Source organism: Pantherophis guttatus, chromosome 2 (assembly GCF_059756535.1).
Source record: "Pantherophis guttatus breed Tessera chromosome 2, ASM5975653v1, whole genome shotgun sequence".
In the NCBI taxonomy this organism is placed as follows: Eukaryota; Metazoa; Chordata; class Lepidosauria; order Squamata; family Colubridae; genus Pantherophis; species Pantherophis guttatus.
The window spans coordinates 278,753,308-278,825,160 of record NC_142064.1 but is presented as its reverse complement, the minus strand read 5'-3'; the positions used below and the strand labels follow the sequence as shown (position 1 = coordinate 278,825,160).

The window sequence follows — 71,853 nt, the reverse complement described above, 5'->3', positions numbered from 1 at the left end:
ACTCCATCATTGTTTCTCCACGCTAAAATTTACTGCTGGGATGAAAGCCTCCCAGTTAAGAACATAGGAATTGATATCTCAATGGTGCTTTTTTTTCAACCATGACCTGGTTGACTGAGAATCTCCATAGATATATAGGAATTGATAGACAGGGAAAATATATCTCATTCTTGTTCACAAATTCATGCCAGGAACCAAGCAAAATCTTTAAATGAAATAATAATCTATTGGTTGGCTGATTGCTTTAGTTAGTCATTTGTTTATAGAATTCATAGAATTCACTATGAATTCTAGAAACAAATGAGACCCATTTTGTCTCTGGGTGGCTTACAATTAAAAGAAACAATAGAAAACAGGAAAAGAATCAAAGAAAGCCCCCAAACAACAAAAAGTAAGCAACAACATTGTTTCAACTTTGACTCGGCCCAAGACTTGATGTTTAACAGACTCTGAATATCATCAAAAGGTAACCAACTAAAATCCATCTAAAAGAGACTCAACCTTCTCTCTGTCCAAGATATGGAGAAAATAACCTGGTCTTGAACAGTTTCTGAATATTATCCATGCAGGAGTTATTTTGAATCAGTTTAAACTCTTGGGGCCAATGCCAAATATATTGATAATATCTAGACCATAAAAGAGATAATACCAATTAGGAGCCTGACTTTTAACTAATATTGTATGATCCAAAAATATTTTATTGATACCGTGTTTCCCCAAAAATAAGCCCTTCCCCGAAAATAAGTCCTCCCCGAAAATAAGCCCTGCCCTGAAAATAAGCCCTCCCCCAAAAATAATCTCTCCCTGAAAATATTTAAATGCATGCACAGCCGGTCCCACCATTTCCTCTACTTTCCTCTAGTTAGGGTTAGGGAGACAGAGCTGGAAATCAGGTAAGATTGCTCCACCTGCCCCAGTGTAATAAGACCTCCCCGAAAATAAGGCCAAGCATTTATTTTGGGGTTCAAAAACATATAAGACAGGGTCTTATTTTCAGGGAAACACAATATTATTCTTTTTCTATTAATGTTTTTCTTAATATTTTGGAATATTCCAAACTGTTTGGGGGTAAAATTGTGATTGAGTGTACTAAAACTATTCTCATGGAATGAAAGTTAAATGTTATTTTCATTCATATGTTCATATCTGCAGAGTATCAACCAAGTATTATTGGAAATTTGTACCTTTCCTTTTCACCATTGAGGGCATCAACCGGAATGACCAGCTCTTACCCAACATCACCCTGGGTTATAATATCTATGAAAATTTCTTCAAGGTAGAGATGACTACAGATCCTTTGCTGGACCTGCTTTCAGACGGGGAGGCCAATATGCCCAACTACAGGTGTGGAAGGCAGAGAAACACAGTGGCTGTTCTGGAAGAGGCCGAGGCTGGCATCTCCATTCAGATTTCCACCATGTTGGGCACCTACAAAGTCCCTCAGGTGTGTCTTTCTTGGGAAACAATGTTCAATTGTGTGATTTTCAATCAGAATTCCTCTGCTGTAAATTTAAGCAGTGTTTGATTATGGTAATGAGAAGAATTGCATTTTCTTGTTATATTTAAATAACATCTTCCATTTCTTCCAGATCAGTTATAGTTTTGCTTCCAAGATTCTGGGGGATAAAACTCAGCATCCTTTCTTCTACACGATGCTCCCTGCTGAAGGAGTCCAGTACCCAGGGATGGTCCAGCTACTTCTTTATTTCAGGTGGACCTTGGTTGGTCTTGTTGCTCCAGAAACTGACCAGGGGGAGAGATTCATGAGGACAATGTCTGCTTTGATGTTGAAGAATGGCATTTGTGTGTTTATATATCAAAGCTTTACATTGAATGTCGCTAATATGGTTTTCAAATTAACAGAATTTTACAAATGGAGAAAAGTCAATGTCTTTGTTTATGGTTCAGAGACTAATTCATTCTCAGTAGGAATGGTAGTTATCAACACACTACTTGCACATCTTCCAGAACGTGTCATAGATAAAGTCTGGATCACCACAGCTCAGTGGGATCTCAGTCTTAATTTTATGTTTAGTGTGAATTCCTTGAAATACATTGGTGGCATTTTTTCTTTCTTGATAAAGAAAAGAAAATGGGCAAACTATGAAGATTTTAAAACCTTGGTTAAACTCCTAATTAACTTTTTGGAGAAAACCTTTATATGTTCATCCACCAAGGATGCCCCTTCAGTGAAAGTCTGGAGACGGTGTAGAAGAAGACAAACAGAAGAATTGGAGGCTTTGAGGAAAGAGGAGATTGATCGGATCCTAACCCTGGACGGCTACCTCATTTACAACACCATTTGGTCTGTGGGAAAGGCCTTAAATTCAGTTTACATATCCGCATTCAAGAGATCAATGAGAAACAGGGGCATGAAGGTAGAAGATCCAAGGCTAAAGGCTTGGCAGGTACTTCTTTTCCATTAGACATGTTTCCTCAAAATATGGGAAATAGTTTTATCACTGGATGACTTGGTTATTTATTCTGAAAAATGAAATTACTCAGAAACTCAATTCCAATCTAATCACAACCTTCTGTTTCCTTCTGCTCTTATCCTCCTCCCCACCAGGGGTGGGATTCACACAATTTACCTACCAGTTCACCCAGCACCAAAAATGTGAGCACATGCGGGCTTGCTTCACTCATGACATGCCTCCACACATGTGCACGGCCTTCTGTGCATGCGCTTAGCTTGCACGTGTAGCATCCATGCATGCACATGGTTTGAAAATGTGGCTAAATAGGATGGCATAGCGCCGGGGCTATTTTTGGGCTTTTCCAGCCCCATTCTGCAGCATTCGCCCCCCCCATATGGAATAAAGAGATACAGGTATGTCTCTTAAAAGAGGGGACCCTAGAAATGGTTCTAGACCCCCCACCTTTCACTTGGGGACCTCAAGAAGAGTGGTACCACAGGAGAGCCTATACCACTCTACTAAGCTCACTGGATGCTAAATTGTACCCTAGCATTCCAGATGGGCTCACAGCTGGTGAGATTTGGGGGTTATTATATAGCTTATTTAATAGTGATAGCTTGGGCTCCACCACACGACTCACAACGGAGTTCTATAACACCAAGCTAAAATTTGGGGCTAGCATGGCTGAGCATCTGGGAAAGTTGAAGACACTCAGGGCAGAGCTGGTGCTCAGGGATTACCCCATGACTGAGGCCAACATGATCGCTGTCATTCTGGCATCGCTGAACAACAGTTGGGGCAATTTTATTGTCTCACTAGAGGGAACCAGAAAGGAAGCCATGACTCTGTCCTACCTCACAGGGAGGCTCAGTGAGGAAGACAGGAGGCATAGAGATGCGGGAGAGTACACCAGGGCCACAACTCATCACATCAACAGAAGGCACCAGAGTTCAGAGCAGGTAAACGCTCTACCCAAGTGTTTCATCTGTGGCTCTGAGGAACATCTGAAGAAGGACTGCCCCCATTATCAGCAAGGACCTAAGCGTGGCTCCAATCAAGGAAGGGGCAGGGGGCAGAGAAGGGGGCCTGGTGGGGGCAAAGGTAGTGCTAAGGGCAATTTTGTGTATACTAGTATACCTCACCCCCGCCACAAAGATTAATGGTCCTACTGGCCTCTGGTTACTGGACTCTGGGGCTTCATCTCACATTGCTAACTTGAGGCAAGGCTTTAAGAGGTTAAGGAGAATTAACTCCTCCGTTAAGGTTGCAAATGGTAACAATGCTTTGGTTGTTGGGGAGGGCACTGTCTCTGTACCAGGGCTGGGCAATGTTGAAGGTGTATTGCATGCTCCCTCTATTGCCAATAACCTGTTAAGCATAACCAAGTTATGTGATGATGGCAGGGTGGAGGTATTGTTTCGCAAAGGGGAGGTCAAGTCACTCGAGACAAAAGGGTCTTTGGGAGTGTTATCATTATAAATAGTTTGCCATATTTCCCCCCGAGTACCCAGCCACAGGAGACAGCTCACAGGGTGCCACCTCAGAAGGGGCCTGCATGCAGAGAGAGAGAAAGGCTCCACAGCCAGCTCCCAGGCTGTCAAAGATGCACAAGACTGAAGCAGTTATGCCCACGCCGCCTCAACCAGCACCATGGCCTTCCAAGGCCAATGCGGGCAAGAAACCCGAGCCTCAGCAGGCACCTAAGGCAGATAAGCCCAAAAAAGGGCCTAAGGTGCCAGCACCGCCCAAGGCAACCAGAGCCAAGGGGGTATCAATGGGAAAGCCGCTCCATACTAAATGTGCCCACCTCTTACATCGGAGGTTAGGCCATGTGAGCTTCCCAGTGGTTAAAAAGATGGGGGAATTCACTGAGGGGATTCACCTCCAGGATTGTGAGGTGTTTCTGGACTGTGCCATCTGTAAGAGGGCAAAGAGGAAGGCCGCCCCAATACCTAAGGTGTCACTACGTAAAACCCAATACCCATATCAATTAATACATGTTGATTTGGTTGGGCCATTTACACCATCCCTAGGGAAAAGGCAGTATTTCCTCACTGCCGTCGATGACTTCTCGAGGTACGGCTATGTGTATACCCTCACGGAAAAGTCTGAGGCTTTTGATGCCATAAAATCACTGTATAACTACATCGAAACCCAGCACAAGCCCAGGATTGCGCAGCTGCAGAGCGACAGTGGGGCTGAGTTCATGACCCAAAAATTCCAGGACTGGATAAGGCACAAGGGCATATACCATTTTCGTACAGCACCTTTTACTCCTGCGCAGAATGGCATTGTAGAAAAACGAAACGGCATTCTGCAGACTATGGTGCGCAGTCTGATTGCGGATGCTGGGGTTGCGGAATCGTACTGGGCGGAGGCGGTACACTACGCCAACTACATCAACTACACCCTGAATTATTATTATTATTATTATTATTATTATTATTATTATTATTATTATTATTAATAATAATAACCACACCTGGAGCAGTGTTGTGAACCACACCCCATATTTTCTGGTCCACGGTAGGAAGCTAAGTTTGGGACACTTGCGTGTGTTTGGCTCCTACACTTGGGTGCACAGCCCCAAGCAGCTGCGGAAGAAGGGGAGATCCATCTCCCAGAAATTGAAGTTCTTGGGCTATGCCCCTGGCTTCAAGGCCTACCGATTCCTGGGAGAAGGGGGCAGGACTGTGACCTCCCAATCTGCCTCCTTCGAAGAGGACTCCAATTGGACCCAGATCCACTCAAATGATCTGGGTCCATACATTAACCAGCCCAGCAAAGCTGCACCAACCATGACACCGTCTGAGACAACCACAGACCCTGCCACCGATGAGAGCAAGGAACAGGATGAAAAGGTCAGCCTACCTGGTCCAGATGAGGAGAATGAGCCATCCAGTCCTTAGGGGGAAGACACGCCATCTTCACCTGACTCTTCACCTCCAGTGATGCTTCAGAGGCCCATGATGCCCAACGCCTGGGACCGAGGGCCTCCACATCCCGGTCGTGAACAGCCAGTCAGCGAGGAACCCACAGAGAAAAAGGGTGGTGAGTGGCAGAAGGTCAGAAGGTCAAAGCAGTCCAACAAGGGGGTCCCACCAAAGAGAATCAACATTGGACATGTCGCATCTGTCAACAGCGTCGTGGTCACCCCAAAGACTTTCTCTGACATATTCACCAGCCCCTGTCATTGGCTGGCAAGAAGGGGAATTGTTAGGTGTTTTGTGCCAGCCATGGCAGTCTCTTCAAAGGCCACCAGATGGGAGCAAAGAGGCATCTTTGATCCCACTGGTGAGTCAAGGGGCTCCAGACCCTGCAGTCCCATTGGGGAAAGGTAATGACCCTGTGGCCCCCTCACACACCTTGTAAGGGAGGGGCCAGGGACCTCTATAAGAACCCCTGCACAGGGGCTGCTCCCTGCCTTTCTCTGCTCTTGTTCTACCTTCCTATGGGACTGATCCATGGGCTCAATCCAGGCATGGATGCCTCGATGCCTGGGAACTTATTTTACTCTACTTTTACTTCTAAATAAAGACTTAATTTGATTGCATCCTTGCATGCTGACCTTTTCTTGGAAGCGCCCTCAATGAACCATCGTTCTTCATGAGATCCCTCATAGTTCAGCCATTCTTTTTTTCCCCCCAAACTGATGAAGTTGGCATGAACAACAAGCCATCAAATGGTAGCAAGAAGAATAATATCAACCAATATCTTTCAGTGATGATGCTTGCAGTGTGACGTCACTGATCTTCACCACTGAAGGCCCTTCTTTACTTGGGCAATTAAGGATACAACACAAGAGAAAAATCTAACAACAACCTTCAATTTAAAGGAAAATCTGACTGGATGAAACTTCAGGCATCTGTTTTTAGATTAATTAAACATGATTTTGTTTTAAAAAATACTTGTTTGTCTTTAGAGGAGTTGTATATTTCTATTGCTCTAATAAAGCAGTGGGACCATGAATGACCACATTCCTAACTTTTGTCCTTTACCATCATTATTTTATTTTTATTTATTTTATTTTATTTATTTTATTTTGTCAAGCATGTATTTTATGACGGATACAAGTGTAACCATAATTATAAATACATGAAAAGGATGCGAATGAAAGAAAACATAAGGACAGGGACGGTAGGCACGCTGGTGCTCTTATGCACGCCCCTTACAGACCTCTTAGGAATGGGGTGAGATCAACAGTAGACAGTTTAAGGTTGAAGCTGTGGGGTTTTGAGGAAGTAACAAAGGAGCCAGGTAGAGCATTCCAGGCATTGACCACTCTGTTGCTGAAGTCATATTTCCTGCAATCGAGTTTGGAGCGGTTTACCTTAAGTTTGTGTCTATTGTGTGCTCAAAGTTAGCTACGTAGCCAGTTTTTTTTTTTTTTGCCAAAAATTATCCTGATCTAGATATTTAAATATTAAGTTAGCAGCTGTTATTATTCCCCTGCTTATTAATATTCTTCTACCCAAGTTTGACTCTGACAATAAAACCTGTCTTTTTGAGCAGAGAGACAGAAATGTTCAGAACTCTCCCTGCATAGACAAAGGGGTCTTTTAAAAAAAACAACAACACAAACCTCTGATGTCCCTACTAAACTTTTATTTACCTTATGTTCTTTCCAGCTTCACCCCTTCCTTCAAAGCTCTCAGTTTTATAATAATTCCATAGAAGGGGTATATTTGGATGAGAAAGGAGATCTTACACCTGACCTGGATATTGTGAGCTGGATTGTTTTCCCAAATAAATCTGTCAAGAGAGTGAAATCTGGGAGCGTAGAAAAACGGGAATCCCAGGATTTTAAATTTTCCATTGACCAGAAGAATATCGCACAGGTGGAACTGCTGAACAAGGTGCGAGTAATACTGGTATTTATTTTATTCCACTGAAGGTGGCTATAACAGGAATACACTTGAATTCTCCATCGGTGGAGAATTGCTTTCAATGCCTTTGAGTTATCACATCAGCTGATAAGACTCTCAAGAGTGAAAACGCCTTTATTGGCTATTCAGGTGGCCAGGAATAATAATTTTCAATTTTCATACAAACCATTCACTGAGTCTATGGAAAGAAAGATAGAATGAGGGAGTCATTCAAACAACGTGGTTTACCTAGCCAAAGCAAAGTATGCAGGCAATATATCCTTGAGCAATTAAATATCTACGTTTAAATTGAAAGTCTAAATTTGTAATATGTGTGAAACACTAAAAGGAATGAGAAACAGAGGAGGAGTGTGCACTTCAATCTTTTAGATCTAATTAGTCAAAGCTACATCTTGGACTAAACCTTCTGCCATTTTTCTGAAAATAAGTTAATTTTCTGGGTATATTATATATGCCACCCATCTCACAATCCAGAGTTTTATTTTCTTTTCTCTCCTCAGCCCTTTCCTCCTTCTATATGTGTGGAAAGCTGTCGTCCTGGATTCATGAAAGTAGCTCAGGAAGGGAGGCCCATTTGCTGCTATGACTGCCATTCTTGTGCAGAAGGAACCATCTCCACCATTGAAGGTGGGTGACTCCAGAGGAAAGGGGAAGACTTTCAGGATGACCATAGACATTCAGGCATTTTTAACTAAAGAGTGACAAAGATTTTCTCCTTCTAACTGGAGTCACTTCAAAAACTATAAAAATGAGCCTTGTCTTTTCATCCCTATTCAGAAGAGAGAAGCCATTAGTTCTTCCTTCCTTGACATGGCTGGGAGGAAAAAGAAACAATGGAAAAGACCAACCAGATAAGTGCTCTCCAGAAATAAAAACTGACCATTTCCTTGGTCCAGATGAAGTGGGGCATTCATATTTGCAGGGGCCATTGCGACCTTGATTTCAACATCTTATTCATGTCAGGCTCCATGTAATGCATCCATCACCAATCAAACTCCAAGGCATTACTTCTCCTCAAAGAACAAATTTATTTAGATACGTCGTCTTGACACTACTGGTGAAAAGCCAGTACTAAAGTTCCTGGGCTTTTCACCCTAATATAAGTTTCAGTTTCTCAAGTTTCCAAAACCACTGTCCCATTGTCCAACCAAGGTGGGAGCTGGTTGGTCGGCTATATCTCTCCTCCCCCTTCTCTGATCATCCAGATGTTAGAATGTGGTTACTCATCAGTTAGGAATGCTGTTTTGAATGAAGACTCCACCCCCCCTTCAGCTGCCAACTTTGTCAAGCTGAATGCATGTCAGAATGCCCAAAGATACAAACAATCCCACACCCCAATCAATTATAGGCTTGAGAATTCCTTCCTGTGATTCCCCTAATCCAGTACCAGCAGACCCAGTCTCTACATGGGTCATTGATGAGAGGACTGTGGGGTGCTTTGGATTGCATGTCTAACACATGCTTCATGGAATCTCACTGAGATTCCATTAAAGGCAGCCAGATCTCGTCCTGGGAATGTGTGGCAGAGAATCTCAGTTGCTTTTTGAACTTGTCCTTTTGTTTAATATTACTTAAATTTCTGAACATATTCATGCACCCCATCACCAGTTTCACTCCAACTATGCAGATGATGGAAGAACCTAGTTTATGAGAGATATTGATCTTGCTCTTTTCAGATGCTGAAAAATGCACCAAATGTCCAGCATATCAGTATCCAAATATCAACCGAGATGACTGTATACCTAAGACTGAAACATTCCTATCCTATCAAGAAAATTTGGGGATCGTCCTAGCTTCACTTGCCTTGTTCCTCTCTTTAGTAACAGGTTTTGTCTTGGGAATCTTCATTAAATTCCAAGAAACTCCCATAGTCAAAGCCAACAATCGGGACCTTTCCTACATCCTCCTCATCTCCCTCCAGCTTTCCTTCTTGACCTCTTTTCTATTCATTGGCCAGCCAAGGAGAGCCATGTGCCTTCTCCAACAAACAGCCTTTAGCAACATCTTCACAGTTGCCATTTCTACAGTCTTGGCCAAAACAGTCACTGTGGTATTAGCATTCTTTGCCACAAAACCAGGGAATAATTTACAGAGATGGTTAGGGAAGACCTTGGCCAATTCTATCATCCTTTCTTGTTCTGGTGTCCAAGTTGTCCTCTGCAGCATCTGGTTGGCCACCTCTCCCTCATTTCCTGAGTCAGACATGTATTCACAATCTGAGGAAATCATCCTTCAATGTAATCAAGGCTCCGTTGCCATGTTCTACCTTGCCCTTGGCTACATGGGTTTCCTAGCTATCATCTGCTTCACAGTGGCTTTCTTGGCCAGGAATTTACCTGGAGCTTTCAACGAAGCCAAGCTGATCACCTTCAGCATGCTGGTCTTCTGCAGCGTCTGGATATCTTTTGTACCCACCTATTTGAGCACCAAGGGGAAGTACATGGTTGCAGTGCAGATCTTCTCCATCTTGGCCTCCAGTGCCAGCCTGTTGGGCTTCATTTTTGTTCCGAAATGTTACATTATTTTCTTAAGATCTGATCTGAATATAAAGGAAAATTTGTTGTCAAAATAACAGAAATTAAAATTTAAATCTTTTTCCCAAAATGTGGGATAATTATTTTAAAAATAGTATTTGTTACCTTAATGTTCCTTAAAAAGAGCACATATACCAAGAAACTTGTTTTTGTTCTGTTTTGTTGTACATCATAATAAAAACACCACATTTAATAAATATATTTTGTCTTCTTTCCCTTTTTAAAGTATTTAGAAAACTACTAGGAATCTGTCTCTCTCCAAACCAGGGAGGGTTATTCATTCATTCATTCATTCATTCATTCATTCATTCATTCATTCATTCATTCATTCATGCATATACCGCCAGCATGAACTGCCACTACAAACTTCCCTCATCCAAAAAGATTCTTCTTCTTTTTCTCCTCCTCCTCCTCCTCCTCCTCCTCCTCCTCCTCCTCCTCCTCCTCCTTTAATTTTATTCATCACATTTCTCAATGCTTCTAACTATTCTTCCGCGAAGTCTTTTTAATATTGAGTTATCAGTCCAACTGGATCCGGTGCAGAGGTGGGTTTCAGCAGGTTCTGACCAGTTCTGGAAAACCAGTAGCGGAAATTTGGAGTAGTTCGGAGAAACGGTAGTAAAAATTCTGATTTGCCCCACCCCCATCTATTCTCTGCCTCCCAAGTCCCAGCTGATCGGGACGAAATGGAGATTTTACAGAAACCTTCCCCTGGAGTGGGGTGGGAATGGAGATTTTATAGTATCCTTCCCCTCCCACGCCCACCAAGTCACACCATGCCCACCAAGCCACACCCACAGAACCAGGAGTAAAAATTTTGACACCCACCACTGGTCCAGTGCGTATCTTAATTTAATTTATTTTATTGCTTTTTTCACTTCTTGAATATTTAAAGGTAGACTACATTGATCATTAAACCCCATTACATTAGCTTTTTAATTAGATAAATGTAGTCTCAAAAAAATTAAGTGGTCCTGATATGGGAGGAGGAAAGTTCTTTATTTAAGTGAATTTCAAACTCTTTCCAGCATAAAGAGAATTGCAACCCAAATAAAACAGGCTCTATTGTAGGGTAGCTGCCAACTCAAACTAATGCTAATTCCGTTGGAGAGCTTGGACTGATTATCATCAAGTCCTTATCTGAGAATACCCAGGAAAGAGTTTGGGGAGTTAAAATGAAAGCTCATGAAGAGGGACAAAGGTGCTGGGTTTTTTTCTTTTTCTTTTTGCTGAACAAACTGAAAAATTAACTCTGTACATGAGGAAAGCAAAAGAAGAAGAAGAAGAAGAAGAAGAAGAAGAAGAAGAAGAAGAAGAAGAAGAAGAAGAAGAAGAAGAAGAAGAAGAAGAAGAAGAAGAAGAAGAAGAAGAAGAATCACATTGTGGAATTGGCAAATTCCATTTTTTCCCCTCCCACTACCTGAAGACATTTAGTATCCAGTAGTTTTTATTTTCAGGGTCCTTCAATACACGTATCTGCATGCTCCACAAGGCTTGGCTTTAAGCCCTGCCTGGTTTTCAATGACTCTTACAAAAAAAAATCTGCTTGTCCTTTTCTAATCCCTTCGGCAGAGCAGGCTACTTGGAGCCTCGGTGGCACAGTGGTTAGAGTGCGGTACTGCAGGTTACTTCTGCTGACTGCCAGCTGCCTGCAATTTGGCAGTTCAATTGTCACCAGGCTCAAGGTTGACTCAGCCTTCCATCCTTCCAGGGTGGGTAAAATGAGGATCCAGATTGTTGGGGGCAAGAGGCTGACTCTGTAAACCGCTTAGAGAGGGCTGTAAAAGCAGTGTAAAACAATATATAAGTCTAAGTGCTATTGCTGTTGCTACTATGATACAACAGGAGCCTGGATAGCTCAGCAGACTAATGCATTGTAATTTAACTCCAGCTGTCTGCAATTAGTAAGTTCGAATCTTGCCAGGCTCAAGGTTGACTCAGCCTTCCATCCTTTCTAAGGTAGGTTGAGGACCCAGTTTGTGGGGGCAATAAGATGACTTTGTAAAAATATACAAAAGTATGAAGGCTATTGCTTAATGCATTGTAAGCCACCCTGAGTCTCCAGAGAAGGGTGGCATATAAATCAAATTAAAAAAATAAAAATAAAAAAATAGGCTGATCATGTTGTATTCGCAGTTGAAGAAGATGCTTGTAAGAAAGTCACTTGAACTTGATTGTGATTCCTACATGAAGAAGGCTACAAAGTTAATCAGAATAAATTACAGTTTGGTTAGACTCAAGTTAAATTATTATACAAGAATTTTCCCTTGTTTGGGGAGTCAAACAAAGAGGAGGGATATACACATGGAGTTTTAACTCAACAAGAGGAATCAAAGAGTCAAAGAGATGAGTGGCTAGATACAACATGATGTCACTGTGCATGTACCCCATGAAGTATAAGTCCTTCTCAGTCATGGGCATGTCTTGCCCCTTTTCTCCATTATCCTTTCCATCCTGGTGCATGCAACTTCTGCAGAATCCAATGTTCCTCTTAAAAATTCAGGTGTCTTTTTCCTGTCTCTCACCATAGAGTATTCAACTTGTTTTTCACAATAGCAGAAAAAAGCTATTGAGGATCTTAAAGATATCCCCAGTTTTAATGTGGGCTTCCAATTTTATTGTGATAATAGAATAGCAAAGTTGGAAGGGACCTTGGGAGTCTTCTGGTCCAACCCTCTTCTCAAGCAGCAAACCCTCTACCATTTCAGTCCAATGGTTGTCCAATCTCTTCTTAAAAACCTCCAGTGATGGAGCACCCACATCTTCTGAAGGCAAATTGTTCCACTGTAGGTGCAAATGTAGGTTAATATCATCACAGAGTGGGGAGAGTGCTAGGGGCGAGGCAGGACACAAATATACAAGCTGATAGCACTGAGCCCCTCTCCCCATATCAGCCCAAGCAGAAAAACTACATAACCAAGGTCATGAAGGAGCAGAAGCATTAACCAGAGGTTTAAGCAAAATTGCGCAGGTAAATGAATCAATACAGAAGGAAAGGAGATAGTTCTCAATTCTGTATTTTGTTTAGTCCACAACAAAGGAAGAAGACTAAGCCACATTACTCCTGACTGTCTAGAGCTGTGATGGCAAACCTATGGCATGCGTGCCACAGGTGGCACACATAGCCATATTGGTGGGCACATGAGCTCAGCTCCAGTGCACATACATGCACTAGACAGCTGATTTTCAGGCCTTCTGGGCCCACCAGAAGTAGGGAAACAGGCTGTTTCCTGCCTCTGAAGGACTTCGGGGCGGGGGGGAGGGAATACCCATTTTTCTCTCTCCCCAGCCTCCAGAGCCTTTCTAGGAATTTGGGGAGGGCAAAAATGGCCTCCCCCACCCTGGAGGCCCTCCAGAGGCCAGAAACGGCCCATTTGGTGGTGGTGGGGAGGCCATTTTTGCCCTACCCAGACTCCTAGAAAGGCTCTGGAAGCTGGGGACAGCAAAAAACAGGCCTACCATGCCACGCCGTGCCAGGAGCAGGGGGAGTGGGTGGGGGTTGCGCACACATGCCAGGGGGCAGGGCGCATAGAATTATGGGTGTGGGCATGCGCGCACACAAATCCCCCCTTGCTCCTGGCATGCGATGACAGAAAGGTTAGCCATCACGGGTCTACAGCAAGATATCCTTTCCAAATGATATAAATAGACTGACAGGCCCCCATAGTAGGCCTGGCTACCAAGAGCCCACTTTTAAAGGAACTAAAAAGACTTTAAAGATTTTTGTTTTGCTTCCTGAGAATTAAAATCATAATTTAGACCCCTAGACAGGAAACAGATGCATCACGTTCAGTCCTAGATAGGAAGAAGGTGAAGAAGTTGTTGAACCAACATTGTCATGTTCTCCCAATCAGTTGAAATATTACTTTTACTATGGAAAGATTCAACTGTTACAGGGATGATCTCATTTGATATTTTCTCAAAATTTTTCACTTCGGCTAACCCAGATGTTCACCTGGCATATACCCAAACACTAGATCACTGAAAATCAGACGATACAAGATGTGTATCACCCACTTTCCTGAACGTTAAGATGAAGAAATTCGAAACACTTAGACAAAACCAATTATATTAGGACACACATATAAACTCTTACTCAGATACAACAGTCAGAACAATTTTTTTTAAAAAATGTATGATAAAATGGATGCAGACTTTCAAAGAAATAGTCAAAATAAGTCAATGGGAAGAATGATAGATCAAATACATAACATATATCCAGTGGTGAAATCTAAAATTTGTTACTACTAGTTCTGTGGGCATAGCTTGGTGGGGGAGGGGGAGTGTAATGTGACTGGGTGGGCGTGGCCAATTTTTTTTTCTTTTAAAACCATTTTTTCTACAACGGCGAAGAGGTTGTAAAAAAAATACTTTCAAAAAGGTCTGATGATCCCAGCTGAGTTGCCTGATCGGCAGAGGCTTTTTTTCTTTTAAAAGCCTCTGCCAATTAGGCAACTCAGCTTGGATTGTCAGAGGCCTTTAAAAGAAAAAAACCTCTGCCGATCAGGCAACTCAGCTGGGATCATCAGCTGACAATCCCTTTAATGATCCCAGCTGAGCTGCACGATCATCAGAGGCTTTTTTTTTTTACTTTTAAAAGCATTTTTTCGGCCGAAGAGGTTGTAGAAAAAATGCTTTTAAAAATTAAAAGAAAAAGCCTCTGATGATTGTGCGGCTCAGCTGGGCATGGGGGGGGCAGGGATTTTTGCTACCAGTTCTCCAAACCACCCGCCTCCATCGCTACTGGATCAGGTGATCCAGTCCGAACCGGGAGCATTTCACCCCTGCATTTACCTCAAACTACAACTTAAACAGAAAGTCAGTTTGCCACGTATTTTTTTTTTATTTTTCACATTTTTCAATCACCCACCTAGCTCAAAAATAGTGGACATGTAACAAAACAAAAAAATAGGGACACGGTGGCTCAGTGGCTAGGACCCTGAGCTTGTCGATCGAAAGGTTGGCAGTTCCGCAGTTCGAATCCCTAGTGCCATGTAATGGGGTGAGCTCCTGTTACTTGTCCCAGCTTCTGCCAACCTAGCAGTTCAAAAGCATGTGAAAAATGCAAGTAGAAAAATAGGGAAAACCTTTGGTGGGAAGGTAACAATGTTCCATGCACCTTTGGTGTTTAGTCATGCTAGCCACATGACCACAGAGACGTCTTCGGACAGCGCTGGCTCTTCGGCTTGGAAACGGAGATGAGCACTACCCCCTAGAGTCGGGAATGACTAGCACATATGTGCGAGGGGAACCTTTACCTTTACCTTTAACAAAACAAATGCTGGAAGCATGTTTGTATGCCTGTGTGTGTTCTGTGATGTCTAAGTGCCTGGAGGTGGTATGGGTCTGGATGGGTAGGAACAGGCTCAGCCTCAACCCCTCCAAGACAGAGTGGCTGTGGATGCTGGCGTCCCATCACTGTTGATGGGAGGGGAATGTCTTGCTCCCTCAGAAAGTGTTCATAATCTTGGTGTCCTCCTTGATTCACGGCTGTCTTTAGTGGACCATCTAACGGCTGTGACATGGAGGCCATTTGCACAGGTTCACCTGGTGCGCCAGTTACGCCCTTTTCTAGACAGGGACGCCCTCCGTACAGTCACTCATACTCTCATTATCTCTCAGTTGGATTACTGCAATGCCCTCTACATGGGGCTGCCCTTGGGGTGCACCCGGAGGCTCCAACTGGTCCAGAATGTGGCCACGCAAGTAGTTACAGGTACGTCCCGTTACTCCCATATAACACCAGTATTGCGCGAGCTGCACTGTTTGCCGGTGGTCCTCCGGATCTGCTTCAAGGTGCTGGTACTCACCTATAAAGCCCTTCATGGCATGGACCCGGGATATTTGCAGGATCACCTCCTACCGGCCTCCCACCACCCAGTGCGGTCACATAGGGCTGCCCTCCTCCGGGTCCCCTCAGCCAGACAGTGTCAGCTGGCAGTCCCCAGGATGAGGGCGTTGTCTGTGGTCACACCGACCCTCTGGAATGGGTTGCCCACTGGGCTCCGGACAGCCCCCGACCTCCACACCTTCCGCGCCAACCTAAAGACATGGCTCTTTCAGCAACTTTCCTGATCTGCCGTGGATTTTAACTTGGGGATTTGGGGATTTTAAATTGGTTTTTAATATTATTTAATCTTTATCTATTGTCGGGTTGTTTATTGTTGTGAGCCGCCCCGAGTCCTACGGGAGAAGGGCGGCATATAAATCTGACAAACAAACAAACAAACAAACAAACAAACAAACAAACAAATAAATATCATAATGCAGAAAAGTTTGGAAATTAAATTTAAAATGAAACCACATTTTTTTTTACTAAGTATAAGCCTAGAAATCATCAAGGAATATCATAATTTACTAAGATACCTGCTCAATGCAGCAAGAATAAACTTTGTCCAACAATGCAAGAAAGGTACAATTCTAACAATATCTGCATATATTATATCTGAATATCTTCTCTATTTCTATCTTTAAAATAGAAGCCGTCCTGAGTCTTCGGAGAGGGCCGGCATACAAATTGAATTAATAAATAATTAATAAATAAATAAAAGTTTGTTACAGTGGTGAAATCCAAACTTTTTTACTACCGGTTCTGTGGAGGTGGCTTGGTGGGTGTGGTGTGGCTTGGTGGGCATGGCAGGGGAAGGATACTGCAAAATCCCCATTCCCTCCCCATTCCAGGGGAATGATATTGCAAAATCCCCATTCCCACCCCACTCCGGGGCCAGCCAGAGGTGATAGTTGCCGGTTTTCCAAACTGCTCAAAATTTCCGCTACCGGTTCTCCAGAACCTGTCAGAACCTGCTGGATTTCACCCCTGGTTTATTATCTAAATCAATGCTCCCCAACCTTTTGGGCACCAGGGACCAGTTCTATGGAGAGAGGTTTTTCTGAGGACCAGAGGGGTTTTGTGGGATGCCTGCATCCCACAGATGGGGCTTCACTTGTTTGCATGGCCCAATTTCTGAATTGTTTTTATTCAACGTTGACATCTTTAAATCTTAGTTACATATATACAGCTTTCCAATACCGGCATTTTTAGTAATATCCTATTTATCTTTCAGCCAACTATATACATATACATTTTGTTTGTTACATACTTATTCATATAATCAATACATTTTATACACATACCTACTACACATTAAATATAACATTCCATTATAATATCTTCTCTTTTGCTATACATTATCCATTAATTTTAGATTCCTTTTCCAGCCAATCATACCATCTGTTCCATGTTTCATAATAAATTGTTTCCTCTCTGTCCTTAAGTTCCATTGTTAGCTTATCTGATTCTGCACACTCCAGCACCTTTTTTATAATCATCATGTTTGTTGGAGCATGTTGTTGTTTCCAGTTTTGGGCAAATGAAATTCTGACAGCTGTAATTATGTGGAGTATGAGGTGTTAAATTTCTTTACTCATTTTTTTCTTTTATAATCCCTAACAAAAATAATTCAGGTTTCATATCAATTTTTTCCCCAATCATTTCCTCCAACCATTTTTTTATTTTTAACCAGTAGTCTCTTGCTTTGGGACATGTCCACCACATGTGGTAGTATGTCCCTTGTGAATGGTTACATTTCCAACAGTGCGGTGGATTGTTTGGAGACATCTTGGCCAATCTCGCCGGGGGTAAATGCCACCTACAGAACATTTTATAAATATTTTCTTTATAGGCAGCCGACAATGTCATTTTATAATTTGTTCCCCATATTTTTTCCCAGTACTCCAATTCTATGTTGTATCCAAAATTTTTCATCCAAATTATCATTGTTTCCTTCACCGTTTTCTCTTCCATTTTAAATTTGAGGAGTTACATGTTTTGGTAATTATCTTTTCATCTGTCCCTGTTAATATTTTATCCATTTCTTGTTGTTTATTTTGAAATCCATATAATTCTAAGTCTTTTTTATATTTTGTTTGGATCTGTAAATAAGGCCACCAATCCTTCGTACCTCCGGGGGCAAATCGTTCCAGAGGGCAGGAGCTGCCACAGAGAAGGCTCTCCCCCTGGGGGTTGCCAGCCGACATTGCCTGGCTGACGGCACCCTGGGGAGACCCTCTCTGTGGGAGCGTACTGGTCGGTGGGAGGCTATCGGCGGCAGAAGGCAGTCCCGCAAATACCCAGGTCCCATGCCATGGAGCGCTTTAAAGGTGGTGACCAACACCTTGAAGCGCACCTGGAAGACCACTGGAAGCCAATGCAGCTCACGCAGGAGAGGTGTCACATGGGAGTGCCCCCTCGCTCCCATAATCTAACTTGACCATAATCAAGTTAATTTTTAATTACTGCACTGATGAATACTTAGGCTTAATGTTCTCCTATTCAGTTATACCCATTTTAAAAATTACGGTTCTGTGGTGAAAAACAATTTTTTTCTTTGCTTGTGAACATAGAACTAAATCATATAGCATGTAATATTGCATCGAATGGTCCGCCTCCTGCTCAGAGCAGGAGCCTTATACCATCCCAGAGAATGGTTGTCCAATCTATTTTTTTGAAAACCTCCACTGATGCAGCACCCACAACTCTGAGAGGCAAACTATTCTACGTAATCAGAATAGAGCTGGAAGAGACCTTGGAGGTCTTTTAGTCTTTTAGTCCAACCCCCTGCAGGAGACCTATAACATTTCAGATAAGAGCCTTGGTAGTACAGTGGTCTAAAGCACTCTGTTATTAAGAACAGCTGCCTGCAATTATTGAAGGTTCGAATCTCGCCAAGGCTCAAGGTTGACTCAGCCTTCCATCCTTTCTAAGGTAGGTAAATTGAGGACCCAGTTTGTGGGGGCAATAAGCTGACTTTGTATAAAATATACAAAAGAATGAAGGCTATTGCTTAGCGCATTGTAAGCCGCCCTGAGTCTCCGGAGAAGGGCGGCATATAAATCAAATTTAAAAAAAAATGGTTGTCCAATCCCCCCCTTTTTTTTATTAAGGAGTTTTACAAAAATTTTTACAAATATTTCCCCATCCCCCCTCCCCCCAACCCCCCCCCCCGAACGTCCCAGAACAAAATACAGGGTATAACAATTAACAATCATATACTAAACTAGGCTATCTATGGACTCCTATCCCCCCCTTCACACTTTAACTCCCCTTTTACTTAACTAAATATGAATACTCTTAATTTTTCAATTCATTCATAAGCTATTTGATACTTTTTAGTCCGATATTTGTTTTGAATATAATCAATCCATCTTCTCTATTCCGATATATATCTTTCTTGTGAATAATCTTTCAAATATGCTGAAATTTTGGCCATTCTGCTAAATTCACTACTTTTAATGTCCATTCTTCAATAGTAGGCAGTTCTTCCTTCTTCCAATATTGCGCCACCAAAAGTCAAGCTGCAGTTATTAAATTTAAGATCAATTTAGTCTCTATAACCGTACAATATGTAATTATACCCAACAAAAACAACTGTGGAGTAAACCTTATCTTCTTTTTAAGAATATTTTGGATAATCTACCATATTTTAATCCAAAATGCTTTAACTTTTTTACAAGTCCACCATATATGATAATAGGTGGCATCATCACAATCGCATCTCCAACACTTAGATTGCAAATTCAGATACATACAGGCTAACTTTTTAGGATCTAAATGCCATCTATAAAACATTTTATAAAAATTTTCTCTTAAATTTTGCGCTTGTGTAAATTTCACATTTCTAACCCATATTTTTCCCCAAGTTTCCATCATTATTGGTTCCTGAATATTTTGGGCCCATTTTATCATACAATCCTTAACTAGTTCTGTTTCTGAATCTATTTCTATCAATATATTATATAATCTTTTTATATGCATTTGGCTTTGATCTCTTATTTGTTTTACCAAATTTTCCTCAAAAATATGGAACGCTTCACGAATTTGTGTTTCATCCTTGCGCAGGGGTCCAATCCCTTCTTTAAAACCTCTAGTTTTGGAGCACTCACAACTTCTTGAGGCAAGCTGTTCCATTGATTAATTATTCTCACTGTTAGGAAGTTTCTTCTTACAATAATTTCCTGGTTGGTTCTCTCCTTGATTAGTTTAGGAGAGCCGGTACGGTCTCATAGAGAGGGGCTCCTCTGGGTGCTGTCGGCCAAACAATGTCGACTGGCGGCCCCCAGGGGGAGAGCCTTCTCTGTGGGGACGCCCACTATCTGGAACGAGCTCCCCGCGGAGATACGGAGGATCCCGGATCTGCGTACCTTCCACCATGCTCTAAAGACCTTTTTATTTCACCAGGCAGGCCTGGCCTAACTTTCTCCCTCTTTTTAAACAATTTTAATATTTTTTAATATTTTTAATCCTCAAAGTTCAAATTTGTTTTAAATTGATTGGGGTTTTAATCTGTCTGGGCCAAACTATTTAATTCGATTTTATTTCTGCTTTTTAAATTTTGTATGTATGTATTTTATTGTTGGCTGTTCACCGCCCTGAGTCCTTCGGGAGTAGGGCGGTATACAAATCAAATAAAAGTAAAGTAAAGTAAAGTTTCCATCCATTTTTTCTTGTCTTGCCTTCTGATGCTTTGGAAAATAAGTTGAGCCTCTCTTCTTTGTGGCGACCCCTCAAATATTGTAATACTGCTATCATGTCACCCCCCCCAGTCCTTCTTTTCTCCAGACTAGCCATATCCAGTTCCTGCAACCATTCTTCATATTTTTTACCCTCCTAAACGGAAACGTTTTGCTTCCCATGCAGGAAGTTTCATCAGTCCCCCCCCCCCGTTGTGTACTGAGCAGGTTCCCTGCACGGCGCCCTCTGTTGGAATGTAGGAAAGGTTGAAGCTTTGTGATTGGTTGGTTGGGCTGACAGCCAGTATAAAAGAGCTGTCAGCGAACGTTCCCTGTTCTGTTCTGAGGAGAGAGTTCTCTGTATCTCCTGTTACAAATTAAATAAAGAAGTTACCTCAGGTGTTATCCACATGTTTGTGGAGTCGTTTGTGAAGCCCGGCAGAAACATATTAACGCCGCCCCCCTCAAAAAAAGAAAAATTAAAAAATTAGTTAGGCAGAGAGTGAAGGAGCCGTTGGAACGTACCAACTCTTGCCACACCAACTTCATTTCTTTTTCTTTTTCTTTTTTTGACTGATGAGGCTTCTTAAATGGAAAGCAAAACATCCCAATTTAACAAATTTTGGTCCAGTTGCCATGATTCAATCTTTTAGATACCTTTGGCCTCAATTATTTATTTTATTTATTTATTTATTTAAATTTTTAGACCGCCCTTCTCCCGAAGAACTCAGGGCAGTGTACAGCCATACTAAAACAACATATACCCATAAAATTTAAAAACAGTTTAAAATATATTAAAAATTTGGCCCTTATATTAAAAAACTACAAACACCCAATTAAAATTCATTTTCTAAGCCAGCCCAGCCTGTTGAAACAATAGGGTCTTAAGGGAAATGATTGAGTCTTCATTGACATATTGCAATACATTGGGGGGGGGACCCCTGAATGAGTCATTCCAACGACTCTCTGACACTCTGCCTATTTTTTTATTTTTATTTTTTTGACTGATGAAACTTCCTGGATGGGATGTGAAACATCTCAGTTTAACAAATTTTGGTCCACTTGCCTTGATTCAACCTTTGAAATAAACTGCCAGAATTTTTTTTTTTAAGATTTTCTGTCTTACGTAGTGCCTGAGTAACTTGAGTGCAGGAAGGTGCAACCTGAAGAAGAAAAAGACAAATAGAAAAAACACCCAAGAGGTAACCTGTCAAGCAGGAGTTTGGAGGTAGAAAGATAAAGGAATTATTCCAAGAATGGCAATAAAGTGAAATTTATACTTCATCACCAGTCCCAGAAAGGAGCAGAATCATGAGCTCAAACTTTCAACTGATGTTGGGTAGGATAAAGAATTTAAAGAGAGGCCTAGGACAGGGGTGTCAAGCTTGATTTCATTGAGGACCACATCAGGGTTGTGTTTGACCTTGGGTGGCTGGGGTGGGCCTGGCCAGATCAATGTCACTCATGTTGGGAGTGCCTTTGGTGGCGCGAATGTTCTGGGAGCAAAAATGGGCTCCCAAGCTCCGTTTTTGGCTGTGATTTTTTTTTTTAATTTGATTTATATGCTGCCCTTCTCCGGAGACTCAGGGCGGCTTACAGTGCGTTAAGCAATAGCCTTCATACTTTTGTATATTTATACAAAGTCAGCTTATTGCCCCCACAATCTGGGTCCTCATTTCACCTACCTTAGAAAGGATGGAAGGCTGAGTCAACCTTGAGCCTTGGAGAGATTCGATCTTACTTTAATTGCAGACAGCTGGTGTAAAATTACAGTGCTTCTGTCTGTTGAGCTAAACCAGGCTCCTAGTGATGGCCTCCTGCAATGCTCTGCCAATGAAAACAAACCTCGGGAGGGCCATGGGCCGGTCGTTTGCCCATGGCCAATCCTGCAGCCAGATCTAAGCACCCTGCAAGCTGGATCCAGCCCTTGGGCCCTGAGTTTGACACCCCTGGCCTAGGAGATAGTTAGCATCTATGCAGTTTCTTTAGCCCAGTCCAAGGGAAGATGACTAAGGCCAGGTCTGTCTCAACTTTGGAGCCTTGGTAGTACAGTGGTTTAATGCACCCTGTTATTAACACAGCTGCCTGCAATTTCTGCAGGTTCAAATCTCACCAGGCTCAAGGTTGACTCAGCCTTCCATCCTTTCTAAGGTAGGTAAATTGAGGACCCAGTTTGTGGGGGCAATAAGCTGACTTTGTATAAAATATACAAAAGAATGAAGGCTATTGCTTAACGCATTGTAAGCCGCCCTGAGTCTCCGGAGAAGGGCGGCATATAAATCAAATTAAAAAAAAAAAAAACTTTCTAGGGAGAAGTACCCTTTCCAGAGGATTCAAGTTGATTTTGATTATTTCTCCTGGCACTACCTCTTCCCAGTGACATCCACCCATCCCATCAGGTCCAGCAGAAGAAGCTGAAGTTTAGAGCCATTTTTGCTGTTGCACCAACCATATTGGGAACTTTTCGATTTTGCAGATCTGGGATTTTAAATTGGAAATGCCGATGATTTAATTTATTTTAGTTTTTTCTTAACTTTTGTACTATATGTATTTTAAGTTTGGCTGTTCACTGCCCTGAGTCCCCCTGGGGAGAAGGGCAGTATATAAGTTGAATAAATGAATAAATAAATAAATAAATAAATAAATAAATAAATAAATAAATAAGGAACACCCTTCCTCAAAAGGTCAAACTGGCCCCAATCTAGCTGGCCTCCAAGAAGGACCTGACGTTCTGATTTTGCCTATTGGCATAGGGATTAGACAGAGATATATACCCATAAAATAATTGTACTGTTCTTGAATGTCTTTATTGTACATCTCATTTTTAACTGTTTTTGATATTTGTATTGTTTGTATGGCTGGTTTCTTTTTCTGTGGGACCATTTATATTTTAACTGTACCCCACCAAGAGTCACAAAATTGAAATGAGTGGCTACCGTATTTTTCGAAGTATAAAACACACCTTTTTCCCCAAAAAAAGAGGGTGAAAATCTGGGTGTGTCTTATACTCCAAATGTAGCCCCACCCAGCCTCGCAAATGGAGATTTCAGAGGCTGAAAGAAGCCTTTGAGAGAAGCTTCAGAAAAAAAGCCTCTGAAAGGCTTTTATTTAAAATAATATGGCAAGCAACAAAAAAAGGATCAGTAAAGGTTCTAACCAAACTATGCTAACAAATCTGGAGAATGACACAATAACCAACAGATTGGAAGAGTTAATCTACATACCAATACCAAAGAAAGGAGATTGAACAGAGTACAGATATTCCTTCAGAATAAAAGCCTCTGAAAGAAACTTCAGAAAAAAAGCCTCTGAAAGAAGCTTCAGGAAAAAAAGCTTTTTTTCTGAAGCTCTGTTTCGGAGGCTTTCAGAGACAGGAAAAAAAAGCAAGGAACAGATCTCATAACCAATGAACCTGTTGCTAAAATTCACCTCTGAGAACAGCTGATTGGGGATATTCTGGGAGGCCGATCCACCCACCAACCAGCTTTTTTCTTATTTTCCTCCCCAAAAACTAAGGTGCGTCTCATATTCCGGTGTTTCTTATACTCTGAAAAATACGGTATATAAATTGAAAAAAGTAAAAATGAAATGCAACAATGGTTAAGAGACTATTCCAACTTAAAATCGGACCGGGGTATTTACGAGACCGCCTTCTGCTACCAATAGCCTCTCACCGACCAGTACGCTCCCATAGAGAGGGGCTTCTCAGGGTGCCGTCGGCCAAACAGTGTCGGCCGGCGGCCCCCAGGGGGGAGAGCCTTCTCTGTGGGGGCACCTACCATCTGGAACGAGCTCCCCCCGGAGATACGGAGGATCCCGGACCTGCGCACGTTTCATCGTGCTCTCAAAACTTTTTTATTTCAGCAGGCAGGCCTGGCCTAACTCTCCTCTTTAAATTTTTAATTCGTTTGATCTTATAAATTGGGTGTTTTAATCTGTGTTTCGGCCAAAATATTTAATAATTTTAAGGGACTTTTACTATTTGTATTATCTGTATTTTATCTTGGCTGTTCACCGCCCTGAGTCCTTTGGGAGTAGGGAGGTATAGAAATTTGATTAATAAATAAATAAATAAAAAGAAGTCTACTAACAGTTCTCCATGTACCATGAAACTATGGCAATGTCATTTGCAGATAGTATTTCCCAAAGTTAAAGACCAAGAGACTTTGGATAGAAACTAGATCAACTTCATAATCTTATCCGGTATATGTGGTGGAGATGATCAGGCTGGATAACCTCTGAACAGAACACTGCTTTATTGCTTTATTCATTTTTTACATGAACTGGGGCTGACAACCACTGGGCCTTTTCAAGATCTGGGACAAGATCCATCATGAGAAAAACACAAAGTACCTTTTCAAATCTATTAATCCATGGCTTCTGCCCAACATGATTGGTCAAAAGTGAAAAGTTTGTAGGGGACAAAAGGGCCCCCCAGATTACCTGTCAATTTCTCTATTACTCTTTGCTGTGATTTGGGTACATCCAAGAAGTACCAGCCACTGGATCCCTGCTAGTAAGCACCAATATGAGAGGTTCACTACAGTAGTGTATATCAAGATTATGGATGAAGTTTTAGATAGGGGAATGAGGTTCTAGACATATTGATGGAAGGAAATTTTTGTCTATGGGAGCAGACAGTGGCAGACAGAAAAGCAGAGGTTGAGATATTCAAACTGTGTTTACAAATTCGTCAATATAAACCAAAGACCAAAATTTGGGGGAATGGGGGAGGTGGGACAGACTCTGAGAGGAGTTTTCTACATACTTCAAAACAATGAAAAAAGGTGAAATATATTTATGGTTTATAGATTGGTTTCTACTATGATGCAGAACAAATTGCATGTGTGTGTGTGTGGACTCATGTTTGTTTGGGTTTTTTTGATGTTTAAAGGACAAATTAATATATTTCCATTAATAACTGGCATAAGAAGAAAAGTCATACAAAAAGTTAATTACTATTTTATTTTGACATCAAATGTTCTTTTGTATTCAATGATGGTCTTAAACAGATAATATAGCACTTGGGGATGAAGATGCAGCATAGCAAGCCAGTACTTGAAGCCAAGATGGAGAAGACCTGCACAGCCACCATATACTTCCCCTTGGTGCTCAGGTAGGTCGGAACAAAAGATATCCAGACACTGCAGAAGACCAGCATGCTGAATGTGATCAGCTTGGCTTCATTGAAGGCCCCAGGGAGATTCCTGGCCAGAAAAGCCACCGTGAAGCAGATGGCAGCCAGGAAGCCCATGTAGCCAAGGGCAAGGTAGAACATGGCAACAGAGCCTTGATTACATTGCAGGATGATTTCCTCAGATTGTGAATACATGTCTGACTCAAGGAATGGGGGAGAAGTGCCCAACCAGATGCTGCAGAGGACAACTTGGACACCAGAACATGAAAGGATGATAGAATTGGCCAAGGTCTTCCCTAGCCAACTTTGTGCTTTATTCCCTGGTTTTGTGGCAAAGAATGCTAATACTACAGTGACTGTTTTGGCCAAGACTGTAGAAATGGCAACTGTGAAGATGTTGCTGAAGGCTGTTTGTTGGAGAAGGCAAGTCCCTCTCCTCGGCTGGCCAATGAATAAGAATGACGTCAAGAAGGAAAGCAGGAGGGAGATGAGGAGGATGTAGGAAAGGTCCCGATTATTGGCTTTGACTATGGGAGTATCTCGGAATTTAATGAAGATTCCCAAGACAAAACCTGTTACTAAACACAGGAACATTGCAAGGGAAGCTAGGATGATCCCCAAATTTTCTCGATAGGATAGGAAAGTTTCAGTCTTAGGTATACAGTAATCTCGCTTGATGTTTGGATGCTGATCTGCTGGACATTTGGTGCATTTTTCAGCATCTGAAAAGAGAAAGATTAAAATGTACCAATTAAATCAGGTTGTTCCTTCAGATGCATAGTTGGAGTGAAACTGTTGATGGTGTGCATGAATTTTTGCATTGGTTCCAATGTGTTATGCATTGTTTGAATCCCAGAATTCATTAACCACCCTTCAGCGGTGAAAACCAAAGCACTCTGCAGTCCATGGAGAAATAGTTTCTTGGACCTCCAAACTGGATTATTTCAAGCCTAGGAAGGAGGAGAATGTTAGACTCAAGGTCTCTGTAACCCATTCCAGGTCTGATTCATCTGCTCACCTGTATGAATAAACTGGAGGTTAGGAAAACTCTTCTATCAAATCCCATTTTGCAAATGTCAATTTCCCCCCACTGCTGTTTATTCATTTATTCATTATTTATTTATTTATAATTTATTTATTTATTTATTTTATTTGCCAAGCATATATAAGTTAAGAGATCAAAGTATAAACATGAACATGAATACAGGAAATGGAAATGAATAAAAAGGGAACATTAGGACAAGGATGGTAGGCACGCTGGTGCATTTATGCACACCCCTTACAGACCTCTTAGGAATGGGGTGAGGTCAACAGTAGACAGTCTAAAGTTAAAGTTTTGGGGGTTTGGGGAAGAAACCACAGAGTCAGGTAGTGCATTCCAGGCATTGACCACTCTGTTGCTGTAGTCATATTTTCTGCAATCAAGTTTGGATTTTATATACTGTACTACGTTTAGGTCAGACCAAAGTTGGCGTAGTTCTAAATTGTCTAAGCCCAAAATTTGAAGTCTAGTGGCATAAGGTATTTTATTGCAAGCGGAGGAGTGGAGGATTCTTCTTGTGAAATATCTCTGGACTCTCTCAATTGTATTAATGTCCGATATGCAGTGTGAGTTCCAGACAGATAAGCTGTATTCAAGAATTGATCTGTTTTGTATGCTGTAGTTAGTAGTACAATATTACCAGAGAAGAAGCTACATAAGATTAGGTTAACACATGTTGTTATAGTGGCATCTGGCGCTTAGATCTTTAGAAATGAATACTCCAAGGTCCTTGACACAGTGACGGTCATCTACAAGGTCATGTCCATCTAATTTGTATTTTATGTTCTGATTTTATTTTATTTTTTTGCCAATGTGCAAGACAGAGCATTTGTTGGTTGAGATTTGAGCTGTGATCAAGGAAACTGAACAGTAGTTACTCTGGCTGGTGTATTCCCCTGTTCAGGAGCCAATCTGAATCAATCCTTCCTCATGGGATCCATCATGAATTTGAAAGCTTGGAAGACTCAACTCTGTTCCCAGTGACTGAGTCAGATTGGTTCATGCAACTTTATCCAGGGACCATATGTTTGCCTTCGTTCCTCTGTTTCTTTATCTTCCCAACTATTCCAGGAAAGGAAGCACCAGTGGTTCCTGTCTCCATGGAGATCTCTTTTGAAGGGTGAAGAAAAAGACCAGCCTCAGTTTTAACATTCTTCCTGTGAATCCAGCTAGAAGAGGAAACTTTTGTCTGTTTCAGCCACTTAGAGACAGTCTGACATTTCTCATCAAGGGGAAGGAAGGAAGGAAGGAAGGAAGGAAGGAAGGAAGGAAGGAAGGAAGGAAGGAAGAAAGGAAGGAAGGAAGGAAGGAAGGAAGGAAGGAAGGAAGGAAGGAAGGAAGGAAGGAAGGATCAATCCAGGGCTCGTATTCTTACTGGGATTGTTAAACATACAAGTACAGCCTTCATTACTGGATTCAAGGAAAGGAGATGGGAGACCTAAATAGATCCATTTCTAGCTCGTTAGCTGTCATCAGTAGGCCACACCCATATCCTCCCTGTAAAGGCACAGTATCAATTTTCTTACTTCTTCGTAGGGTTTATGTGTGTTTTGGCTACGTAGGGAAAACCTGGCTAGAAGAAAAACACACATAAACCCTACGAAGAAGTAAGAAAATTGATACTGTGCCTTTACAGGGAGGATATGGGTGTGGCCTACTGATGACAGCTAACGAGCTAGAAATGGATCTATTTAGGTCTCCCACCTAGCAGTGAGAGCTTGCTAGGTGTCAGAAAAGAAAAAAAAACCCAGAACAGAGTAGATGAGATTCTACTGAGCTGGAGCTACAAAAAAACCTTGGCTACGTAGGAAAAACCTGGCTAGAAGAAAAACACACATAAACCCTACGAAGAAGTAAGAAAATTGATATATATATATATATATAAAAAGCCATACCAGTCAAAACAACCATTCATGAGCTGTGTTGGCTTCTATAGACTTCCCAAAAGTCTATCCCATTTTCTGGTGTCACTCACCTTCCATGGTGGAGATGGTTCCTTCTGCACATGGAAAACAGTCATAGCAGCAGATGGGCTCTCCTTCTTGAGCTACCTTCTTGAAGCCAGGAAGACAACTCTCCACACACCTGGATGGAGGCAGGGGCTGAAGAGAGAGTGGAAAAATATCCAGAATATCAACTTTCCACACACCCCAAAAAAATATTAAAGGAGTAAAGGCTCATTGAAATACAAGGTTTATCAAACAAATTGATCTGATACTCTTTCTCTGTTTTTGTCCTTCCTCTTGATGTTTCATATGCACTACAATTTTTAGACTTTGATTTTAAATTTTGTTATGAAATTTATCCTTGAGGGCAAAAGAAGAAGGGGACAACAGAGAACAAGGTGGCTGGATGGAGTCACTGAAGCAGTTGGCATGAGCTTAAATGGACTCCAGAGGATGGTAGAGGGCAGGAAGGCCTGGAGGAACATTGTCCATGGGGTCACAATGGGTCGGACATGACTTCGCAACTAACAACAACAAAATGAAATTTATTAGGGAACTATTCACTGGATTCTTTGGTTATGTAAATGATGTTATCGACACGAGTGGCTCAATCTACTTTCCTTTCCATAGAGTCAACGAATATGTACAATGTGTGAAAATTGTAAACTCTATTTTTCAAGGTCACCTGAATAACTGATAAAGAAGAAGTTCATACTCTTTAGATTCTGGTCAGTTGACTTGAAAACTCAAAGGCATTGAAAGCAAACACTCACCAATCCCAAAACTGGAACCATGTTTTTGCCACTTTCAGTGAAATAAAATAAATATTAGTCCCACCTTGCTCAGCATTTCCACCTGTGTGATACTCTTCTGGTCAATGATGACTTTAAAACCTTGGGATGCACCTTTTTCTAGGCTTCCAGATTTCACTCTCTTGACAGATCTGTTGGGGAAAATGATCCAGTTCAGAATGTCCAGGTCAGCTGTCAGATCTCCTTTTTCATCCAAATATACCCCATCCATGGAATTATTGTGAAACTGGGAGCTTTGAAGGAAGGAGTGAAGCTGAAATGGAAAATAGAATAGAATAGAATAATAGAATAACAGAGTTCGAAGGGACTATTGAGATCTTCTAATCCAACCCCCTGCTTAGGTAGGAAACCCTACACCACTTCAGACAAATGGTTATCCAAACTCTTCTTAAAAACTTCTAGTGTTGGAGCATTTACAACTTCTGCAGGAAAGTTAGTCCACTCATTAATTGTTTTAAGTGTCAGGAAATTTCTCCTTAGTTCTAAGTTGCTTCTCTCATTGATTAGTTTCCACCCAGACTGGGGGAGGGGATCTGAACATTTCTGTGTGTGTATGTGTGTGTGTATATATCAGGCTCTGTTTTTAATATTCTTTTACATTTTTTTTTCATTTTCTTTAGTTTTTAATACAAAATACAAAAACAAATAATAGGAAAAATAGGGGAGGAAAAGGGGAAGGGAAAAAGGAAGAAAAGCCGTTGACTTCCAACTCCCTTTGGTGCACTAGAATAAGATAGTAACATCAAATTTCAACTTTTTACTTTTACATAATAGTATAAACTAGCTATTTCTACATCAAAAAATCTATCCAATCATTAAAACCCAAAATCAAAGTTTAAGTTTTTTTCCACCTCACGCACAAAGTCCAGAAGCGGTTTCCAAGTAGAAACAAAAGTAATTATGTTTTTTATTTTATTTTATCAAGGCAGTCAATTTAGCCATCTCTGCTAACTCCATCAACTTTGCAACCATTCATCCATTGTAGAGATCGAAATATCATTTTTTAAAAAAAGTTTCAACTTTCAACTTGGTTATGAAAGTATCAGTAAGCACAGGCATAATCACAGTGGATATCTTGTTGTTTAAATATTAAGAACAGAAAAAATATTGTTAACAGTTAAAACAGTTGAGCAGTAAAGCACATGGTGACTGTACTCTTTGTTTGTTCTGTGATGCTATATATATAAAAAAATTCTAACAAGGGGAAACACATAAAAGAAATACCTGCCAACCTTTCAGCCTTGGAACTTCCATCTTGATGCCCCTCTTCCTCACAGATCTCTTGGATCTAGAGACATAAGCTGAATTTAAGGCCCTTGCTACAGCCCAGATAGTGTTGTAAATGAGATAGCCGTCTGCAGCCAGGACCCAATCAATCACCTGTTTTTTCAAAGTCCACAGTTCTCTCTGTCTGCACCGTCTCCAGACTTTCACCGAAAAGGCATCCTTAGTAGGTGAACATATAAAGATTTTCTTCATAAAGTTAATTATGGCTTTGACAAAGACAACAAAAGCATCATAGTTTGCCCATTTCCTTTTCTGTATCAGAAAGGAAAAAATGGGACCAATGTATTCAAAGGAAAACATATTAAACTTCAAATCGAAACTGAGATCCCAATTAGCTGTGGTGATCCAGACTTTTTCCAGAGTAGGTTCCAAAACATTTTGAAGTAGTCCTTGTATAATCGTTATTCCTATCCGAAATGAACTACTCTCTGATCCATAAACAAAGACATTAACTTCTCTCCACTTGAAATGTGGTGTAAATATTATATCCATGTCATTCTCATTTAGTGGAAAGGTTTGATATATAACTACACAAATGCCATTCTTCAACATCAAAGCAGACATTGTCCTCATGAATCTCTCCCCCTGGTCAGTTTCTGGAGCAACAAGCCCAACAAAGGTCCACCTGAAATGGAGGAGAAGCTTAACCATTCCTGGGTACTGGACTCCTTCAGCAGGGAGCATTGGGTAGAAGAACGGAAAATGAGTTTTATCCCTCAGAAGGTGGGTAGCCAAACCGTAACTAATCTGAAAGGAATGGGAGATGGTAATATTTTATATTTAAGAAGCAAAATGCTCTTGCTTCCATCTTTGTAATGAAACTCTGGGTTTCGTTTCCAGCAGAGGACCCCTGATTCAAAGGTGTATGACAGAAAACTTTCTCCCCAAGAAACACACACCTGAGGGATTTTGTAGGGGCCCAACATGGTCGAAATCTGGATGGAGATGCCAGTCTCAGCCCCTTCCAGAACAGCCACCGTGTTTCTCTGTCTTTCACACCTGAAGTTGGGCACATTGGCCTCCCCGTCTGAAAGGAGATCCAGCAAAGGATCTGTAGTCATCTCTACCTTGAAAAAGTTTTCATAGATATTATAACCCAGGGTGATGTTGGGTAAGAGATGGCCCTTCTGGTTGATGTCATCGATAGCAAAAAGGAAGGGCATCAATTTCCAAATAAATTTGGATGATTTTCTGCAGGTACGAACATATTGAAGAAAATCACAGTTAACTTTTCTTCCCCAATAATACTTTTAATCTGCTCTCTAACAATTTTCCTTTAAACAGTTAGTAACATTCTAAAACATTACCATATAAAAAGAATAAAATCAGTGGAAAATTTTTGGACCATGGTTTTTTAAAGGCACTATCCCAGTTGTTTAAACTAATATAATTTCAATTTCATGTGTTGGTCTTCAAGAATTTTATCTGATGTACGGTTTCCTCTCCCTTAATAAGGGTGGGTGATATATGCAGATAGCTAAAAGAAACTAGTTACTTTCACACTTGTATATTTCAGATGCAATTGATATAAAAGCTACGACTGGTGCAAAGAGCCATGGAAAGATACACGCTTGGCATTACAAGGCAAGATAGAAAGACCAGCACACAAATTAAGGAACAAACGGAAGTATATGATATCATCAAGAGAGTAAAAGAATTGAAATGGAAATTGGCTGGTCACATAGCAAGAAGAACTGATGGCAGGTGGACCAGGGGTAAAATCTACTTACCTTCCCAACCGGTTCGGAAGTGCACACGCCATCACGTGCGCGCGCAGAACATCTGTGCATGTGCAAAACCTTCTGCGTATGTGCAGAGGGTAAAAAACAGGTTACTTCCTGGTTAAAACCAGGAAGTAATGATGACCGGGTGGGTGGGCAGAGCCTCGCGCCTCCATCGCTACCGGTTCTCCAAACCGCCGGCCACCATCGGCACCGGTTCAGCTGAACCGGTCCGAACCGGGAGCATTTCACCTCTGAGGTGGACCAAGATAGTCATAGAATGGATCCCACTTGATTAAAAAGCGTCCACAAAAGAGACTTAAAACAAGATGGAATATTGACATCAACAAATATTGGATGTCCAATTGGCAAAAGAAAGTTCAGAACCATATAAGATGGAAACACGTGGAAGAGTCCTTCATTGTGCAGTGGATAGACAATGGCTACAATGATGAAATGATGATGATATTCCAGATATTATAAAGGTTTTTTGGAATTGGAGCAAGAGTTTAGACTTATCGAAAATGGCTCCTGCATGGATGACATTGAAGCTTTGAAAACTTTGCTGTCCTTCTCTGCTTTGAAAAAGAGTGGGATCTTTTAGAGGGATCTTTGCTGTTTTTGTATTGTTTCTCCAGCAGTTTATTATTCTTTTCCTGTTTTCTAGTTCCTTTATTTTTTTAATTGTAAGCCATGCAAAGCCTATGAAATCTGTAAATAAGTAAGTAAACTAACCAGGATAGTAGATATAATATTTTCATTTTTTTTTTTAAAAAAAAATGTGGGTGCTCCAACATTGGATGTTTTTAAGAAGAGACAGGACAGCCATTTGTTTGAAATGATATAGGGTCTTCTTCTTGAGCAAGGTTTGGACTAGAAGACTTCCAATGTTCTTTCCAACTCAGTTATTCTGTTGTTCTCTTAGGACCCTGGCATGCACTCACGAATGAGAACGAGAGATTGTTGCAAACTCAGTGAATGCCCCGTATTGTTTATTGAGAGTCCTTCTTCACAGTCGTAAATTTTGGTGTGAAAAAAAACAAAGGTGAGTTTATCTCATCTCCAATGGAGAGAGAAAATGCATCAACCCTCTGTTATTGGATTGGCATCCCCCAGCTCAGCTCAGGGGTGAGGTGGGGAGAGAGATCATCGTGTCCCTCTGTTTGCATACTCTAGTTCTGTTGATAGGACAGGAACTAAAGAGGATGGGGGCAAAATGTCTGGTATTGTTCTGATACTTGGCAGCTGGAAGTGAGCATCATCATCTGCAGTGTGCAATAAGGACCCCATGTTAGAATGGTAAAATAAGAAAAGAACATAGACTGTAGAAGGGACTTCTACCTCCAAAGTCCCTTCTGGGTTGGAAGGGACTTTGGAGGTCTTCTAGTCCAACCCCATGATTAGGCAGGAAACCCTAAAGCATTTCAGACATATGGTTGTCCAATCTCTTCATAAAGACTTCCAGTGTTGGAGCATTCACAATTTTTTCTTTAAAAAAATGAAAATATTATATTAAATATTAAATATTTACTTCAATATTATACATTTAAGTAAAGAAACTAGAAAACAGGAAAAGAATAATATACTGCTGGAGAAACAACACAAAAACAACAACAGATTCAACCCACTGCTCCTATACCATTTCAGAGAAATGACTATTCAGTCTCTTCTTAAGAGCATCCACAACTTCTGAAGCCAACCTATTCCACTGGTTGATTGTCCTAACTGTCAGGAATTTTCTCCTTAGTTCTAGGTTGGTTCTCGCCCTGGTTAGCTTCTATCCATTGCTTCTTGTCTTGCCTTCTGGTTCAGATTAAGGGAGAGCAGCCTGTATTTACAGAGGGCTGGAACAGTAGACAGTAACTTTAAATGGAGAGGCTCCAGTGCAGTGCAGGAAGATTAACTTACGCTGAGAATTCTGTTGAAGGACTTCTATCAAAGCTTAATAATTGAAACCGAGCCTCCGTTGAAGAGACTATGCCACTAATATAATAATCTCCTGGCTTGAAATGATGATCTGGGTCCACTTTACCCTGCTCCAGAGTCAGAAGGCATTTGGCTTTCAGAATCACACCAGATCCCCACGGCCACAGAATCAGCATAAATATAAACATCAGCACCATGGTTTCTATTCCTGACTGAGCCTTCTATATTGCACCTGCTTTTGGACAAAGAATGAGAAGAAGGGGTGGAAGAAACTAAAGCCTCTCCCAAGACTGAAGTTTTACATCCAGACAGCGTCTAACCAAAGGACATAAACACAGCCCCCACTTGTCCTGAAAACAGATTCCCTCTCTGTCACCTGAGCCACTGATACGCCATTTCTGACATAGACTACACCCAACCTTGCTTTTGAGTTTGATATTGACATCAAAACATCCTGATGTGTTATTCTTAATTTCTCTGAAAGTTTGCAGAAACCTCTCTAGGGACTTAATGTGAAGGCACCAAATAAATGGGTAAATAAATCACTGAGATTTTGATAATTGCAAGGAAGAGAGCACAAACCTCTCTGAATCTTGAACCAGTCAACAGGCAGATGCCCAGTGGGAGAACTCACAGAGGTCACTCCAAATGTTGAAGGATATTGGAGAATTTAGCCCCAAATTGTTCTAATAAAACACTTTTAGAAAAGACAGAAATAAGAAGGACATTTAGCATAGCCAGAATTAGTGACATAGTGGGTCTAATAACACTTGGCAAATAAAGAATATTCTATTCTATTCTATTCTATTCTATTCTATTCTATTCTATTCTATTCTATTCTATTCTATTCTATTCTATGTCCCGTCCCATCCCATTCCCATTCCCATTCCCATTCCCATTCTATTCTATTCTATTCTATTCTATTCTATTCTATTCTATTCTATTCTATTCTATTCTATTCTGCACGAGTCAAAAAGCGGGCTGTGAAAATATTTACAGACCTCTCACATCTTGGACATAAACTGTTTCAACTCCTACCCTCAAAACGACACTATAGAGCATTGCACACCAGAACAACTAGACACAAGAACAGTTTTTTCCCAAACGCCATCACTCTGCTAAACAAATAATTCCCTCAACACTGTCAAACTATTTACTAAGTCTGCACTACTATTAATCTTCTCATCTTCTCATTGTTCCCATCACCCATCTCCTCCCACTTATGAATGTATGACTGTAACCTTGTTGCTGGTATCCTTACGATTTATATTGATATTGTTTCCTGATTGCTTATTTGTAACATATGACTATCATTAAGTGTTGTACCTTATGATTCTTGATGAATGTATCTTTTCTTTTATGTACACTGAGAGCATAGGCACCAAGACAAATTCCTTGTGTCAAATCACACTTGGCCAATAAAAATTCTATTCTATTCTATTCTATTCTATTCTATTCTATTCTATTCTATTCTATTCTATTCTATTCTATTCTATTCTATTCTATTCTATTCTATGTCCTATCCTATCCTATCCTATCCTATCCTATCCTATCCTATCCTATGTCCTATCCCGAACCCTATCCTTTCCCCATTAGGAAAGGAGACGTAAGTTTTAATTGGAAAAAATAAACAAATTTATACTTCAAGAGAATCATGTCCTGCTCTCTAGTAATATGTACTTTTGGGAAATTATCCTACACTCAGTGAAAGCATCCATACATATCTGCATACTTTCTCATACGCTCAACAACAAAGAGAAAAGGCAAAAACACTGTAATATCATTAGAGTGTACAGCAGGGGTTTCAAACCAGCAGCTGGTGGGCCGGATGCAGGGGTGAAATGCATCCGGTAGCGATGGCGGCGGGTGGTTCAGAGAACCGGTAGCAAAAATCCCCACACATCCCCCATGCTCAGTTGAGCCGCGCAATCACCAGAGCCTTTTTTTTACTTTTAAAAGCATTTTTTCTACAACCTTAAGAGGTTGCAAAAAAAAAAAATGCTTTTAAAAGCCTCTGATGATTGTGCAGCTCAGCTGGGATCGTCAGAGGCTTTTAAAAGCATTTTTTTTTTTTGCAACCTCTTAAGGTTGTAGAAAAAAATGCTTTTAAAAGTAAAAAAAATAAAGTTGGCCACGCCCACCCAGTCACATTACCCTTCCCCACCAAGCCATGCCCACAGAATTGGTAATAACAAATTTTACATTTCACCACTGGCCGGATGTGTCATGAGCAGGCCACACCCATCCCGGATCCGCAAAGGAAAAAAGTCATGATAGGTCATGATACCTCATGTGACGCGATCAAGTTTGACACTCGTAGTGTACAATGTAAATCACTGTAGTACATTTCTATCACTTGAAGAAATGATTGAGACCATGTACTTAGTGGGATTTTTAAAAGAATATTAAAGTATCGAATATTGTTTGTTGCAATTATTAACTGATGTTAAGGATATTCTTGGCTCAAAACTGATGTTGTGGGTTATTGAGCAGAGTACCCTTTGAGTAAACGTATTTATTTTTATTTATTTATTTGATTTGATTTCTATACCGCCCTACTCCCGAAGGACTCAGGGCGGTGCACAGCCAAACAATAAAACACATACATACAAAATTTAAAAGTAGAATAAAATCAAATTAAATAATTTTGGCCCCAACAAATTTAAAACCCCAAACTTTTAAAACCAATTTAAAATTGAATGTATAAAATACTAAAAGATATTTAAAAATTAAAAATCTTTTATAAAAGAGGGGGAAAATTAGGCCAGGCCGGCCTGGTGAAATAGTAAGGTCTTTAAAGCGCGGCGGAAGGTGCGCAGATCCGGGATCCTCCGTATCTCTGGGGGGAGCTCATTCCAGATAGTAGGTGCCCCCACAGAGAAGGCTCTCCCCCTGGGGGCCGCCAGTTGGCATTGTTTGGCTGACGGCACCCGGAGGAGCCCCTCTCTATGGGAGCGTACCGGCCGGTGGGAGGCTATTGGTGGTAGTAGGCGGTCCCGCAAGTACCCAGGTCCTAAGCCATGGAGCGCTTTAAAGGCGGTAACCAAAACCTTGAAGCGCACCCGGAAGACCACCGGGAGCCAGTGCAGCTCGCGCAGGAGGGGTGTTACATGGGAACGCCATGTCACTCCCTGTCGTATGAAAAGCGACTGGGAGTGGTTGTGAACAATCACAGTTAACATACAAACACACACTGAGTTGTTGTAGTCTTTTACTTTTAGAAAAAAGTAAATCAAAGTCCGAAAACAATCCAAGTCATACACAGATAAGACGAGAGTTAAAAGATCAATCCAGGGATATTTCAAGTACAAAATCTTCTTACCAGTTGTAGTCATACACCATAAAACAGTTCTTCTTGAGTTTCAAAACAGGAACAAGTTCAATATCAAAACATTTAATAAATAGTAGAAAGCAACATGTAACTATGATCAAACAGTGATCATGCAGAGAGATCAGGTAGAGAGTTACAGCAAATAAGCAGGTAAAATGGTGTAGTATCCACACAAGCCATGATCCTGACTTCCCTTAAGTACATTGGCTACAGAGCTTAGCCAATCAGTATACAGGATGATGCAATACAGTCTTAAAGCAATATAATACCTTTCTGACTGCAAACATACATTGTTGGTTTATATATTGCCTGACCAACTAGTTAGACAAATAACAATTTCCTAACATTCTCCCCTTTGGACAGGACAATATATAATGGCTTACATACTTAAACCATAACATTCACAACATGTTCTATGTTTAATTGCACCCTGAACTTTAGTAAAATTATCAGCGATATTATTTTCAGTCATACAATATTCTAATTATATCGTTTTACTCTGTACACATTGTCTTACATTCAAGTACCTAATATCAGTATGCTTAGATCTTGTTTTTACAGCCAAATTCGTTGCCATCTTAATTGCAGCTTGATTATCCTCAAATATTACAAATGGATCGTTTACATTTAAGCCTATATCAAGTAACAGTTGTTTATAATAAACTAATTCTGTGCACATTAAAGACAGACAAGAAAATTCTGCTTCCATTGTTGATAAATTTATGTGCTTTTGCCTGATCGATTTCCATCTTATTAATGAATTCCCTAACATTATTGCAATACCTGATGTGGATTTACGTGTGGTTAAATCTGTAGCAAACATACATTGTTGGTTTATATATTGCCTGACCAACTAGTTAGACAAATAACCATTTCCTAACAACTGACATTTCTGAGGTCCACATAAACATGCTACTTTATTTTGACATCAAATATTCTTTTGTATTCAAATTTGGTCTTAAAATAATAATATAACATTTGGGTAGGAAAATTAATAACAACAGGCTAGCACTGGAAGCCAAGATGGAGAAGACCTGCACGGCCACCATATACTTCCCCTTGGTGCTCAGGTAAGTTGGCAGGAAGGACACCCAGACACTGCAGAAGACCAGCATGCTGAAGGTGATCAGCTTGGCTTCGTTGAAGGCCCCAGGGAGATTCCTGGCCAGAAAAGCCACTGTGAAGCAGATGAGAGCTAGGAAACCCATGTAACCAAGGGCAAGGTAGAACATGGCAACAGAGCCTTGATTACATTGCAGGATGATCTCCCCAGATTGTGAGTACATGTCTGACTCAGGAAATGGGGGAGAAGTGCCCAACCAGATGCTGCAGAGGACAACTTGGACACCAGTACAAGAAAGGATGATACAATTGGACAAGGTCTTTCCCAACCATCTCTGCACTTTATTCCCTGGTTTTGTGGCCAAGAATGCTAACACCACCATGACAGTTTTGGCCAAGACAGTAGAAATGGCAACTGAAAAGATATTGCTGAATGCCACTTGTTGCAGAAGGCAAATGGCAATCTTGGGCTCACCAATGAATAGAAAAGAGGTCAAAAAGGAAAGCAGGAGGGTGATGAGGAGGATGTAGGAGAGATCCCGATTGTTGGCTTTGACTATGGGAGTCTCTTGGAATTTAATGAAGATTCCCAAGACTAAGCCTGTTACCAAAGATAAGAACAAGGCAAGGAAAACTAGGATGATCCCCAAATTTTCTTGATAAAATAGGAAAGTTTCAGTCTTAGGTATACAGCCATCTTGGCTGATGTTTGGATACTGATCTGCTGGACATTTGGTACATTTCTCAGCATCTGAAAAGAGAAAGATTAACATCTACATAAAGTTTTTTTTCCATCACATGCATCATTGGAGTGAAACTGGTGATGTGTGGATGAATGTGTTTGGAGAAAGGTAGTATGCAGCAATGTTTTGGAAATTTAAGTAGTGCAACACAAAAGGACAAGAGCCCAAGGAAAACAAGAATCTCCACCACACATTCCCAGGATGAGCTGTGGATGCATTTAAGTTGCACTATTTGAATTCCAGATTCCATGAACCACATTTTAGAAATGAAATACAAAGTACTTCACACTCCTCCCAGCAATGATTAATGAAGGGATGGTCATTGACTGGACTAGTTCAACAGATGAAGGAATAAATGGTTGGACTCAAGACTCAAGTGGGTGGCCCATTTCATCTCTGATTCATTTAAGATGGGAGATATTTCTCCAATAAACTTAGCTGCTAATGTTCATGTGTAAACCAGCTGGTAAGGAAGCTGTTTTATTATCCACTTTAATCAAGGAAATAGCCAGATTTCCTGTCTGTATAGTAACTCCCCTGGCTCTTGGATTCCAGTTTCTTTATCCTCCCAACCATGCCAGAAAAGCAAGCAGCAATGGTTTCCATCTACTTGGACATCTCTTTTGAGGATGGATGGGAAAAAAACCCAACCTCTATTTTACAGTCCTTTCTGTGACTCCAAAAAGAAAATGTCCCTCATTTGTCATATGGAAGATTGTTAAAAAAAAGAACCAAAAGGAAGGGAAGGAGGGAGGGAGGGAGGGAGGGAGGGAGGGAGGGAGGGAAGGAGGGTAGTGTTGGATGTCTTGCTTGGCATGTTATACATGTTAAATTCATACATAGGCAAGGCAAAGCAAGGCAAGGATCCAAATTTCACAATTTGTCCACAGATGCCCAGAAAAAATTGGCAGAGGTTCACCATTATACAAGATTGAAGAACAAGAAATGCCATAATATTATTTTATTGATTTATATTCTTTTTACTAACAACCAAGGTAGCAAGGGGATTGGACTAGAAGACCTCCAAGGTCGCTTCCAACTCAGTTATTTTGTTATATTCTTTCCTTCTCCTATTTTCCCACAAGAAGAACCTGGTAGAACAAATAGAAGAATATGGAGAGGTGGCAGGATTGAAAATTCATAAAGATAAAACAAAGATACTGGTGAAAAAAATATTACAGAGAAACAGAAAAGAGATTTAATGGAGAAACTATATATTCAGATTACCAAAAAGGTAAAATATTTAGGAATAGAACTAACAGCAAGGTGTGCAATGATTAAAGACAACAATTATTATAAATTGAAAGGACAAATTGAAATGAACCTGGAGAGGTGGGGAAAATTGCAATTATCATTAATGGGAAGAATAACAGTAATCAAGATGAATATATTACCTAGATTGTTGTTTTTATTTCAAACAATACTTTGAAATATTTTGAAGATTTGAACAGAACGCTATCAAAATTTATATGGTAGGGAAAAAAAAGGCAAGAATCAATATGAAAATGTTACAGGATGCAAGACTAAGGGAGGATTTGACCTACCAAACTGGGAATTATACTATCAAGCAGCAGCACTATCTTGGATGAAAGAATGGATTGTATTAAGAAACACGAGTTTACTGACTTTGGAGGAGCACAATTTACAATTGGGTTGGCATGCTTTTTTATGGTATGGGAAAAATAAGATGTGCAGTTATTTTCAAAGACATTATGTAAGAAATGTGCTATTATTAGTATGGGAGAAGGTTAGAGAAAAGCATTACTTGAAAATATCAACATGGCTTTCAACAATGGAAGCATTGTTGAATATGGGAAATATTATAAGATATAAATATATTTTATCAGCAACAGGGGAATTGAAAACAAAACAAGAATTAGAAGAACAAGGGATTGAAATGGAGTGGTATATTCAACTGCAAATACAATCGAGATATGAAAAAGATGCAAAGTTATATGGTTTTTATCTGGAAATGACAGTATTGGATGAGATTCTCACAGGAACAGAAGAGAAAATAATTAAGAAATTGTATAGTTATTTACTTGGGGTTAAGTTGGAAGAAGAACAAGTTAAAGAAACAATGATAGCATGGGCAAAAAATTTTGGATATACAATTGAGTTAGATAAATGGCAACAATTATAGGAAAGAAATTATAAATTAACAGTGGCCAGAGCATTTTTTTTTTTAATTTGATTTATATGCCGCCCTTCTCCAGAGACTCAGGGCGGCTTACAATGCGTTAAGCAATAGCCTTCATTCTTTTGTATATTTATACAAAGTCAGCTTATTGCCCCCACAACTGGGTCCTCAATTTATCTACCTTAGAAAGGATGGAAGGCTGAGTCAACCTTGAGCCTTGGCGAGATTCGAACCTGCAGTAATTGCAGGCAGCTGGTCTTAATAACAGGGTGCCTTAGACCACTGTACTACCAAGGTAGTATAAAGAGAATTATACAAAATGTTCTATAGATGGCACATGTCACCAAAAAGATTGGCAAAAATGTTTAACGATAAATCAGCTAAATGTTGGAAATGTCATTAGATACCGAAATCAGATTATCACATGTGGTGGACATGTCCAGAGGGGAGAAACTATTGGGCAAAAATTCGAATATGGTTAGAAAAAATGATACAGCAACATATCGATTTAAAACCAGAGCTGTTCCTGTTGGGTATCTTACCAGAGAAGTATAGTAAAGAAAATATATACTTGATTATACATGTAATAACGGCGGCAAGAATGGTATTTGCACAAAATTGGAAACCAGAAAAAATTCCTACAAAGGGAGAGGTAATTAAGAAAATACTGGACTGTGCAGAAATGAATAGATTGACATTGGCAATTAAAGAGAAGAAGAATCGGAGTATTACAATATATGGGGGCAATTTTATCAATGGATAGAGAGTGAGAATAGACAATAAACAATGTAAAAGAATTTTGGGAACAATATGTTGTAATACTTTAAAGTTAAGTGAAAGAGGAAAGATAAATGTATACATTTTAAAAATGACGATAAATGTTGAAGATGATGACACAAAATGTTGTACCCAGATGATACATGGATTGATTAATGATGTATAGGAATGATAAAATAGATGTAATCACAAAGCAAAAAAGTATTTGAAATGAAGATGCATGTAAATAGAAAATCAGGGTTGCTCGAATACCATTCTAGATTGAATTGAAAATGGAAACAACAAGGGAGTGGAAAAGGAGAGAGGAGTAGAGGGAGGGGAGAAGGGGAGAAGGGAGGAAAGGAGAGAGAGGGATAGAAGAGAGGGAAAAGGAGAGAAGGAAAAGGGAGGGGAAAGAAGAGTAGGAAAGAGGGTTAGAAAGGGAAGAAGAGAGGAGTGGGGGAAGGGGAGAGGAAGTAGGAAAGGGAAGGAGAGAAGGAATGAAGAAAGTAGAAAGAGTCAGAAGAAGGAAGGGAAGGGAAGAAGAAGAGGAAATGTTGTGGTAAAATAAAGGAGAGGAAATGGTAATAGAGAACTGAAAAATAATTGAATAATAAAAGTTTCAATTGAATAAAAAAAGTTTTCAATAATTGAAAAATAAAAGTTAAAAGATAAGATTAATGATTAATGATGGATAAGACACTGTACATTTAAATATGTTTATGAAAAATAAAAATAAAACTTTTTGATAAAAAGAAGAAGAAGAAGAAGAACCTGGCGGGATGAGTTGGGCTGCGAGAGAGTGACCCTAAGTCACCCATCTGGCTTTCATAGCTAAAGTGAGACTAGAACCCACTGTCTCCTGCTTTCTAACCTGACGGCTTAACCACTAGACAAAACTGGCTCTCCCTTCCAATGCCAAGCTCTCACTGATACCCTTCCTTTTAATAGCCTGTTTCTGATTTCAGTTACAAGATTACTTTTATCACTATCTATGCAGTAAATTATATGTATTACAAGATTTTTTTTAAAGCTAGGATTAAAAATGCCTATCAAGATAGCTTTTCATGAAATATGCCTGCCCCTTTTCTGTTATCACCCACCTTCCTTGGTGGAGATGGTTCCTTCTGCGCAAGGAAGACACTCGTAGCAGCAGATGGGCTTCCCTTCCTGACCCACCTTCCTGAATCCAGGATGACAGCTTTCCACACACCTTGAAAGAGGCAGGGGCTGAGGAAACAGAGATATAATACCTCATTGTGTTTTTTTCCTTTTTTCTCTCTATGTTCTTTGGTTCTAAAAAGAGTTTCCTGTTACAGTTAAACAGTTGAACAGTAAAGCACATGGTGACTGTACTCTTTGTTTGCTCTGTGGTGCTATATATAAACAGAATTTCTAACAGTTATCTAGTGTTTTTTTGCTTGGAGTTAGGTTATAAAGGTCATGAAGATTGGCCCCCCTCCACCCTCCATTTTAGTTTAAAGATTATGAAGTAACACCATTTACAGATTATGAAGACATTCACAATCTTCAGAGCCAAATCAACGAACATGAAAACTCACGTTAATGGGGTGGGGGCATTGAAAGCAAGCTCCCACTTCATCTAAAAGTTACAGTGCTCTTTTTGCCACCTTGAATGGAATAAAATAAATATTAGTCTCACCTTGTTCAGCATCTCCATCTTTGTGATACTCGTCTGATCGATGGTAACTTTAAAATCCTGCGATCCCCCTTTTTCTAGAGTCCCAGATTTCACTCCCTTGAGAGATCTGTTTGGAAAAATGACCCACTTCACAATGTCCAGATCAGCTGTCAGATCTCCTTTCTCATCCAAATGTACTCCATCTATGGAATTATTGTGGAACTGGGAACTTTGAAGGAAGGGATGCAGCTGAAAAGGAAATGAAGAGTTTAGAAAGCACATCAGAAGTATTTTGAAAAGATCCCTTGATCTACACTGGGAGGAATTTGAACATTATTCTCTCTGTGTTCAAATAATGTTAAGATTCCTCCCAGGGATCCTTTCAAAATACTTTTCTTTCTCCATCCATTGCTTTCTACAGCCATACTTAGGCCAAAGAATAAAGCTGGTTGTAGCCAAGGAATGGAGAGAGGCTCTGGGCAAAGGGTTGTAGCCAAGGAATGGAGAGAAGTTTCTTAAGCAGAAAGGCAGTCCATTAGGGTTTGCGGTTAAGAGGTGTTAGACCAGTGATGGCTAACCTTTTTGCCGTCAAGTGCCAAAAGCTGGGGGAGTGGGGGGGAGGGTCGCGCACGCGTACCCACACCCATAATTCAATGCGCCCCCCCACGCATGTGCAACACGACCCACCCACCCACCCCCGTGCTCCCCCCGCTTTTGGCACATGATGGCATGGTGGGCCCGGTAGGCCTGTTTTTTGCCCTCCCCAGGCTCCAGCGGCTTTCTTGGAGCCTGGGGAGGGCAAAAACAGCCTTCCTCACTCTCCCCAGAGGCCCTCTGGAGGCCAGAAACAACCTGTTTCCTGACTTACAGTGGGCCCAGAAAGCCCAAAAATCAGCTGGCTGGCACATGCATGCACGCTGGAGCTGAGCTAGAACAACGCTTGCATGCCCACCAATATGGCTCCACGTTCCACCTGTGGCACGCGTGCCATAGGTTCGCCATCATGGTGTTAGACTGTTCCAACTTATCAGGTGGGATTCAGTAGGTTCTCTAGGACACAGCAGTACTCCAATTTCCAGAGAAAAAGGACAAAGTATTGAGACACGGACACAGAATAATATCTTGGCCAAGGAAATGGTTACTAGAAGATGTTTGATTGAAAGAGAATAATGGCTGAAGTGATGAGATATAAAAGCATTCTCTTTGAAATAAAAATAAAACAGTAATGTTGCAGAAACAAGCATCAGGGCAATTCAAAGGAAAATATAGAGAACAATTCATTTTGGTTTGCAAACAATTTGCAACTGAGTTGGATTTAAGTTTCAGGATGACGTATCTTTTCAGAATCAATAACTAAAAGAGCCACTTTAAAAGCATTCCCATCTGCGGGAGAATTATCTCTGGTGGGAAAGAAATACCTGCCAAGCTTTCAGCCTTGGAGCTTCCATTTTCGTAAAGACATTCCTCCCTGATCGCTTGGATGCATGTTCATCAGCTGAATGTAAGGCCCTTGCCAGAGCCCAGATGGTCTTGTAAGTGAGATAGCTGTCCACAGCCAGGAACCGGTCAATCTCCTCTTTTTTCAGAGCCTTCAGATCTTTTCTCTGTCTGCACCGCCACCAAACTTTCACCGAAAAGGCATCCTTAGTGGATGAACATCTAAAAGATTTTCTTAAAAAATTAAATTTGGATTGGAGAAAGAGACCAAAAGAATCATGATTTGTGCATTTCCTTTTCGGTACCAAAAAGGAAAAAATGGCACAAATATGCTTAAGGGAACGTATATCAAAGATGAAATCAGAATTAAGGTCCCAGTGAGCTGTAGTGATCCAGACTTTATCTAGAACATGTTGCTGAAAATCTTGAAGTATTGTTTGTAAAATCACCATTCCGTTCCAGAATGAATTAATCCCCGAACCATAAACAAACACATTGACTTTTCTCCACTTGAAATATTGTTCAGGTTCTACAACTATCTGATGCATATTTAGTGGAAAGCTTTGATATATAACTGTACAAATGCCATTTCTTAACATCAAAGAGGACATTGTCCTTATGAACCTTTCCTCTTGGTCAGTTTCTGAAGTAATAAGGCCAACCAAGGTCCACCTGAAATGGAGGAGCAGCTTGACCATCCCTTGGTACTGGACGTCTTTAGCTGGGAGCCTTGGGTAGAAGAAGGGAAAATGAGTTTTATCCCTCAGAATTTGGGAAGCAAAACTGTAACCGACCTGAAAATAATGGAAGATGGTGGTAATTTAAATTTAATATGCAAAATATAAATCGTCTCATTTTCATAATCAAACTCTGCTTTTCATTTGCAGCAGAGGGCCTGTGATTGAAAGCTCCATGACTGAAAACTGTCTCCACAAGAAAGACACACCTGAGGGATTTTGTAGGGGCCCAACATGGTTGAAATCTGGATGGAGATGCCAGTCTCGGCCTCTTCCAGAACAGCCACTGTGTTTCTCTGTCTTCCACACCTGTAGTTGGGCACATTGGCCTCCCCGTCTGAAAGGAGATCCAGCAAAGGATCTGTAGTCATTTCTACCCTGAAGAAATTGTCATAGATATTATAACCCAGAGTGATGTTGGGTAAGATATGACCATTCTGATTGATGTCCTCCATGGTGAAAAGGAAGGGCAGACTTTTCCAAAAATACGGGTGTGATAGTCTGCAAGTATGAACATATCAATTAAAATAATATTTCACTTTTCTTCCCTAACAGTACTTTAAATCAGGGGTGAAATCCAGCAGGTTCTGACAGGTTCTGGAGAACCGGTAGCGGAAATTTTGAGCAGTTTGGAGAACCAGCAAATATTACCTCTGGCTGGCTCCAGAGTGGGGAGGGAATGGGGATTTTGCAGTATTGTTTCCCCTGCCATACCCACCAAGCCACGCCCACCAAGCCACACCATGCCCACCAAACCACGCCCACAGAACCAGTAGTAAAAAAATTTGGATTTCACCACTGCTTCAATGGTGGTTTTGTTGCTTCATGGACTTGTGTTTTGGAGGCATTCACTGGACGTTCACTGGATATGGAGAGGCTCTAATGCAGTGCAGGAAGATAGACTTACGAGTAAAATTTTGTTGAAGGACTTCTATAGAAGCTCACTGTTTGAAAAGTACCCTTTTTTTCAGAGATTATGCCACTAATGAAATAATCTCCTGGTTTGTAATGATTGCTTGGGTCTATTTCACTCTGCTTCAGAGTTAGGAGGCATTTGGCTTTGAGCATCCCACAGGCTCCCCGTGGCCACAGAAGCTGCACAACTAGAAGAAGCAACAACATCACTTCTGTTCCTGACTGATCCTTCTCTGTGATACCCAGGGCCGGATTTTCCTATAGGCTAACTAGGCTTCAGCCTAGGGCCTCAAGATCAAGAGGGGGCCTCAAGATCAAGAGGGGCCTACATTCAAATTGTTAGCAAAATTAAAATTACACTTTCACTATAGGTGAAAGGGCCTCATAAGTGGAATAGCCTAGGGCCTCTTTTCATCTAAATCCGGCCCTGGTGATACCTCTGGTAGCTCTGTTGGTACCTTCTCTATGGTTACAAAGAATGAGATGAAGAGTTGGAAGAAAACAAAACCACTTCCAGGACAGAAGTTCCAGAGTCCTCAAGAAAAATACACAAAGCCCCTGCCTGTCCTTAACCCTCTCTCACCCCCAATTCTCTTTCTGTCTCCAGAATCATTTATACACCTGGAAGTTCAGACATAAGATTCCACTGAACTTTGCTTTTGAATCTGATATTGACATCAAAACATGTTCTGACATGTTTGTGTCAAATTGCTGAAAGTTTGCAGAAAGGCCTCTCAGGTCTTAACATAAAGTCAGGAAATAAATCACAGTGATTTGGATAACTGCAAGGAACAGAACCATCAACTCTCTGAATCTTGAACAAGTCAACAAAGAGGTGCCCAAAGGGAGAACTCATAGATGAGGCTCTCAACTTTGAAGATTGGCCATTGAGGGAGACTGAAAAATTTGGCCCCAAATCTTGTATTATATTTATTTATTAATTCAATTTGTATGCTGCCCCTCTCCGAAGACTCAGGGTGGGAGAGAGAGAGTTGTAACATGATCAAGAAAAGTGGCATCTTAATATGTGATTCGATAGACACTTTTTCTAGGGAAATTTTCTAATAGGCCTGTAGGTAGAATCCTATTTAGAGAAAGGCAATTACTCAGGGGTGGGCTGCTGGGGGTTGCTAGGGGTTCAGGAGATTCTGTGCAGTTTGGAGAACCCCCAAATCCCCCAAATCCCACTCCTGGCTGGCCCCGCCCACCCTGCCCCGCCTTTCACATGAGTCCCCACGTGGCCCGTTTTGGATGCAGGTAAATGCAGGGTACGCACGGAGGCTGGGGGAGGGTGAAAATGAGCCTACTTCAGGAAGGCTGGAAATGGGCCCGTTTCTGGGGGGGCCTCCGGAGCCTGGGGAGGCTGTTTTCGCCCTCCGTAGTTGACGAAAGCCTTCAGAGCCTGGGGAGGGCAAAAACATCCCCCCTGTGGTGCAGGAGGCTGACTAGGCCATGCCCACCCGGGCCACGCCCACCCAGCAACCAGGCAGAGAACCCCTTGCTAAAATTTTTGAAGCCCACCTCTGCAATTAGTGTCTGTTTGGGGACAAACAAATGTACTGATAGACGAGAATATTTGTAGCTCAGAATTGAAACTGTTTGTTTTCTTGCACACATTCCACAACTGAAACTAAGTGACAGTGCTAGTAGGAAGTGGGTTTTTCTCACATTTGAGTGAGAGGGAAGACCACCTCTCTGTTTGGAATCTTGTATGATGTTTTGGTTCCCCATGGATTTTTCCCCACTTTGTATAAATTAAATGATGGCTTCTTGCCATGTTTGTTCTTGTAAAGTTCTCTCTGAGATTCTGATTGCTGCCATTTTAACTAAATTGTCATGCATAAAGCATTCCTTTTGATTATTGCAATTGAGGCTAACTAAGATAACTTTAGTTTTCTCCATCTTTCATCTTTCATCGCTTGCCCTAATTTAATATAATTTTTTGGGTATGTTTCTTGATTTTTTTTTCCTCAAGGGAAAAATCAAGGTATTTCTCTGAGAAGGCTGACTTCTCACTCCCGATTTAGATATCAAAAATCAAACCCATTACTTCATTAGACATTTCCAAATTAAACTCCATTCAATGCAGATAATAATTCATCACCAGAAATAAGTACTCCTTATTTAACCATAATCAGATCATTTTTTCTCCTTCTCTTGAAATTCTTGCCATAATTCAAGGCTGCCTATATTTATTTATTTATTTAGCACATGGCATATAATACATGGACTAGCAATCTAGATTAACATTTCATTTAGATTATTAACACAATAAAATATAAATGTTAAAAAGATCTATGTTCAAATACCAATGTTTAGGCCAGGGGTGTCAAACTCAATTTCTTTGAGGACCACATTTATTTATTTATTTATTGGTTCAATTTATATGCCGCCCTTCTCCGGAGACTCAGGGTGGCTTACAATGTGTTAAGCAATAGCCTTCATACTTTTGTATATACCTGCTTAGTAGGGCTTTCCCCCCCACAAGCAATGTTCTTTTTTATACAAAGTCAGTTTATTGCCCCCACAATCTGGGTCCTCATTTTACCTACCTCGGAAGGATGGAAGGCTGAGTCAACCTTGAGCCTGGTGAGATTCGAACTTGCAGTAATTGCAGTAATTGCAGACAGCTGGTGCTATTTAACAGCACTTTAGTCTGCTGTGCCACCAAGGCTCTTTTCTTCATCAGGGTTGTGTTTGACCTTGGGGGCCTGGGGTGGATGTGGCAAGGGTGGGAGGGGCCAGCTTGACATCACTCGTGTCGGGGATGCCTGTGCTAGTCGCCCGAGAGCTCTGCCAGTGAAAACGAGCTCCCAAGCTTCATTTTTGGCTGCAACAGCCTCCTGCAACCCTCTGCTACCCTCTGCTAGTGAAAATAGAGCTTGGCAGGGCCACTCCATTTTTGCTGGCAGAGGGTTGCAGGAGGCCATCGCAGCCAAAAATGGAGCTCAGGAGCCCATTTTTTCTGGCAGAGGCACCACGGGCCGATCCACTGTTTCCAGGGTGGCACTGCAGGCCAGATCTAAACACTCTTCAGGCCAGCTCTGGCCTGTGGGCCTTGAATTTGACACCCCAGGTCTAGGTCATCTAAACATTGAAGCACAGCATCATTTAAAAAAAAAAATATCAGATACCGGACTGATATATAGCCTCAGCTTACAGCCAATGACACTCTTCGATGTCCACTGTTCCTATAGGCTGCCCATAGGTTCCATGAAGTAACTCCAATAAATACTTTCTATTTCAATTTGAAAAGTTAATCCACAATGTCTTTTTCCATTTTACTTTTGGACCGATACCAATATAAAGAGCTTACATACTGGAATGGGTCCAAGTATAACTTTATAGACCAGGGGTGTCAAACTGGGGGCCTGTGGGCTGGATGTGTCATGCACTGGACATGCCCACATCCAGTTTCGCAAAGGGGAAAAGGTCACAATACATCATGTGACGCCACCGTGCACTGCAAGTTTGACACCAGTTGTTATAGACTATGTAATTGTATCTGGAAATTGTTTACAGTTTCTTGACTCTTTTAAAGTTTCCTTCCAAGTTGATAGCGATTATTTTCCACTTATTCTGCTTATTAACCTTACCTGGATAGACCTCCACCAAATTAATGGATGAGTGCAATGCTTATCCAATTAGAATATTATGCAGAGTAAATGCCGCTGTCGGAGTCTGAATCTGAGATGGAAGATGAACAGCTGAGAGAGAGCGGGAGAGTGGCTCCATTGGCTGTGGAGGAAACTGGGGAAGGGCAAAGTCAGGCTGGGCAGAGCAGGGGACAGGTAGAACAAGGGAGAGAGGGTTCACATGAAGACCAAGTCCCAGCCCCTCCTCATCCTAGGGCGTGCAAGGAAGAATGCAGAAGAGAGCAACATGGGTTGTGTGGCTTACGAGGAAGGAAAGGGCCCTGGGGATGGAGTTTAAGGGAGAGGCAGTTGGGAGGGGTGTTTGTCAGGAACAAATGCTGAATTCACCTAGTATTGAGAGTGGGGCATGCATTCCTGACATTCCTACTGACTGTTTGAATTATAGTCGTGCTTCTGTGTGCTTATCTTGTCTTGCTAGAATTTACTGCCATGAATTCTTCATTTCTGGAACTCATTATCTTGCCCTGCTGGAGTGATTGATTTGCAGTCATTCTGCTTACAGTGTTTGGACTGGAGTATCTGCAGCAAGAAGCTGCTGCAGGTTTGTGGGAGAGCTTTTCTCCAGGCCGGAGAGTAAACGGGATGTTGGGGGCAAAGTTGGTGCCAATAAAGGGACTCATATCGGTTCTTTGGCTGTGTTGCCTTCATGTCACACCCCGGGTCATCATACCACACAACTAGATAAGTCAGTAGCTGAACAACTAGCTGTCAGCCCTGGAGACCATCTTTTTCTTTGGATCTTCAGGGCTGCCACACTTGGTAGATGGGCAGATGTGGGAACTGGGAGGGGGGGTTGGTTGGCAATGGCGTGAGAAGTATAGCCAAAACAACACTCTTTCACTGGGAGTCAAGGATGCTCAGCCTGCACCTGGAGAGGCATGACTGGGAAATAACTCCAGTTAGGATGATGACCTGATTGGGCCCTGTAATGGACATGTGGGTGCAGGGGAAGAGACTTTGATTTTCCTTTAAGTAGGGAAAACCTGGGAGACTTTCAGATTCGGGTTTTCCCAGATGTGCCAATATGTCATCTCTAATAAAATGGAACTTTGAAGAAATGCCTGCCTCAGAGTCTTACTTTGTTGGAGTTGTTACTTGGAACCCTGACACTAGCTACTATACTCTCAAGAGAGGTACACTCTTTTTATTACGTCTGATTCAACCGGTGACCTCCATTAATTATATAATAACCTTGGACAAGCTCTTCAGAAATGCTTATTTTGAAACAACAGAAAACATCTTAACCAGCCAGCACGTCCATCAAAACTGTGGATTGATGCCAAAATTAGCCTATTTTAGTATGAAGTGGACGAGCACAAAAATAAGCAATCAAGAAAATATCAAATGGCTTGGTGTCTCTCTCTTGGGTACATGGCATAGCTGTGAATTTAGATTTACTGTATCGTGGAAGTGTTCTATATTATTTCATTTATTGATTTGATCTATCAGATAGATAGATAGCTTATTATGCTGCACATCTCTATAAAGCAATTCTGTATATGCACTTAATCAAGGACTCTAGATTAGCAAGTAAAGTAGACAAGTTTTACAGACAGTAGATTTTATTAGGTTTAGTTGCCTAGATCAGTTTGATGGGTTTTATAGATTTACATTTTTTAAAAAAAATATATGGTATACTAATTTTACCTTTTTTGTTAATTTATCTCTTGGCATATGCATATTTTTGTTCTGTTTTCTCTTTTTGCACTGGTCCCTGACCATAATCATGTTCTATTTTGCTTTTTGGGATTTAGTTCCACTTTCACACACAAAAAAAGGGCAGATTTATTTTTTATTTTATTTTATTTATTTTATTTTTGAATTTGTATACCGCCCTTCTCCCTGAGGACTCAGGGCGGTGAACAGCCAAGTAAAAACATCAAATACAAATATTAAAATACAGTTAAAATATACATATATAAATTTGGCCCCATTAATTAAAAACAATAAACAAAACACTTAAAAACACTTAAAAAAAAAAATTAGGCCAGCCCGGCTTGCTGGAAAAGGAAGGTTTTAAGGGCACGGCGGAAGGCACCGAGGTCTTGGATTCTCCTTATCTCTGGAGGCAATTGATTCCAGAGGGTTTTTCAAAAAGAACAAGTTATTTTTTTAATTATCCCAATAGTGTAACCTGAAGTCAAACATTTGAGGAATATAATGAATAAATGTAATAAATGTAATTTTCAGGGATTCTGTCATTATTGGGTACATTCAGTGGTGGGATTCAGCCAGTTCGCACCACTTCAGGAGAACCGGTTGTTAACTTGCTGAGCAGTTTGGCAAACTGGTTGTTGGAAGAAATCATTAGGGCAAAGAACCAGTTGCTAAATTACTTGAATTCCACCACTGGGTACATTATGTTGGGTACATTATAAGACAGACATAGTAGTCATATGAATAAGAGCAGTAACCCATTTCTTAACAAAGGCAGCCAAAGACTACCACACATCACGATCAACTGTATCCATATTGAGGACTGACAGTCCACAGACATGGTGAAATTCTCTCTTGAACTGTATCAAGAAATTTTCTAAGGGATGTTTGGCTGAAAGTTCCCCAGTCTCACTCCTTGACTTGTCTTTGGAGTTTCAGCCCATCTGGGACAAACATGTCCCATTGGGCACCTGCCTGTTCACTCACTCAATCTTTAGAGAGGTGATGTCTCTCTTTGTTGCCATTAGACAAATTATAGTAATTTATTTGCTGTTTTGGTGCTAAATCTCTAAAGATGTTTTGACAAACTGACAGATATCAACAAACAACAACCATAATATCCTTTCGCTTTGATATCGCATCAAAGCCTTGTTGGCAAATGTCTTTGCACTGGACAATCTTTCGAACAGAAAGGTTCTCTGTACAAAGAGAAAACCTGGGAAGCTTTTGGGCCAAGCAGGGGCTGTGTTTGCTCTCCTCTCCTTCGGTTGTGAAGCCTTTGCTGGATTCTGTCTGGATTAGGGAAACTTTCAAGCTTGATGGGAGAAGGCTTTGGTTAACTTCCACCACTTTGTATCATTGCTCCTTCAAAGCAGACCCAAAACTGCAGCCATCATCAGGAACACAAGTTATGTTGCTGCTTCTGCTGCTTCTGTTGCCCCAGACAGTCTTGGCAAGTCTCAAAGCCAAATGCTTCCTGACTCTGAAGAGAGATGAGGTGCAACCACAGAACCATTACAGGCCAGGAGAGTTCCTCATTGGTGGCATTGTCTCTGCAACAAAAGCTAAGTTTCAACCACTAAGCTTCAACAAATCTCCTTTGACTCAACTTTATGGGTAAATCAAAGTTCCTATACCATTCCATTCCATTCTGATTTCCAAAGTCCCAGTCTCATATCTTACAATGAATGGTCCCCTTGATCTGCCAGTTCTTCTTTCTGTCTTATTTGGCCTTGAGGATCCATTTTCCAGCCTGCAGCTGATGAGTTTGATTTGAAATTTTCATCAATAGCATTCCTCTGTTGTTGTTGTCGTTGTTGTTGTTGTTGTTGTTGTTGTTGTTGTTGTTATTTTAAGAAGTATCTACTTTTCTTGACATCCTGAGCAGAGCAGGCTTGTGGAAGGAGAAGAGGTTCTTCTCTTCTACTCTTCCCTCGTCCAATAAAGTGGTCAACATAAAAAAAATGCAGGAATGTTGTAATATTTCTCTGCAGTAAAAATGAGAAAACCTCAATTTTTATTTTTATTTTTTGATTTCTTACCAAAATTCACTAATTAAAAAAGTGGACTTTCCTTACTAGCATGAAACCCATTTGAGTGGATGGATTAAATGTTAATTTAATCAGTCAAACTTCAGTTAAGTTTCCATTTTAGAATTATAGACAGTATACTCATCTCCTGAAATTAATAACTCTTTCTTTTGGTTAACACTTGTGTGTGTGTGTGTGTTTGTGAGAGAGAGAGAGAGAGAAACAGACAGACAGACAGACTGACAGACAGACAGACAGACAGACAGAGAATCTGAAATCTTCATCAAACTGCAGAAATAATAACAATGTGAAAAATAAGGCAGACCTTTTGGTAGAATAAACTTAAAATTAATATGGACATTATGTGAAAACCATTATGTGAAAACAGCTACATTGAGAGCATGGAATAAATAGAACAAGTGATACCTTTATGGGTCTCAGCACAAGAAGTATTTAACGGAAGAGAAACAGCAGATAGGGAGAAATGGTTAATATATCAAAAGTTATTAATACTGGATGATAGACAAATTGAGATGAAGTCAAGAGAACAATTGACTGCAGAAAGGCACAGTTTGCACTCATTTTCATCTGCACAGGTTAAAGAAAAAATTAATATGGATTAAGGTCAATTGGAACCCAAAAACAGAATTTGAAACTGAATTGTGTACAAATGATGAACATGTAATAGCAAAAATGTATAAAGTTTTAAAGATATGAAACAGAAGATGAACAAATTAAAAATTGAAAATTTGGATATAACATTGAGTAAAGGACAATTTGGGTAACTGATAATTAACTTTATAATGTGTCATAATTTAGAGATTTTTTTAAATAATTTGATGTGGTGTTAGTATATGACACCAGAGAAATTATTAAAAATATGCAACTATTTCAAACCAGAGCACAAATTATGAAAATCATGAGGGAATATTTTATTATACAGGGCAGACTTGTGAGGAAGCTAGATGCAGATTCACACAATAATACAAAGAATTTGAAAGACTGAAATTGTGAAGAAACTAGAATTGCTTTTATTGCAACTTCTGAACAATGAATTAGAAGAGACATGTAGTATATGGATTTTGTAACATGGTAAATGCAACAAGATCATTGCATTCACTACAATGGAAGGCTAATTAAATTTCCATACTGAATTATAAAAACGTCAGAATTTATAGAACTGCCAAATAATCGGTTGAGAAGGAGGTCATTGGAGGTCATTCATATATTTGTAAACTTTAGGGGTTTTTTTCTGCCAAAAAAGGTTAATAATATCTTCTTTCCACTGGTTATGTTCTAATATATTCATATATTCAGGATAAAAGCAACAGAGTACTGGAAAATGCTATCCTTCCTTTTTGCCATCCAGGAGATCAACCAGAATCCCAAAATTTCATCCAATGTCACCCTGGGTTACAACATCTATGAAAATTATTTCAGTCAACAAATGACTTCAGAGGCTTTGCTGGACTTGCTTTCTGGTGGGGAGGCCAATGTTCCCAACTATAGCTGTGGAAGGCAGAGAAACACAGTGGCTGTTCTTGAAGAGGCTGATACTGACATCTCCATCCAGATTTTGACCATGTTGGTTACCTACAAAATCCCACAGGTGTGTCTTTGTTGAGAAGAGAATTTTTAGTTCATCCAACCTTCAATTAGACATCCTGTGTTGTAAATGAAGAGCAAAGTTCTATTATGGGAATTACATTAAGTAAAAATGAAGGGAGAGACGGGACCCAAATTAATAAAAAGCATAGAAGAGTTTGGTGAGGTGGCAGGACTCAAAATAAACAAGGAAAAGACCAAGATGTTGGCAAAGAATCTTACAAACAAACAGAAAAATGAACTGGCGGAAAAGATGGACATGCAGATAATTTAAAAAGTTAAATACTTGGGAATTTGGCTAATACCAAGATGTACAACCATCATAGAAGACAACTACATTAAATTATTAGATTTAACTACATTAAATTATTACAAAAAATAAAAACAGACTTGGAAAAAGGGAGAAACCTATATTTGTCTGAAGGATAGGCACCACAAAAATGAATATCCTACCAAAATTGCTATTTTTATTTCAAGCACCTCTGATAAAACTAGGGGAAAAGTTCCTTGAGGACTTATACAAATTGATTCTAAAGTTCATCTGGCAAGGCAAAAAACCCCCACCAAGAATCAAACTGGAAATGCTACAAGACACCAAAAATAGGGGGTGGGGGGTTGGGCTACCAGACTAGGAGCTGCATTACCAGGCCTCAGCGCTCACATGGGTGAAGGAGTGAAGAAATTTGAAGAACAAAAGAATATTGACGTTAGAAGGACACGACTTATAATTGGGGTGCCATGCATTTGTATGGTATGGGAAAAGTAAAATACACAGATACTTCCAAAGGCACTATATCAGGAATACTCTGCTTTCATTATGGGGAAAAAATCAAACAGAATCATTATATGAAAATACCGGTCTGGCTATCCACGATGGAAGCACTAATACATCCTAATGTTCTAGATCTGGAAAAAATTGTAATGTACAAAGTCATCCTAAATGAAGAAGGGACTTAAAATCAAAACAGGAACTAAACAATCAAGGAATCGACTTCGCCTGGTGACCACATATTTAAATACAAACGAGATACAAGAAAGATGCAGAAATATATGGATTTTACAAGGAACCCCTAGAATTCGATCAGATATTGTTAGGGACAGATGGCAAATTAATAGAGAAAATATATAATTACCTATTGAAATTTAAAATGGAAGAAGAACATGGGATGCCCTCACCACGGTCACTCATGCCCTTGTTACTTCTCGGTTGGACTACTGGAACGCCCTCTACATGGGGCTGCCCTTGGGATGCACCCGGAGGCTACAGCTAGTCCAGAATGCAGCCACGCGGGTTGTTACAGGGGCTTCTTGTTACTCCCGTGTGACACCTCTCCTGCGCAAGCTGCACTGGCTGCCAGTGGTCCTCCGGATCCGTTTCAAGATGCTGGTGCTCACCTATAAAGCCCTACATGGCTTAGGCCTGGGCTACTTGCAGGATCATCTCCTGCCATCCTCCCATCATCCCGTGCGCTCCCACACAGCAGGCCTCCTCAGGGTGCTGTCAGCCAGACAATGTCGGCTGGCGGCCCCCAGGGGGAGAGCGTTCTCTGTGGGAGCGCCGACCCTCTGGAACGATTTGCCCACCAGGCTTAGGACAGTCCCTGACCTCCTCTCCTTCCGTCGCGAACTGAAGACGTGGCTCTTTTATCAAATGGGCTGATCCATTGGGGGATTTTTACATTGAAATAATTTTAATTAATTTTAATTGGATTTTAACTTTTATGTAATTTTCGAATTGTTGAATGTTTTCTTTGTAAGCTGCCCTGAGTCCTTTGGGAGAAGGGCGGCATATAAATTACATACATACATACATACATACATACATACATACATACATAAATAAATAAATAAATAAATAAATAAAACAAAACTATGATAGTAGGGGCCAAAAATCTTGGATATAATATAGAACTAGACAATTGGCAAAAACTTCGGGAAAGAAATTACAAACTAACGATGTCAACAGCATACAAAGAAAACCTTTACAAAATGTTCTACAGATGGCATTTGCCACCAGCAAAAATGGCAAAGATGTTCCAAAATATATCGCCAGAGTGCTGGAAATGTAAACAGATACCGGGGTCCTATCACCATATGTGGTGGACTTGTCCAACGGCAAAAAAATATTGGTTAAAGATAAAAAGGTGGTTAGAAAAAATAATAGCACAGCAAATAGATTTAAAACCAGAATTGTTCTTACTAGGTATACTACCGGGGAAATACAACAAAAGAATTATATATTTAATATTACATGTAATAACTGCAGTGAGAATTATGCATGCACAAAACTGGAAAAACAAAAGTATACCTATAGATGAAAATGTATTAAAGAAAATACTAGACTGCGTCAAAATGGACAGGTTAACAATGAAAATTAAGGCTAAAGAGGAAACAGAGTACTATTTAACATGGGACTTATTTTATAAATGGTTAGAAAGCAGAAACAGAAGTTAGTAAATTTATAATAAAGGATGATTAATGAAATAGAGGTAAATGTATATATAGAGATATATATAAGCATAACACTATAAGCAATATTAGAGCCGCAGTGGCGCAGTGGTTAGAGTGCAGTACTGCAGGCTACTTCTGCTGATCACCGGTTGCCAGCAGTTTGGCAGTTCGAATCTCACCAGGCTCAAGGTTGACTCAGCCTTCCTTCCTTCCGAGGTGGGTAAAATGAGGACCCAGATTGCTGGGGGCAATATGCTCTATAAACCACTTAGAGAGGGATGGAAAGCACTGTGAAGCGATATATAAATCTGCTATTAATAATATTAGCATTGGATTACATTTTACTACAGATTAAATTGTATAGAGCGACTAGAAGTGAAGATTATATTATTATTGTATATATTATGAGAATAATGGCTATAATTGTGGTGTATGATATTATGTGTATTCAAAAGAGATTTGATACACACAGTACACCGTCATTGCAGAAATGGAAATGTGATGTATAACAAAGGAAAATATATAATAAAAAATAATTTTAAAAAATGAAGGGAGAGGAGTGAATGAGCAGATCCATCTCCTCCTTGGCACATTCCTAATGCTGATTGTGCATCTTGGGTACCTATTTTCAAGGACAAAATGCTGCACTGAAGTGAGAAGAGAAGCAATGTACGAGCAGAATGACCAGAGATGTCCCTTCAGAAGGTTCTTCATTGCTAGAAGTGGAACAATTCCTCTATTAGGTCTAAATTTTGGGGTTTATGGGATGGCTTATTGGGGAATCACAATAAAACAGTGATTCCTTTTGTTTTCTTTGCAGATCAGTTACAGTTTTATTTCACAGATTCTGAGTGACAAAACACACTTTCCTTTCTTCTACCCAATGCTCCCTGCTGAAGGAGTCCAGTACCCAGGGATGTTGAAGCTGGTCCTCCATTTCAGATGGAACTTGGTGGGTCTCCTTGCTCCAGACACTGAGAATGGACACTGGTTCATGGAGACATTAACTTCCATGCTGATAAAGAATGGTATTTGTCCAGTTTTATCACAAACCTTTCCCACAACACTTCAGGAACCGTTTGTAGACTTGCGTTTATACCTCAGTTGGAGAAAGGTGAATGTCTTTATGTATGGTGCAGACATGAATACATTTCACAAAGGCGTTATAATTATGCATCAAATATTTAAAGAGCTTACCAAACATCTTAGAGGAAAAGTCTTGATCACCACAGTCCGCTGGGACTTCTCTATTTATTTGACAAATAATTACTTTCCCACTGAATACATGCATAGTATTTTTTCCTTTCTTATGAAGAAAAATCAAAGAGCAAAGTATGGTGGGTATGCGAAGTTCTTTTATTTCATGAGACGCTTTGCAAGGAACTCCTTCCTGTGTTCCTACACCAAGGATGCCTTTTCAGTGAAAGTCTGGAGAAGGTGCAGGCAGAGAGAAGAGCTGGAGGCTCCCAAGAAAGAGAAGATAGATCCGATCCTGACTCTGGACACTTATTTCATTTACAACATAATCTGGGCTGTGGCACGGGCCATTAATGCTGCCTATTTATCCAGATCCAGGAGGACAACACGTAAAGAAGGTCAAAACACGAAAACTCCTGTGCTAAAGGCATGGCAGGTATTTCTTTTCTATTGCACAGCTTTCCATTGTGGTTGAGAATCAATTGTACAATTCTAAAAACTGTGTATTCTGACAATAGTCATAATTTGTTCCAAATATAAAAATTAATTTGAATTCCAACTTTCTATTGCTCTCCCTATTGTATTTCGTTCACCCTGCTGATTTCTTCTGCATATTATTTTTAACAGCATCTTGGTAAATATTTCAGTTTTCCTCTATCTCTTTCTTCTTTGACTCCTTTCTTTACACTACCCACCCAGTCTAAACAAGTGTAAAGGGGAAATGTTGTCTTTTTTCTTCTTTAATTCACTTCACATGTATTATTTGCTATACTTCTCATTGGTTTTCCAGACTCTGCAGTGACAACTATGCCTGGGAAGAGATAAAGAACATCCGATCACCATTTTTTTTTCATTCTTCTTGTTAGGATATGGTATAAGCCTAACAAGTTGTCCAGGCAATATATGTGTTCTATAACTTTAAATGTATTCTGTAACTTTAAGATGTAATGCTGAGTAATTGTACTGATGAGTCATTGTAACTGACTGCTGACTGACTGCTGACTGCAATTATCCTAATTGTACTGTTGAGTCATTGCACTGCTGACTTCACTTATCTTAAGTGGATAATTACTAGTGTAAACTGTATATAAGAAGGGAGCCGAGCTATAATCACTGTTGGACCTGCTCTCATCACTGCTTGACTTACTGCTTGACTTGTTGGTTGGAACTGTTACTGTCGTTGTGTGAAGAAGTGGATGGATCTGCTACCATCGTGATTTGTTACCAGCGTTGAATTGCCGTTTATTACCTACTGCTGTTTGGTAAGAAGATATCTGTAACTTCAGACTGATTTGAATGGCTAAAGACTTGGATTGATAAAAAGCCTATGCAATTGTTTTTCACTACAAAGTAAAAGCTTTGTTAAACCAGTTTGTATATATTGTATTCATTGCTCTCAGTACCATTTCTCTATACATTTACTCTGCTGGTTGGTAACACAACAATATCCTTAACACTTCTTCCTTTTAATAAGACTTTTTTTTGTATATTCCTCAATACAGATCCTTCATTCCAGCCCAAATGGTGGAGACTTGCCTTAGAATTTTCTATATCTTGTGTAACATTGCCCATTTTCTCTCCCATTCCAGCTTCATTCCTTCCTTCAAAACTCTCAGTTTTACAATGATTGCATTGATGGGGTATATTTGGATGAGAATGGAGAGCTGATAGCAGAGCTGGACATTGTGAACTGGGTCTTTTTCTCCAATAAGTCTTTTAGCAAAGTGACATTTGGAAGTCTAGAAAGACAAGGATCCTTGGATTTCAGCTTGAGAATCAACCAGAATTCTATCACAGAGATGGAAACATTGAACAAGGTGGAGAAAAGACTTTACACTGCTTTTTTGGACGTCTCACCAAGAGGATTGTAGAATTCAGCAGAAACAAGCTTGGGATGTCATTTCAGTTTTCCAGAGATGAAACATCTTCTTTGATTAGATGTTCAAGTGTCTAGGAGAAATATATTCATAACTATTCCAGTTAAGTGTTTATAAGTGTCTTGCAAGGGAGTAACTTTTAGATCATGGAGAAACATGATTCGTTTCACCAAAGCCAAGAATACATTCAACTTTCCCTCAAATACACACACCGAGAAATTAAACTAAACGTTGTATTGTGAGAAACATTAGAAAATAAATAGGCAAACAACAATCCGTTTGATGAGCTTCAAGTGGTAGGTTCAGGGCAGGGGTGAAATGCTCCCGGTTCGGACCGGATCGCACAATCCGGTAGCGATGGAGATGGGTGGTTCAGAGAACCAGTAGCAAAAATCCCTGCCCCCCACCCCCGCATTGCCCAGCTGAGCCGTGCAATCATCAGAGACTTTTTTTTTATTTTTAAAAGCATTTTTTCTATAACCTCTTTGGCCAAAAAAATGCTTTTAAAAGTAAAAAAAAAAAAAAAAAGCCTCTGATGATCACGCGGCTCAGCTGGGATCATCAGAGGCTTTTAAAAGCATTTTTTCTACAACCTCTTCGGCCGAAGAGGTTATAGAAAAAATGTTGTTAAAAGGAAAAAAAGCCTCTGCCGATCAGGCAAGTCAGCTGGGATCATCAGAGGCTTTAAAAGCATTTTTTTTACAACCTCTTTAGCCGAAGAGATTGTAGAAAAAATGGTTTTAAAAATAAAAAAAAAAAAGTTGGCCATGTCCACTCAGTCATATTACCCCGCACCACCAAGCCTTGCCCACAGAACTGGTAGTAACAAATTTTACATTTCACCACTGGTTCAGGGGTGAAATCCAGCAGTTTCTGACAGGTTCTGGAGAACCAGTAGTTTTCCAGGTTCTGGAAATTTTGAGTAGTTTGACAAATACTTGATTTGATATAAATCAAATCAAATAAAAAAAAAATACTACCTCTGGCTGGCCCCAGAGTGGGGTGGGAATGGAGATTTTGCAATATCTTCCCCCCAGGAGTGGGGCAGGAATGGGGATTTTGCAGTATCCTTCCCCTGCCATGCCCACCAAGCCACGTCCACAGAACCAGTAGTAAAAAAATTTTTGGATTGCACCATTGGGTAGGCTACTAATGTAACAAAGCTAAGTCTTGATCTGAAAGTCCTGAAATTTTTCCTTTTATTACATTTAGGATATCTAATTCATTTTGGGGATGTTATTTCTTTCTTTCTCTTTGCCCAGCCCCTGCCTCCTTCCAGGTGTGTGGAAAGCTGTCCTCCTGGATTCATGAAGGTGGCTCAGGAAGGGAGGCCCATCTGCTGCTACAACTGTCATCCATGTGCAGAAGGAACCATCTCCACCTGGGAAGGTGAGTGACAGCAGGAGAAAGGGAGAGACTTTGGGTAGAAACTGACATTTTCAAAGAAAGTGCAATTTGAAAAGCTTAGCCAGAGTGGGCCTGATCCTTTGGAGAATTGATCGAGATACATATTTATTTCATAGTGAATTATAAAAAATTACCTTGGGGGCTAATCTGACATATTTTTCAGGATTTTTCATCAGGTTCGCCTGATCCGCGAGTTGCGTCCCTATCTAGATCGGGACTCCCTACACACAGTCACTCATTCCCTCGTTACCTCTCGTCTGGACTATTGCAACGCTCTCTACATGGGGCTCCCCTTGAGGTGCACTCGGAGGCTCCAACTGGCGCAGAGTGCGGCCGCGCGGGTGGTGATGGGAGCGACATGGAGTTCCCATGTAACACCTCTCCTGCGCGAGCTGCACTGGCTCCCAGTGGTCTTCCGGGTGCGCTTCAAGGTTCTGGTTATCACCTTTAAAGCACTCCATGGCTTAGGACCTGGTTATTTACGGGACCGTCTGCTACCACCAATAGCCTCCCACCGGCCAGTACGCTCCCATAGAGAGGGGCTCCTCCAGGTGCCGTCGGCCAAACAATGTCGGCTGTCGGCCCCTAGGGGGAGAGCCTTCTCTGTGGGGGCACCTACAGATCTGGAACGAGCTCCCCCCGGAGATACATAGGATCCCGGATCTGCGCACCTTCCGCCGCGCACTTAAGACTTTTCTATTTCATCAAGCTGGCCTGGCCTAAATCTTCCCCCTTTTTAAATGTGGAAATTTTAAATTTTAAATTTGTCTTATTTATAGGGTCATGGGTAAGGCGTTTTAAATTGGGGAGCCATTCTGGATTTAATTCTGTTTTAAACGTATTTTAATGTTTATACTGTATGTTTTTTAATTTTGGCTGTTCACCGCCCCGAGTCCTTCGGGAGAGGGGGTGGTATAAAAATCTAATAAATAAAATAAATAAATAAATAAATATAATCAAGCAAACAGGGATACCGATCATGGATAAAAATATAGGATAAATCAGGATTGAGTATTATGAGAAAGATGACATATCTTGTTCTTTATCTTTTATAACACATCTTTGATGCTTCAGATTAATATTTACCTCATTGCCCTAAATAGTGAGCAATTTCAGATTCCGGAATATAATGATTTGAACCTTGACTGGATCTTTGGAAGAGGATTGATCAGATTCTTGCAAGTCTCTATCTCTGATGGGAACCATTTCTTCAGACAGTCACAGTTCACGGTTTCAGATTACCTCGGAACCCAAGATTCTGGAAACTGTCTTTGATGCTTCCAGAACTCCAGGACTTTTCTCTGTTCCTCTTCCATTCCCTAATCCTTCTTGCTATGTTCACAATCCAGATTAGAGTACTTCCAAATTTCAGTCCCTATACTGAACAGGGAGGTAGGCCTGATGAACTAAATTGACATTTTAACTCCTTGATTAATTCGTAAATTATTAAAAGGAAAAGAGTGTTCTGCTTCTGATTTCAATTATACAGTCATAAACCTGGTTGCTGAGAAAATTAACAGTTTATTTAAGATCGAGGAGGTAACAACAGGAAAACGTCATGTACAAGCTTGATTCCAATTAAAAGGAAAATCATGTGTCAGGGTTACTTTTTAAGTCAGGCCTGTCACTGCGTTTTTGTATTTGCCAGATGAGCTCTTATTTTTGAACTTTCAGACTTATCATAGCTTGCCAAGTTCTTATCAGTAACTACTGCGCATGTCTACATTCTTTTCTTCTTCTCTAAAAAAAACTTTTCTTTGTTCTCTGGCCAAGAGAGGTGGCCGGGAAAGCTTTGCCAAGATGTAACTAATTAGATCAGTAAGATGTTTTATTTTCTTTATAACAAATAAATGAGTTTTTCTTAGAAAATATATCTTCGGATTTATTTATTTATTTATTTATTTTTTAATTTGATTTATATGCCGCCCTTCTCCGGAGACTCAGGGCGGCTTACAATGTGCTCAGCAATAGCCTTCATCCTTTTGTATATTTATACAAAGTCAGCTTATTGCCCCCACAACTGGGTCCTCAATTTACCTACCTTAGAAAGGATGGAAGGCTGAGTCAACCTTGAGCCTTGGCGAGATTCGAACCTGCAGTAATTGCAGGCAGCTGGTCTTAATAACCAGCTTAATAACAGGGTGCCTTAGACCACTGTACTACCAAGGCTCCTTTTTCTTAAAGTATACTTCAAGGGAAGGTCATGATCCATTCTCTAATCAAGGTGCAATTACCTAAAAGCAGAATGGGATTAATTGCCACCCTGACAAGGCCAAAGGATTTATTCCTTTGCTAAATGAATCTCATAGAGCCCTGATGGCGAACCTATGGCAAGTGTGCCACAGCTGGCACACAGAACCCTTTCTGTGGGCATGCAAGCCGTCACCCAGTTCAGCTCTACTGTGCATGCACGCGTGCCTCCCACTGGCCAGCTGATTTTGGGGATGCGTGGGGGGGAGGCACATGCAGGAGACATGTCCACATGCATGGGGGTCACGTGCACATGCGTAAGGGGGTGGAGATTGTGCATGCATGTGCGGGGGGCAGGAGGATTGGGGGGAGCTGTGCACATACCTCCGGGGCCCATTTTTGGGCCCAGGAGGCTGAAGGGAGGCCTACTAGGCCCAAAATGGGATAGCAGGGGGTCACATGCGGGGGGCAGGAGTCGCAGGGGGGTCATGCATGCATGCACAGGGGGGTGCATTGCATTATGGGTGCTGGCATGCATGAGTGGTGTCATTTGCTCACACGAGCGCTTTGGACACATGAGAAAAAGGTTCGCCATCATAGTCATAGAGTGTCTTTGCTATCCTCTTCATTCCACTGGCTGTTCGTGGGGACTGAAGAACCTTAGGTATAATCCTCTAACTGATCCATCTGTTCCGGTGGTACCTTTTTTTGGACAGTCTCAGGTGTCTCCTGAGGCTGACATTACACAGGTTCTGCTAGAGGCTCTTCTTTAAAGTCATTGTATGTGTCCTGGCCCACAATGAGGAGAGGAGAATCAAAAGTTGAGGTTGAGTTAAACTTCCTTCTTGACCTTGGAAAGATGACTCGTTACTATTATACAAAACAGAAGAATGCATTTTGATGTCCTCAATTCATACCCAACACATTTTTATAGCCAATTCAACCTAACATTTCTTTTTCCATGGCAAAAGTTTATCCAGCTGACATAAATTATGCTAAGTGATTCTTCACATGTACTTCATTCCACTGTAGGCTGGATCTCATTGACGCCTTAAAGCACTGAGAAAAGTCTGGGCTTCAATTTTCAACAGATTCAGCAGTGGAAATATAAAATGATGGAACTTCCTTCCTTCCTTCCTCCCTCCCTCCCTCCCTTCATCTTTTTTTTTTCACTTCTCTCTCAAAACATTCATTGATGAAATGGTGACATTAAAAAAGAAAGGAAATATTAAGATATTCTTGCTGGAGGGAAAGAAAGAAACATATTGACTTCATCTACACACAAACATTCACACTAACCACAATTCTAGCCCAAAAAAATGCATTTTATTAAAAAGACACATTAAAAGAAAAACCTATTCTTGTTTTTTTTTTCAGATGCAGAAAAATGTGTCAAATGTCCAGAAAATCAACATCCAAACAGCAACCGGGATCACTGTATTCCAAAAATTATAAACTATCTTTCTTATAAGGAAAATCTGGGGATCATCCTGACTTCTATTGCCTTATTCCTCTCTGTAAGCACAGGCTTTGTCTTGGGGATCTTCATTAAATTCCTGGAAACACCAATTGTCAAAGCCAATAACCGGGACCTCTCCTACATCCTCCTGTTCTCTCCCCTCGTTTCCACCTTGACCTCCTTCCTGTTCATTGGCCGGCCAACAAAACAAACCTGCTTTCTCCGACAAATGACCTTCAGCATCATCTTCTCCATCGCCATTTCTTCAATCTTGGCCAAAACAATCACAGTGGTGTTAGCCTTCTTGGCCACCAAACCAGGGAATAAAGTGCAGAGATGGTTGGGGAAGCTCTTGGCCAACTCCATTGTACTTTCCTGTTCTGGTCTTCAAGTTGTCATCTGCAGCATCTGGTTGGGCACTTTCCCCCCATTCCCTGACTCTGACATGCAATCTCATTCTAGAGAGATCATCCTACAATGCAATGAAGGCTCTGTCACCATGTTTTATGTTGCCCTTGGGTACATGGGCTTCCTGTCTGCTCTTTGCTTCACAGTGGCTTTCCTGGCCAGGGATCTCCCTGGGGCCTTCAATGAAGCCAAGCTGATCACTTTCAGCATGCTGGTTTTCTGCAGTGTCTGGGTGACTTTTCTACCAACCTACCTGAGCACTAAAGGGAAATACATGGTGGCCGTGCAGGTGTTTTCCATCTTGGCCTCCAATGCTGGTCTGCTGAGTTGCATTTTCAGCCCAAAGTGCTATATTATTATTTTTAGGCCAGATCTGAATACCAAGGAACATTTGATGTCAAAATAAAATAATAAAGAAAACTTTAACAAACCTGTTATTTTCCAGAAATGTCATTTAATAGCCTCAATGAACTGTTTTTGCCCATTTAATAATTATTTATTAAACCTACAGCAGTGGTGGATTGCTACCAGTTCACCCTGGTTTGGGGAAACTGGTAGTGGCGGTGGTGGGAGGCTCCGCCCACCCACTTGGATGTCTCTGCGCATGTGCAGAAGCTTCTGTGCATGCACAGAAGCATCGTACACACACACACACACACACACACACACACACACACACACACACGTGCCCACAAGCAAACTGGTAGCGACCAAATTTGAAACCCACTACTGTATATATGCTGCCCCTCTCATCTAGAGGAGACTCTAGGTGACTTGCAATCAAGAAAAACAAGGTGAAACTTTAAAACATTAAAAGAATAAATAGTATCACTACATTGTTCTAAACTTGACAAAGATGGGAAGGAAGGGTGCAAGAGGCACATGTGGAATAGGTATTCCTCCTATTTATGCAATTCCTCCTTATTCTATTCTATTCTATTCTATTCTATTCTATTCTATTCTATTCTATTCTATTCTATTCTATTCTATTCTATTCTTCCATATTTTAAAAGAAACCAATAGCAATGCACCATGTCTTATTTTTAGTCACACTAGTGACACACCAGATGAATTGGATTGTTCAGTAGGCCAGTTAATATATAAGGAATGTGGCCTTGCAGCTCATAGTGACTTGTGGTAAATTTTATCAAAATGTTCCAAAAAGCAACCCCTGAATCTGAAGATGCAAATGTTTCTTCTAATTAAAACCATTTTTCTTTGTAGATTACAGGAGGGCAAGATGTAATTTGAGGACGAGGTCTCACTCATCAACTTCAGGCTGGTATCTTCGGCTTTGTGCTTGTGCGAGCAAAGCGTGATCGGAGATGCCGTCTCTCTATAAATACTGGTGGGGAGGTGTGGAGTGCTGGCTTTGTTGTTGTAAGCGGGTTGGTTGTCTGTGTTGTTACGTCTTGATTGGTAGATGGAGTTGATGTTTGCAGATTAGTCAGCTATTTCGTTACATTCTGTGTGGCCGAGGTCCTAGATGTGTGCCCATTAGCCTTTTGTGTTGTAACGACCTGGGTAATGGGTTGTGTGGTAGCATCCTGAGCTCTAGTGTTGTGACATCCTGAGTCCTGTGCTGCAACATCCTGGGTAGTTGGCTATGTTGTAACATCCTGAGCTTTAGTGTTGTAACATCCTGAGTTTTGTGATGTATTGTCTTGAGCGGATGGCTGTGATGTAACATCCCGGGCTTTGGTTTGGCTCCGAGTCTGAGGTCTTACCTAAAGGGGCCTTCACCATGATTCTTCTTGTGCACCAACTGTGCCTTTTCCCAGACCAAAGGCCTTGATCATGTCTTGTTCACTTTCTGATTAAATTATTGCAATGTGCTGTATATTTGATTCTCTTGAAGACATCTATTGATCAACACCCTCCTTGAATTCCAAAAGGCCTCTACTCCTCCAAAATTCTGGAAGCATGATTCTTCTCCCCACTGTTTGGATCAGATAAGGTTGATGCAGGATGAGAATGTGCTGGGATGTAGAAGAGAAAGGTTGTTGTTACACCAAGTAATTCACCTTTGTGTTTTATTTTTTTGTGCTTGTTATTGATAAACTTGTATACATTGGGTGCTTTGGGTTGGCTGTGAGATTGGTTTAAGGCAATCAGCCTAAATGAGCCAAAACGACACAGTGGTTAGAATGCAGTACTGCAAGCTACTTCTGCTGACTGCCAGCTGCCAGCAGTTCAGCGATTCAATTCTCACCAGCTCAAGGTTGACTCAGCCTTCCATCCTTCTGAGATAGGTAACCCATATTCTTGGGGGCAATATGTTCACTCTATAAACTACTTAGAGAGGGTTGTAAAGGACTGTGAAGTGGTATATAAGTCTAAGTGCTATTGCTATGTGTGTGTGTGTAGGAAACCACTCAATCTCTCCCCTGGCTCAAGCTGATGAAGGGAAGAGAACTTGTGGCTCAGAGGTTAATACAACTGCCTAATATGCAGGCAGCCGAAGTTCGAATCTGAGTAAGGGTATGGTTAGCTGATGAGAGCTAAATAGCTTGAAACAGATCTATACTAGTCTCCCTTTATTTCTTTATTAGCAAAATATAAAGTATGTATATATGTATGTATGTATGTATGTATGTATGTATGTATGTATGTGCCTATTTACCATTTACTATGGTCTTTCTTGAAATGCAAAAAGAGAGACTATAAAATAAAGACTGCTTTATTTTTTCAGATGCTGAAAAGTGCACCAGGTGCCAAGATGACCAACATCCAACTGAGAACCGAATCCAATGTATCCCTAAAAGAATAACCTTCCTGTCTTATGAAGAACGTCTAGGTATCATCCTGATCTCTTTTGCCCTACTTTTGTTCCTAACTGCAGGCTTCATTTTAACCATATTCATTAAATACCTAGAAACTCCCATTGTCAAAGCCAACAATCGGGATCTCTCCTACATCCTCCTCGTCTCCCTCCTGCTTTGCTTTTTGTCCTCCTTTTTCTTCATTGGACAACCAAGGAAAGCCACCTGTCTTCTCTGACAAACTGTGTTCAGCATTGTGTTCTCAGTAGCCGTGTCTTCTGTGTTGGCCAAAACAATCACAGTGGTATTAGCCTTCCTTGCCACAAAACCAAGGAACAGAGTGAAGAGATGATTGGGGAAGAGCTTGGCCAACTCCATCATCATTTCTTGTTCTGGTGTCCAAATTTTCATCTGCTCCATCTGGCTGGGAGTTTCTCCTCCTTTCCCTGATTCTGATCTGCACTCCCAGCCTGAAGAGATTATCCTTCAATGCAATGAAGGCTCTGTTACCATGTTTTATACTGTCCTCGGCTATATGTGTCTCCTAGCAGCCATTTGCTTTATTGTAGCTTTCCTGATCAGGAACCTGCCTGGAGCCTTCAATGAGGCCAAGCTGATCACCTTCAGCATGCTGGTCTTCTGCAGTGTCTGGGTGTCCTTCAGGCCCACCTACCTGAGCACCAAAGGGAAATTCATGGTAACTGTTCAGGTCTTCTCCATCTTGGCCTGGGCTGTTGGGATGCATCTTCTTCCCCAAGTGCTACATTATCATCCTGAGGCCAGATCTAAACACTAAGGAACATCTCATGAAGAAAGTACAGCAGTGATATTAAAAAATGTTTTTAAGGTTCATGACATTTGTTTTTTCGTTGCAGTTATTATTGGGCTTGTACGCTTCCTTTGTATCAGTTTGACCATTAAAAGTACTTAAAACCAAAGCAAATAAACTTATGAAGAGTGTAAAACTAATAACATTAAATTCCAACATAATCATCAAACATTAAAATAAACAAATTAATGATTAAAATTGTCATGCAGCTAGTGAAGGACAGGATAAGAAATGAGATAGTTATATTAACATAAGACAGCTGCAGAAGGGAGAAGACCGGGTTGCCCCCGGTTCGCACTGGTTCTCGGTAGTAAAACCGGTGGGAGGCTCCGCCCACTGACCCCGACGTCATCAGAACGCTTCTGCGCATGTGCAGAAGAGTGCATGTGAGCAAAGCAAGCATGCACACTTGGCCCCATTGCGAACTGGTAATAAGTAGAACCCACCCCTGGAGAAGACCCCCCAAAACAGGGAGGATTAGTCTTTTTCCTTAGGTGGAGTGAATATGAACCTTCTCTCTTTCTCTCTATGATTTATTCTTGAAAGTAGATATCAAGAACATGCAAATGACCCCCAGTGGCAACACTCTGGATGACCTTCCCCAGTTACTACTGCAGTTGTTAGGTGACGTCATAATTCTTGTGGAGCTTCAGAATTCAGAATGGCTTAGGACCGGGGTACCTACGAGACTGCCTTCTGCCACCAGTAGCCTCTCACCGACCAGTACGCTCTCATAGAGAGGGTCTTCTCAGGGTGCCGTCGGTCAAACAATGTCGACTGATGGCCCCCAGGGGGAGAGCCTTCTCTGTGGGGGCACCTGCCATCTGGAACGAGCTCCCACTGGAGATACGGAGGATCCCGGATTTGCGCACTTTCCGCCGTGCCCTCAAAACATTCTTATTCCAGCAGGCTGGCCTGGCCTAACCTCCCTTTTAATTGCTTTTAAATTTGTTTTATAAATTGGGGTGTTTTAAATTTGTTGGGCCAAAGTATTTAATGTATTTTAAATGGTTTTTAACGTTTGTACTATGTGTATTTTACCTTTTGGCTGTTCACCGCCCTGAGTCCTTCTGGAGTAGGGCGATATATAAATTTATAAATTTATAAATTTATAAATAAATAAATAAATAAATAAATAAATAAATAAATAAATAAATAAATAAATTCCTTGACTTCAGTCTTGACTCATCCCCAAGGGGCACATGATATGGATTTTGTAACTTGTTAACTGACAGTTACCTTTTCTATTAATTTAACTTATTTCTTCTCGCTTTTAAAATGACGATAAGCGTTTATCAAACCATCACAGACTGGAATGTAGGGGAAAAAATTACTCTATTGCTGGT

At 40.7% G+C, this 71,853-nt stretch overlaps 3 protein-coding genes across 3 annotated transcripts; 2 read left to right on the top strand and 1 right to left on the bottom strand.

Annotated features, from left to right (window-relative positions):
- The first annotated feature begins 5,386 nt into the window (after nucleotides 1-5,386).
- LOC148115980 (vomeronasal type-2 receptor 26-like) lies at nucleotides 5,387-10,034 on the top strand. Its single transcript, XM_087885339.1, has 4 exons — nucleotides 5,387-5,617; nucleotides 7,046-7,288; nucleotides 7,804-7,930; nucleotides 8,980-10,034. The coding sequence occupies exons 1-4, from the start codon at nucleotides 5,387-5,389 to the stop codon at nucleotides 9,873-9,875; spliced, it is 1,497 nt and encodes a 498-aa protein (XP_087741465.1). The 3' UTR covers nucleotides 9,876-10,034.
- A 15,263-nt stretch (nucleotides 10,035-25,297) lies between these two features.
- On the bottom strand, nucleotides 25,298-46,520 carry LOC148115979 (vomeronasal type-2 receptor 26-like). The gene is made up of 9 exons (XM_087885338.1): nucleotides 46,275-46,520; nucleotides 45,953-46,122; nucleotides 45,310-45,550; nucleotides 43,913-44,140; nucleotides 43,353-43,462; nucleotides 31,470-31,761; nucleotides 30,508-30,571; nucleotides 28,501-28,662; nucleotides 25,298-26,205 (listed from the first exon to the last, which is right to left on the bottom strand). Exons 1-9 carry the CDS (start codon nucleotides 46,518-46,520, stop codon nucleotides 25,310-25,312), a joined length of 2,409 nt encoding a protein of 802 aa, XP_087741464.1. The 3' UTR covers nucleotides 25,298-25,309.
- Nucleotides 46,521-55,664: 9,144 nt separating this feature from the next.
- LOC148115978 (vomeronasal type-2 receptor 26-like) lies at nucleotides 55,665-67,340 on the top strand. Its single transcript, XM_087885337.1, has 5 exons — nucleotides 55,665-55,931; nucleotides 59,199-59,330; nucleotides 61,165-61,442; nucleotides 62,732-62,841; nucleotides 66,427-67,340. Exons 1-5 carry the CDS (start codon nucleotides 55,665-55,667, stop codon nucleotides 67,320-67,322), a joined length of 1,683 nt encoding a protein of 560 aa, XP_087741463.1. The 3' UTR covers nucleotides 67,323-67,340.
- Nucleotides 67,341-71,853: the final 4,513 nt, after the last annotated feature.

What these genes read in the sequence shown, in the direction of transcription:
- LOC148115978 (XM_087885337.1), top strand. Translation starts at nt 55,665, where the DNA reads ATGCTATCCTTCCTTTTTGCCATCCAGGAGATCAACCAGAATCCCAAA. An exon ending in TCCATTTCAGATGGAACTTG is followed by an intron (nt 59,331 to 61,164) that starts GTGGGTCTCCTT and finishes CTCCCATTCCAG; the next exon opens with CTTCATTCCTTCCTTCAAAA. An exon ending in AACCATCTCCACCTGGGAAG is followed by an intron (nt 62,842 to 66,426) that starts GTGAGTGACAGC and finishes TTTTTTTTTCAG; the next exon opens with ATGCAGAAAAATGTGTCAAA.
- LOC148115980 (XM_087885339.1), top strand. Translation starts at nt 5,387, where the DNA reads ATGCCCAACGCCTGGGACCGAGGGCCTCCACATCCCGGTCGTGAACAG. An exon ending in CCAGCCCCTGTCATTGGCTG is followed by an intron (nt 5,618 to 7,045) that starts GCAAGAAGGGGA and finishes TGTTCTTTCCAG; the next exon opens with CTTCACCCCTTCCTTCAAAG. An exon ending in AACCATCTCCACCATTGAAG is followed by an intron (nt 7,931 to 8,979) that starts GTGGGTGACTCC and finishes TGCTCTTTTCAG; the next exon opens with ATGCTGAAAAATGCACCAAA.
- LOC148115979 (XM_087885338.1), bottom strand. Translation starts at nt 46,520, where the DNA reads ATGGAGGACATCAATCAGAATGGTCATATCTTACCCAACATCACTCTG. An exon ending in GCCCCTACAAAATCCCTCAG is followed by an intron (nt 46,123 to 46,274) that starts GTGTGTCTTTCT and finishes CATTATTTTCAG; the next exon opens with GTCGGTTACAGTTTTGCTTC. An exon ending in AGATGGAGATGCTGAACAAG is followed by an intron (nt 43,463 to 43,912) that starts GTGAGACTAATA and finishes GCCTCTTTCAAG; the next exon opens with GTGTGTGGAAAGCTGTCATC.